This window comes from Hyperoodon ampullatus (genome assembly GCF_949752795.1).
Source record: "Hyperoodon ampullatus genome assembly, chromosome: 5".
NCBI lineage: Eukaryota > Metazoa > Chordata > Mammalia > Artiodactyla > Ziphiidae > Hyperoodon > Hyperoodon ampullatus.
Window position 1 is genome coordinate 53,395,831 of NC_136918.1, and position 72,089 is coordinate 53,467,919.

Here is a 72,089-nt window from a genome sequence, read left to right on the forward strand (position 1 = left end):
TGTAACTAGCATGTATGCTGGCATAGTGTGTTTGAGAACTATCACAACTCACTCATGTTGAGCATGGAATTCTACTTGTGAGCAGTAGTGGCAACCATACTAGTGGGGAGGCCACTTACTGAGGACATGTCATGTGTAGCAGAAATGGACACTATTAATTCACATTTGATTTGGTAAAGTAAATTTTTGTTTAGAGAATAACTTTTTCTATCACCACAGTCATAGAAAGTAAGACAATGTAGGAATCCATTTTTAAATTTTAATTACCCATTTTGCAGGAAAATAGGTTAGTCTAGGGTATTAGAAAGCTTTTAAAAAAATCAGAATTACATTTCCTCAAGATGATTTTGTGATTCACACACCAAACAGAAACACAGTGCAGTATGTACAGGCTTAACCTACAGACTTCTAGGACCAGGTTCTAGGAAGCAGGCTCTGGATGAGGAAGCAAGCAGAGGTGGCTGGGGTTCAGTGCTGTGTGTTAACAAGGACCAGACTGGCTCCCATAAGGCTTGCAGTCATGTCGATGGCATTAATCTGAGGCAAGATACACTTATGCACAGCAGTTTTTAAAGTTTTGAGGGCTAAATCTGACTGCACCTGGAATTGAGCTGCTGCCTAGAGCAAGGGAAGGAAGGGAAATGGAGGCATATTGGGACCTAGACCAAAGGGCCCACTGACTCAGAAACTCTCTCTGTGGGAACCTCAGGGAAAAAAGGCCCAAACATTCATTTTAAGACTTGTTTCTGGAGTAGATACCTGTGAGCTGTTTAGACACAATTGTAAAACCAGACTCAGCCGTTGGAACTCAGGAGAGGGAAACTAATAAACACATACATAAAAAACCAAAAATGACCACCACAACATTAAACTTTCTAAGAAATACCCCAAAAACATAAGCTTGAAGATTAAGATTCCAAAGCACAAGAGGAAATCAACTCCATGACAGAGTCACAAATTCAACATGTATGTTTCCTTCTTAAATTCTGAATGGTCAGACATTACCTTCTCAGATAGAGTCTCTCCCTTATTTCCTGTACCCTCCACTTCTGAAATTTATATTAGGGGTATTCTAAAGCTTCTGAATCATTCCCTGGTGCTTCTTCCCTTATCTTTCAGATTTTTCATCTGTTTTCTGTATATCCCTTTGTAGTCCTCTGGATCAATTCCTTAGTACAGTGTTCCAGTTATGTCATTTTGTCTGTGGCTTTGGCCAAATTAGCATGCACCCCATAATTTAATGTTGCTATTTTCATTTCCAAAATTAATAATTGACTTTAAAAGAATCTGCATCTAGTTTTGATCCATATGTGTGTTTGTTTCATAATTTTTGTTCTTTATGGATATTTTTTCTTCTTTTATCACTTTGAGCATTTTCAGTCATTTAAAGAGTGTTTTTTCAGAGGATTTTTGAATTATTTGCATTCATTCAGGAGGAAATTATCCTAGCCAGGTAGATTAGCATTCAAGAGTGAGGAAGAAATAAGGTATTTTCAGAAGTACAAAAGCTGAGCATTTATAATTGAAAACTTCTTGCTGAAACATTACTAAGAGGTGTTCTTCAGCAAAAAAGAAATGAATTCAGGGAAAGAAATGTGATGCTATAAATACTAATTGACAAAAATAGTGGTAAATGATGTTGGTAAGTCTATTAAGGACAAGAAAAAAATATAACTCTAAGTCTTAAAGAATGATTGCAGAGGAGTTGGAAGGTAGCTAAGTATATTAATGATCTGTTATTTAGGAGGAGAAAGAATATACTGAGTAACTAGACTTTGTTGAAACTGTATAAAGTCAATGTTAATACTAAACATTTAAGAGAAAACTAAAAAATTTTGAAAACTCACATTTTTTCTTAGCATGTTTGACGAAGTTACATGTATATGAGATAAAGGGATCTAAGAAAAAATTAATCCAACAAATGGTAAAAAATGAAAAGATAAAAAGAAAAAGAATGGTAAATAAAAAATAAAAATGATTGAAAAAATAATTCCACACTTAACCAGTAATTATATGACATGTTAATGTACTAAATTTTTATATATAAAGATAAAGACTAATCATATTATACTGAAATAAAATTCAGAAAAATGTAGCTTCTGAGGAACACTTAAAGTAGTACAGAAAAGTTATAAATGAAAGAAATAAATATGCTATAAAATTCTAACTTAAATATACCTGGTCTAGCAATATTAATGAGACAAAATTTAAGAGAAAAAAACATTATTAGGATCAGAGAGAAATTTTACAAATAAAGAAAAAAATATAAGATACTACAGTTCAAAACTTGCACACGATTCACGTTTTTCTCCTGGATTTATATATCAAAAGCAAAAGATCTACAAATACAATCTCAATGGAACATATTAACATATCTTTCAAAAAACTAAATGGATCAGGCACACAAAATTAGTAAGCATTTAAACTACTTGGATGACATAGATACAACTGATTAATTTGACATGTTAGATCTAAAAAATATTTACAGATTCTTCCTATATGCAGGGCAGGAATAGAAAGGCAGACGTAGAGAATGGATGTGTGGATGCAGTGGGCGAAGGGGAGGGTGGGATGAATTGGGGGATTGGGTTTGACATAGATACGCTACCTTGTGTAGAATGGATAGCTAGTGGGAACCTGCTGTATAGCACAGGGAGCTCAGCTTGGTGCTCTGTGATGACCTAGATGGGTGGGATGTGGGGGAGGAGGGAGGTCCAAGAGGGAGGGTATATATGTATACATATAGCTGATTCACTACACTGTGCAGCAGAAACTAACACAACATTGTAAAACAATTATACTCCAATAAAAAAAAGAGAAAAAAAGTTTACAGATTCTTTTTAAGCAAAAACAGAAAACTTACAAAAAGTGACAATGACAATGATAGACCATATACATGTAATTCACCACACTGACAGACAATTGACAGATTGACAGCCATGATTATATTTTAGATATAGGTAAAGTATTTGAGTAAATTCAACATGTTTTAACCAAATATTGCTTTAGCATCAATTCAACATGTTTTAAACAAATATTTCTTTAGCATAATTTACCCATTGTGATGGGTACTTTTCCAGGCACTGGGGATGCTGTGATAAATAAAATAGAAAATCTCTGCCCTCATGGATCCTACATTACAGTGGTCAAGACAACAAAACACAAACTACTTGCATGTATAATGTTTTTGGGTAGTAATAAGTTCTGTGTAGAAAAATAAGGGAGTAAATAACTATGGCTGTGTGCATTTTGCATGAATGTGTGTGCTACTTTAGGTATTTTAGATAGTTTGGTCAAGGGCTGCCTTTTTGAAGAGATAGCATATGGGCTGACACCTGAATGAACAGAGGAAATAATCCATGAGAAAGTCTGAAGGAGGAGGGTTTCAGACAAAGGAAACATCAAGTACAAAAACTTTAAACTTGGAACAGCTTGATATGCTTAAGAAATATCAGAGAAAGCAATGTGTCTGAGGTAGGTTGACAGGCATAGAGTGTAGTAGGAGATGAGGTCAGATCACATAGAATCTTAGAGGTTATGATAAGGATTTAGATTGAATTTTGAATCTGATGGAAAGCCAATGGAGAAATTTGAGCACAGGAATGACATCAGATAATTTACATTTTTCGAAGGTCATATGCCTGCTGGTAAAATGGACTCTTGGGGCAAAAGAGAGCATTAACGGAGGTATTGTAGTCGGGATGAGAGATGGCTGTGGCTTGTCTGAGTTAGTATGAGCTGGGGAGGTGAAAGTGGCTAATTGTATTATGGTTTTAAAGTTAGGACTCATTGGATTTGCCAGTAACTTGGATATGAGAAATGCAAGAAAGGGAGAAGTTTGGAATCACTCCTCAGTTTGTACCTGTGTGAATGACGGTGCCATTAATTGAGATGGGGAAATTAGGAAAGGAGAAGATTTAAGGAGGAAATAAGACAAACTTAGGCACATTAAGTTTGAGGTGACTATTAAATGTCAAACAGGAGATGCTGAGTAAGAAATTTTTTAACTGCTAGAAAACAAAGGCTAAGTAGGGATTTCCCTTACCTTACAAATGGCATCAGCCAATCAGGTGACATCATATAATTCAGAAAATAACATCATTTCTATCAAGGTAGCAATAACTGAGGTGCCTAGTATTACTATTTCCAGTATTGTGCTGGGTGTTCTAGCCAATGTAGCAAGACAAAAATATTAAAAATGAGGTATTAGTATTAGAAAGGAAAAGACAAAATTATGATTTTTTGTATTCAATATGTTTTTAGACACATAAAATCCAAGGTAAATGTCACAAAAAAAACTGTTAGAGTTAATAATAGTTTAGCACATTTACTAGATACAAATTGTATAGGTTTCCTATTGCTGCTATAGTAAATTATCACAAACTTAGTAGCTTAACGTTAATTCATTACTTTACCATTCTGGAGATGAGACATCTGAAATGGGTCTCTGGAGGGCTACATCCCTTCTGGAAGCTCTAGGGCAGAATCTGTCTCCTTGCTTTTTCCACTTCTAAAGGCAGCCAGCATTCCTTGGCCCATGCGCTCTTCCTCCATCTTCAAAGTCAGCAGCATAGCATCTTCAAGTTTCTCCCTAACTCTGACACTTTTGTCGTCTTCCTCCTCTTATAAAGACCGTTGTGTTACAATGGACCTACTGGGATAATCCAGCACAATCTCACCGTCTCACCTTCTCAAGGTCAGCTAACTATCATCTTAATTTGATATGCAATCTTAATTCCCCTTTGCCATGTAACTGAACATATTCTTAGCTTCTGGGGATTAAGATGTGGAAATCCTTGGGGTGGGGGGCATGATTCTGTTGACCACGCCAATCAACAAAACAGAAATATTTATTATTCCACTACATCAACAATAGTTATTTAAAAATGTAAAAGACTTTATATGGGCAGCAAAGATTATTAGATAACTGGAAAGAAATCTAGCTAAAAAGTGTGGAGACAGTTAAATAACATTAATGAAGAACATGAAGTAAGTCCTGAATAGAAGAAAAGATACACCGTATTTATGGTAGATAAGACACAGTATCATAAATATGTTATCTTTCTCAAATAAATGTCTGAATTCAATACAATTCTAAACTAGAAAACTGATTCCAAAGATCATACAAAGAAGAAAGAATCAAGAGTGGCCAAGACAATTGTGAAAAAGAAGGAGGTGGAGCCTTACCATATATCAAGGTGTATTATACCATAATTAAAATCACATGGTGTTGGTGCAGGAAAAAATACAGCAGTGGACCAGAATAGGTAATCCAAAAAAAAAAAAAAAATGACCTAAGAATTTGACCTATGATATAAATTGGCAGTTAAAATGAAGGGGAATCTATAGGAATCAACATGAATATATTTCAAAAATATAACATTGAGTTAAAAAAAAATGGCTGATACAATAAGAAGCGAACCATATAATTTTGAAAAGACTTTATTTGTGGATACGGTATATGTAGCATAAGTCCAAAAATATGAAATGGAATGAAATACGCCAAATTTTTGCCTTTGGGAAATGCTGAAGGGGAGTGGGGCTGGACTTGTTAAGGCCATAGGAGAAAAAAAAACACAAAAACAATGGGAATTTCAATTTCATATGTCAATATTTCAGTTGTTTGGTAAACAGAATATTTGAAGCAAACTGGCAAAATATGAAAATTTGTTTACTCTAGATGAGTGATAGGGTCTGTTAAACCCTATAATTTTCTATATTTTAAACTATTTAATGGGAAAAAAGAAAACATCAAAAATACTTTTTATATCTTAGAAATACATAATTTACTCTGCCAAAGGCCTTGGCAGTACATGTCTTTGAAAGCATACTGTTCACTAAACTTAAAAAAAAAAAATCCATGGTAACCATTGCACCATGCTGCAAAGGCTCTGTGAACCTATAGTATCCCTAAGAAAACATGGAGATTTGGGAGTATGGCTGGTGTGTGTTTTTATAAGAAAATTAGCTTTCTCTTACTGTTAATTTTTTAATATTTCCTATTTTCAGTCTCTACAACCAATGGATATAAAGCAAAATGAAGTCTCTGTTAAAGGCAAAGAAATGTAGCATTTAAATAAATAACTGAAAACACTGTTGTGGGTTGTAGCCTCTATACACGTAGGTGTTAAAAAGCAACATGACACAATCTCTGGTTTTACAATACATAGTTCTATCATAGAAATGACTGCTGGATAATTTATGGAGAATGTAGATGTAAGGTGTGTGTGTAAGAGGTGGAGATGTGAAAATAGAGCTAAGAAGTTTTCTTACTTTTGAGTTTCTCTTAGTTTTTCTTTCTGCTTTGGAAATTCTATCCTCTTTCATTTCTTTCTCTAAACACATAGACTCAATTATTCATTCATTTACTCTTTAATAAATATTTTTGAGTATCGATGTGTCACAAGTTTTGTGCTATGGGTTAAAACAACCAAAAAGCAAAACTGAAAACCCATTTGAGGTTATTTACTGTTTTCTCACTCCCAGAGACATATTGAAGTAGTTAATGTTTAAGGTCCACATAGGGATTTTAAATCACTGGGAAGGCTTCCTCTAAAGAATAAACAATCAGTTACCTGAACAAACAAAACTCTGTATCATGCTAAAATGTATTTGTCAGGTAGTGCCCAGCTCCTTTGATGCCAGGCGCTTAGGTGTGGAACCTAACATTTCCTTAACACACTCTGCTTCTAGCTCATGGCTTGTAATTATGCACTCAAGGTTGTTTTCCTTCCAGACATCGAGACCACTAGATCATGGCCGAGATCTGATTATCCATTTCCATAACCCTACTGCCTTGTATAATACTTGATGTACCTTAGCCTACAGTAAACATTTGGGGAATAAATGAGTGAATATAAATCTTTTGATGCATTTTTTTTAAAGTGAGGTTGCAATTTTAATTTATTAATTTATTATTTATTTATGGCTGTGTTGGGTCTTCATTTCTGTGTGAGGGCTTTCTCTAGTTGTGGCAAGCGGGGGCCACTCTTCATCGTGGTGCACGGGCCTCTCACTATCGCGGCCTCTCTTGTTGTGGAGCACAGGCTCCAGACGCGCAGGCTCAGTAGTTGTGGCTCACAGGCCTAGTTGCTCCGCGGCATGTGGGATCTTCCCAGACCAGGGCTCAAACCCGTGTCCCCTGCATCGGCAGGCAGATTCTCAACAACTGCGCCACGAGGGACACCCCTTGATGCATGTTTAATGGGTCTGTGTTTGCCTCTTTTGACAGAGCCAAGTAACTTGTTTTTAGAGTGAGATTCAAGGTGAATCACTCTAAAGTAACACCTCTAAATTGACAGTGTATCAGAAGAGATGCTGACATTTTAGATTTATTTTTTTATTAATGCTTTTGGGGTTAAAATTTTTGGAATACGTGATACTACTTTTACTTGCTCTTTAAAGAAAAGGGCGTGTTAGTCTTTTTAAAAAATAGGCATGGTGTATGGGGTAACTAAATCTATGTGATTATATATAGGTGTAAACATATGCATATGTATATGTTTACACATGCATACAAACATATATAATCTTATGTCTAGGTCAGCATGTGTCAAGAACAGTTCTGTGATAGTCTAGGTGATCCAGAACCCCTTGGTCAGGCTGCAGCAATGGGTGCTCTCAGACTGGTTTACTTTGCCATTTTTCATTGCATGAGCACTGTTGTTTTGCACAAACTGTGTCTTTTCTAAAATCACTGCTATATCTGTTTTCTTTTTTGTCTTAGTCCAGTCTTCCCTGTCGATCAGCACATTCTGCTGGCTTGAGACTCAATTTTTTTTTTTTTCTTTGCGGTACGTGGGCCTCTCACTGTTGTGGCCTCTCCGGTTGCGGAGCACAGGCTCCGGATGCACAGGCTCAGCGGCCATGGCTCACGGGCCCAGCCCCTCCGTGGCATGTGGGATCCTCCCGGACCGGGGCACGAACCTGTGTCCCCTGCATCGGCAGGCGAACTCTCAACCACTGCGCCACCAGGGAAGCCCCAAGACTCAATTTTGAACGCTTCAGCTTCTCCGCCTTTTCCGCTGCTAACACTCTGGTCAGAACAACCATCCTTCCTCCTGGGACTGAAGAGTAGCCTCTCATTTGTTTCTCCACTCTCGCTCTTATTGTCTAGTTTCCATTGAAAGCCACAGTGAGCCTCTGGCAAGGTCATGCATGGCAGCCCTTTGCTCCAAGCCCTCTACTAGTTTCCTGCCCCCTTAGACAAAAATGCAAAGACCCCTCCATCTCCTTAAGTCCCTATATCATGTCATCTAACCCTGGCCACCTTTGGACTTCATTTTGGACCTTTTTTTGCCGCTGATACTTTATTTTCTCTGTTCCTTTTGCCTGGAAATCATTAACTGAAGAAATTTAACTGGCTTGTTCCCATCTTTATTTAAATCCCACTTTGTGTTACAAATTGAGAGAGGCCTTGCCTGACCTCCCTAATAAAATAGCTCACCTTGTCATTCTTTATCCTTTTATTATGCTGTACCATATCTTGCTATCTATCTATGTATGTATCTATCTATCTATCTATATCTATCTATCTTCCTCCCTCCCTGACTAGAATTTAGCTAGGGGTCTTATTTTGACCTCACTGTAACCCCAGGGCACAGGCAGTGCCTGGTATATAGGAGGTGCTTAGTAAAATCATTTCAAATACATTACCATTTTTTCTCTTCTGTGAAGGCTGGTGCCATTCCTTTTGCTCCTTGCTTGTGCTGTCTAACTGGCATTGTCAGTACCATTTTTTAAAGCACTGCTTTATCTCTGTAGCAGATTGCAGGTTTCGTAGACAGAAGGAACTTGCCTCCTACCCCTCTGGTGCTCTTGTAATTTTGCTTCTAGTGGTGATAATTGGGCTGTCACTGTCTGCTATTTATAGTTAAATAATAAGTAGAAAATAATAGCAAGAAAGAACCCATTATGGCCTGGCATTTTAACCTGCTGTCATGTTACCCTGAAGTGTCCAGGTTGTTTTAGAATTTTGCCAGTGCTTAATGGTACTTGACTGTTGCATATTAGCAAAGAGTTCCTATGTTAGGCAGCTTCTTAGCTTGTGAAACCTGATATATCCCCCTTTTACAGAGTTTCTGCTAGTGTTTTTGCTAATTTTTAGACATTTCCAAGTTTTGCTTGTAAATTATTTGCCTTTGGGAGAACTGAATCTTAATATAAAAGACTATGAAATGCAAAGTGTACAAAGGGGCAGTTTTATAGAAATAATGATTAAGAGTATTGTCTCTGGAGTTGGACCTACTCAGTTCTCATATCAGTTTGTCATATTGTGACTTTTGTCAAAATGTTTACATTTTCTGTGACCAAGTTTCCTAATCTGGAAGTTGGAGATAACAGATCCTAACCATGGGATTGTGGTAAAGATGAAATGAGTAAATCTATGCAAAACACTTTTAACAGTTCCAGAAACATCACATTACTGAATAATTATTATCTCTTATTAATAACATAATGACAGTTATTATTAAAGATTTGCATTTGTGAGAAAAATTTTATTAGTATTTATACTTGGCATATAATATTGACACTCATGCAGCATATTTGAAGAAAAAAACAACTTTGATCCTCTTGATTAAACTATATTTGGCTAATATTGTTTGACTCTTTTGCAAATTACCCTTGAACAGAAAGGTAGATAAGAGGTCCTGAATAATTCATTTGAAGTAGTGATCGCACTTTATTTTCCATGTTTGGGAGATGATCATCCACTTTGCTCTTGTAAGAAATAGAAAAAAATATAATGACATTTGAAAACTGCAAAATATAACCTGCTTTGCAAAAACTTTGTATTTATTTTTCCATCCTATATTTTACAGTTATTTTGTAATATGCTTGTAAAGCCTAACAAGAAGATCTTTTGTAAAATTTCAATGTGTTGAAAAGTCATTCTTTGTTGCTTTTAGCCTATGAATTGCCAAATCTAATGTCAGAATATGAAAAGAAAAACATGCATCAGAAGCAGAAAATAAAACCAACTGCAAAAACAAAGGTGAAATGACAAGTAAATTTTCTACTCTAGGTCAGATGAAAAGCATAAATATGTTGGAAAGAAATTATATTAGAAACTAAACATTTGCTTTAAATTGCATTGTTTTGCATTTCTATGATAGCTCTTTAAAAGATTATCTGTACTTATTTAAAATTTATTTCAATCTGACTTCCTGTACTTAACCCTTATAAACAGTGAAAAATTTCTATGAGCGTTTTTTTCTTTCTTTTTCTTTTTCTTTTTTTTTTTTTTTTTGCGGTATGCGGTCCTCTCACTGTTGTGGCCTCTCCCGTTGCAGAGCACAGGCTCCAGATGCGCAGGCTCAGCGGCCATGGCTCACGGGCCCAGCCGCTCCGCGGCATGTGGGATCCTCCCGGACTGGGGCACGAACCCGCGTCCCCTGCATCGGCAGGCGGACTCTCAACCACTGCGCCACCAGGGAAGCCCCATTTTTTTTCTTTTTTAAAGAGACAATTTGAAACGTCAAGGTAATTTTTGTTTTACTTAACTTACTGTAAATTTATTTTTCCTTTGAAATTTAGTGAGCCTCTCCTATTGAATTATTTCATTTTTTAGCATAGGCACCCTGCTTGCTATGATTAAACCTACAGCAACATTTGTGTAGGAACTTTAATTCTGTAAATATATAATTTTACCAATATAATGGAAACAACAGTGCAAAACATTAACAACAGTGGAAGTGTAGACATTGCAGATAATACTGATGCTATTAAACTCACTTTCTCTGTCTGAAGATCTTTCCATTTACCAACTCCCTACTACTTGAAATAAAAATTGCTCACATTTCTTCCCAAAGAAACATCATTCAACATACATCTGACTACAATTCTGAGTGCCAGTGAATCAGTGAAAGCTTGTTTGTTCAATCCCATTATCTTCAGGGCATAATTGGAAACTGTACTGTAAATAAAATACAGTACAGTTGCTCTTGTCAACAGTATCACTACCTGACACTTTTATTAAAAATGCTAGTGATGTTAAATGCACTTATTGAAACTATTATCACTTCTCAAATGTATAAACTTTATCAATATTTTTCTTTTTTAAATTTTTTATAAGTTATCTGAATCGTTTCCTTTTGAAAATATGGCCAAACATCCAGCCTATTCCAGAGTGTGAAGTACTGCATGGAGAAGTTATTCAATCTATATAAGTCGTAATTCTTGGTCACTAAAAAAGGACATTAGCCACAAATCACGCTATCTCTATCTACCCGTATGCCCCATATCCCAAGACATCAGGTTGCTTAAGGTCTGGTCTGTCTGATTAAGAGCTGGTGAAGGCTGAGGAGCAAGATAGGTAAGCTTTGACTCAAGCAGAAAATCCTAAACAAACCAAGTCTAGATCCAGATCACATACATCGAACTTCCTTGTGTAACCTGGGCAGAGGAGGGTGGAATAGAAGAAAGAGGTTTGATTCATGTCTGGGTTGAACTTACACAGTTCATTGTTTGATAGTCTTTGACTACTTGTACAGCAGAGGCAAACCCTAAAGTCCAGTGTTCCCACAGGCAATTGACATATTTGATGGCTTTTGGGCTAAAACACAGCATAAATAAAACCATGTCGGCTTGTAGTATATAAAAACCATAGACAAAAAAAAAAATCAATGTTTTTCCAAATAGGAAAGGATGAAACTCATGTAGAAAAGAACTGTTAGTATCTAACTTTGGGTAAAGGCAACACAAGCATATTAAGAGTTTAAGACTACTTTTATAGTTAAAGACATAGATAAGTAGATAATTTTATATGCAGTGAGAGATTGGACTGCCAATTCTGTAAACCATCTAGTTACCTATTACAGAAGACAACAGTTAGGTTACATAGTGCTAACACTGATTTTGTGAGTGCGTGGTATGGCAGTGTAAGGAAACAAAGATCAATGTTAAAATCACTGTAAGAATCTCTGCAGAGTACACACAGATCAATACTTGTGTAAGTCGTAGATGATGATCCTCTTGCAGGAATCTTTTAAGAAAGCAAAGCCAATTCTACTGAGATGTTTTCCCACTCTCCCAGTGAACTGTAAATTATCATAGTCAAACACAATACTAAAATATTCCTGTCTTGGAACTTGAAGTCCCTTGGAATATTAACTGCCCTGAGAAATAATTAAATGAATGAAGTTTTCTTTGACTTCCTTACCAAAGTGGGCTTGAGTCAAGATCTTTTTACCTTGGGGCATATTGACTATGCTAATGACTGGGTCTGCAAAGTTGGGCAAACCCAGAGCCATCCAGCTAGTCAGCTTCAGTTACATCCTCCACTGGTGGTTGGGGATTTAGGGCAAATTACCAAGTTTTTCTCCAGCCCATGTAACTCCCAAATGAAATGGCTCATGTGAAGTGTCTTCAACAAGCCAAAGCGTAGTTCTAAATTAAAGCTCCTACTCCCTTTAGATGTAATCAGTAAATAGATTAATAAATGGACGCATAGAGGTGTTTGGCTTCCTGACTGGAGTGTCCTCCCCCTCCATTTGTTATGCCTCTTTTATGCAATGATGACTGTGAGTGGGTGTCTGATGGGAGTCTTCTTACACTACAGACACCTTCTGAGTATGGAATGGAGGCATTTATATAAATAAGCAGGAGCTCATTCTCTGGTTCATGCTGTACTGCAGTTTTTCATGCCCATTAACTATCTACTATACCCACACTTGAGCCCCTGTGCAAACATTAAAGTAAGTTCATCTTCAAGGGGAAAAACATCTCAGGAGATACATTTCAAATAGAGTATTTGAATAACATTAAGTGAACCAAGCAAAAATAAGATGCTAATGAAATTAGTGTAGTCAGATTTTAAACTTGATGAATATAAACAAATCCTCTGCTAAAGTATAACTGCGACACCTAATATTGTTTCTCATTACAGTATTTGGGAAAAAATACAATTGTATCTTGAAATAATTCTACTTTTTAAATGTATTAATTTTTTTTTCCTTTTTGTTGCTGTTTCCAAAATAAAAAGTCTATTGGGAGCAAATTAGATTGTCCTCTATAATTTAATCATTAAGACAGCTGAATCCTTTTTTCTCATTCACTCTAGCATTTCAAAGAAACCATAACATAAGCATCTTTTTATTAGTCCCCTCTGGCTATATACTTAATAATATGAATAGTTCACATAATGCATTTGAAAGAACTCTCCACTGTGCTCCATGGAATTCATTTAATATAATAATCACAGCAATCATGAAGAGTTTTTCTCCTTTTTACAGATGAGGAAACTGAAGTTCAGAGAGGTTAAGCGATTTCACCAATGGCATAGAGTTGTAAGGGGAAGAGTAAATTCTAACCTGAAAATAATTGCTTTGTAATTTTATTCAAAAGAATTTTTAAACCACTTTTTAGGCTTTTTACAAAGTGAAGAGCCTGCAGAACAGAATACAATACAATATTTGCCTTGGTGGAGCCAACAGACAAGTGTATATGTTTTCAAGACAGCTCATGCACATGAGGGGGAGATAGAAATCTATAAGCAATTATAATGAAATGTGATAAAAGCTAGATGTGAAAATAAATTCAAAATGTATAGAATTGCAAATAGGGAGCAAATATAACTTTGAGGAAGTTTCAAGGAACCATCAGAAGGGAGGTAATTTGCTTTAAGTTGGGAAGGAAAAGTGGATTATGTATCCATCAAGCATAAAAGCAAAGAAGGCATTTCAGGCATAAACAAAAGATGTGAAGTGAAAAGAACCAAGAAGTATTCTTGAGTGGCTGGAGTGTTTGTGTGGGGCTCTGCAGCCCTGTTGTCACTGTGAAATAAATGAGAATATAAAACTGAAAATCATCAAGAGCCTCAGAGGCTTTGCATGTCATTGTACGGAGTTTGGATTTCACTTTTGGTCAACAGGGGACCATTAAAAGTGTTGAAATTCATTCTAAACCCCACATTTCTTCCCCAAAAGTAAATACAGTAAACATTAGTCTTGATGCAAACATTGTATTTTGAGCGAGAAAAGGACATTAATAAACTGTGCTGGGAGTGAATAGATAAAAGCAACACGACTGCTCTGCTGGAGATCCCACTCCAATTGGAAACAGAAATGGCAACCTGTCATCTCAGCATATGATATGTAATCTGAAAAAGATCAAAGCAAATTGTCAGAGAATAATAATTTGATAATGTTTTTATTAGAGATGTAATATATCTACATGCCCTTATACTTTGTGTCATTTACTGAAAACCATTTGTGTAAGGAAGAACAGCAAAGTATGTCATTTTGGAGAAAAAGAAGTGTTTTTGCAGTCTTGAGGTCTCTGTCATACAAACTCACAGCCATAGGCCAGAAAACAATGTTACGGAGAGCTGTATGACATGTTTTTAAATTTAGCCTATCAATGCTTGAAATTCTACCCCCCTAAGGCTTTCTTCATGGGAACTCTTCCTTTTCCATTCTCCTCCTGGTGACTGACAATACTTCTGGCCTGTTCTTAAGAGGCTGTTAGAAGAAGAAACATCTATGTGGAAGAAGAAATATCAATAAGGAAGGGGTCCTTCGTACCTTGATTTCCATAAACAAAAAAGAATTTCAAGGATAGCCTTGATGGAGATAATTTTAAGATGATAGCACTTAGGAGTCAATGGAAAAGAAGAAAATTCAGCATGATGAAGACATTGAATTTTATTAAAAAATCATATATATGTATATGCAAACCGTAGGTCACCAGTAGGAGGTACCCAAAGGGAAAAGCAGTGGAAGCTTTTCATGCTTTTGAAAACTCCTATCTTTTTGAAAAAGCTCAACTCTAATTATACAGAGGGAGTTAGTCCATGAAAGGAAGGTGAAAAGCTAAATTAGAAGAGTTGAGAACGCAGTTAATTGTGTAGCCTGAAAATTAGGCTATATTCAGATCAGCAGATGCAGAGGAATGATTCTTACAGAATTTTTAAGGAATTAAAAAATGTTGTAGATTTGAGTTAATTATTTTTAAGAATGTTAGAAAAAAGAGAGATGCTCAGAGTGCTATAAAGAGTAGATAGAATGCCTTTCATGTAAAGGGATGAGAAATGGGTGGGGGGAGGATGCCTGTGATAATTTTATGCTTTTCTGTCTCACTTTGACAGTAAGACACCAGAAATAATTTTCAATTATCTATTTTGAATCACATGGAAAGATTAAGTTCCTGAGCATCAACAACCAAGGTTACTATGGGTGAAGTTTTTCTGTATCCTTTCTAGAAACTATCCTATCACATTGCAACGCCAAGCTTGCTATCAGAAGGGTAAATCCTCCCACCCCAATTTAACTCCATGTAGTGAAGGTGCAAAGTAGACAGGGCCTCTTTGAGACTTAGTTCAGCACTCGGTGGTTTGGGATAGCAGTAGAGCCTACTGGTCCACTTTTCAATGACTTTGTGCAAATTGGTAATTACATCAGTAAAGACCTGAATAGATAGCTTCCATTATGTTTATGCCTTTTGTTAGATTTTTTTCCACATACTGCTTCTTAAAATTAATAGACTTTATTTTTTAGAGCAGTTTTAGGTTTGCTAAAAACTTTTTGTCAGTTTTTGAGCAATGAATTTTTATCTTTTTGATTTAATTAAATTAAGACTACAAATAAGTGTGTACCTATATTTATCCATTAAAATCTTTTTTAATTAAAATGAATATTTGTTTAGTACACTAACTTAAAACATCAGAATTAAAGTATGTTTTTTCTGTCTAAAAAACCCCTTATGGTGAGTAGTTTGAACACTACTTGCTTTCCTGTCATGTAAGTTATGATATGGGGTGCACATCTGATTATGTTATGATGAATTGTCAAACCCTTTTTAAATTTTGGATCAGCTTTCAACATTTTATCCTTTGCTCTTTCCATGTTACACAGTATCTCACAGCGTTCTTTTTTTTTCTTTTTATTTATTCATTTTTTTGTGACTGAATAGGTAGGTACTTTATTAATTATACACATGTACATACGTACTTACGAGTAAGCCCTTACTTAAAAAAGCTGCATGTTAATAGAGCTTTCATACTTACTCATAACATTGCTGATTTAAAAGAAAATTGTGCTTTAGTTAAATTTCAGATTTTCTGATAGTAAGTTTGATTATAAATTAAATTTTCATTCAATCTTTGTCAACATTCTTATCTCCTTTGTAGGTTTTGAATAAGACTTCCACACTCTAAAAGTGACCAGTGGTTATTGATCTCTGACTTTGGAAAAAGCTCTTTGTTTTTACTGGTTCTGACAAAGATTTTTGAACCCTGTTGGCTAAAAACTTGGCAAATAGCAAAGTGCTGAGGGACTCCAGACACACTGATGTGATGTATACCATACTGATCTTCCCTTAGTGTAGCACCCTATAGTTCATCATAGCATGCTGTTCTCATACTGTATCATTATGTACTCTAATGCCATCATCTGTAGTGTAATTGCACAAGTATGAGATGAACTTCTTAGCAGTGTGAATTAGGTAGGGTAATTTTTTCAACAAAATAACACTTTGTTTATATCCTTGTGTTTGTATTTTTCTTCAGTACCACATAATTTGGTTTTGCAATTACTTAGCCAGTGATTTATTGCTGCCTAGGTCATTGAAACAGAGCACAGATATATTAGAGCATTTTATTCCATTGTCACAGAGCCCAGTTCCTAACTAGTGCTAATCTGCACCCATGCTGTAATGATGGTGCCAGATCTTTATGACAAAGTTGTATCCTATTCAAGTACAATTGTGTTGATTGATAAAGATGTCATATTGATTTTAAATGCTTTGTATATTCAATGGCCATGATCAGTGCTATTGAAGCTTAACTCACAAGAGCCTTTTACATCCTTGATTCCCAGTGTGACTCATCAGCCTAATGGTACTGCTTCACAAGGCACATTTCTGGTGTTACCATTTCTCTTATGTGCTACACATCTGGGGGCTGGGAATTGAAATTGCCACTAAGTTCACAGGATCATGTAGTCCTGAAAGAAAATTCAAGATGAGCCATTTGGCAAATAAGAGAATAGAGCATCAAAAAGAGAACAAATTTTGAAGGATATAAGTAGGAAGAGCTAAGTACCTCAGGTCATCATAAATCATAGAGTATCATGAGAAAAATATGTTACTAGTTCTTATTTAAACCAGCTTACAGGATACTAAGATGTATACAGTCAGAGAACTCTAACCTTCTTTCCTTTGAGAAAGGATATTAGTGTTCTTTTCCTAGTCTTATTATCATTTAAAGGTTGATAGAAATATGTGAAGTTCTCCTGGGGACTCCTGATCAATTCCATTTTGAGACAGTCTGTTTGTTATTGGTTGTAAGCCCTTGTATTGTAGCCTCTTATTTATTTTTATCTGAGAGAAGCTCTAGCTTGTAAAGGAGAGGGGGAAGGAAAGAAGATTACATAGGAGGATGCTAAGACTCTTCAGAGAAAGTTTCAACCAGAATCATGGGGAGCCTTTAAGCCAACTCCCAATAGAGTAGTCCTACTTCACCACGGGAAGGAGCCTACACTAGTACCTCTGCTGTGCTCAGTCTTTGTGGAAGGCAGCTCAGAAGTGTGACCTTGGTGCAGACATGGTGGTACTGGATCCGGAGCAAAGAGCTGAGGCTGTCAGAATAACATGTTCTTGCAGCAGGAGGTCTGAGCAGTGCATTTTCATGGCCACCACATGCTGGGAAGCAGTGAGCTGTCCGGGGAAGAGGGCGACATTTGGGTTTACTTCCTGGCTCTGCCACTTAGCAATTCTCTGACCTTAGACAGCTTTGGTTAATCTAAGTGTAAAATGGGGAAATTACTGCATATTCCATTCATTGTAATAGTTAAACCTTTGAAAGGGCATAGGGGGAGGGGAGAGAGAAAGAGTTTTGAAACTTCTAAGATTTAGCCAAAGGCATAAGTAAATTTAGGAGCAATAAGAGAACATAGTGGTTTAGAGCCAGACTACCTTGGTTGGAATCTCGAGTCTGCTCTCATTAGTTGTACGACTTTGTTTCCAAATCTCTGTACTCTATTTCCTGAACTGTTACATGGAGATAATAGGATTGTTGTGAGAACTGAATGCGTTAATTTATATAAAATGATTACAGCCTATATATGTGAACTTTCAATGTCATTATTGCTTGGATTGTTTACTTAAATGTCTGTTTGGATCTTCTCATTTTATGATTTTAACTTCTTATTTTTACTATAATTTATTTACCCTGACCTCCTTTCCCCCATTCAAAATTCATTTCTTATCCATGAGAATTTTCTTCTCATAGATTTATCTGGGATTCACTTTGAAGGGGGAAGGTTTCTGGGCTAGTGGTCAGCTGAAACACAGAAATGGAGTGTTTTTTTTTGTTGTTGTTGTTGTTTTGCGGTACGCGGGCCTCTCACTGCTGTGGCCTCTCCCGTTGCGGAGCACAGGCTCCGGACGCGCAGGCTCAGCGGCCATGGCTCATGGGCCCAGCCGCTCCGCATCATGTGGGATCCTCCCGGACCTGGGCACGAACCCGTGTCCCCTACATCGGCAGGCGGACTCTCAACCACTGCGCCACAAGGGAAGCCCCAGAAATGGAATGTTTTTGAAGGGTCTTTCCCTTTGATCTGCCCTCGGTATCTGGCTTCGTCAGGTGATCTGAGTGTAGGTACAGAAGGTCATCTCCTCTTGTTCTCCCAGCTCGTTCTTCAAGAATTTGGCTTAGTTAGGGATGCAGCAGGCAGGCAGGCAATGTGAAACTTTTATAGAGGACCATCCAGCTGCTTAACTGGAGTGATTTCATGCTTCAAAGCTCACATCTGGGCTGATGTCCCAAACATTCATTCCTTTTTTACTTTAGTATAAAAGCTTAGTGATCTTGAGCTAGTAAGAGGCAACTGAATTTAGGTTAGGTAAAATATCTGATAAAATGAGATAAAAGTGAAGCAACAATAACAACAACAGCAGCAACAAAGGATTTCTCTCCTTCCTCTAAGGAATGACTTCAGAAGAGTTTTTGAAAAAATATGAATCGTCTCGATGCTTTCAACCTATCTTGGGGAAGTTAGTCATCATGTTAATCCTTGAAGAAATGATTAGTTTGAGAGTATGACATGTCAAGCCTTAGAACCATGTGTGATGTAACATCCTGATCTGGAGGGTAATAACTTGAAGCCATATCTCATTCTCCTTTTTTACTCAGTTGCAGCGAGAGTTTGCACCGGCACCCTGGAGTACAGCTTGCAGACTTCAGTGACATCGAGCTCATAAATGGCTCAGCTGACATCTCAGGTAAGGAATATATGAACCAGGCTCAGATGCAGCTGATGATCTGATGTCCAGATGTGAGGAAGGGAGAAAAGGGAGTTCAAAGCATCAGCAACAGCTGATTCTAAAGAACAATAGCAAGGGAGAGATTGAAGAAAAACACAGCAAGATGACAAGGCAGGTTGGAGGGGGGAGTATCATTCATCTCCTGTGAAAGCCCCTACAGCAGAAAGATGGATTAATGCTGTCAGAGCTGTTATCCATTCCATCAGCTTTATTACATGGTAGAAAGCTACCTGTCACTTTCTTGGCTGCATGCGGTGGTATAATCCTGGCTCCTTTCCCCCAAAGCCTTGCAAACATTTTCTAGGTTTTCTCTTTGAAGTGACTCTAATACTTGTTTCAATCACAGGTGGATCCATCATATGGATTTAATTTAAAAAGTCATAACAAGCAGAATTTCTGTTCAATATAAAGAGCTCATAAAACAAATCCTACTATTTATCAACTCTAATGGATTTTTGTAAGGGTCTTAAAGGAATAAAGAATAAAAATCCAGAGATTGTCTTACAATAAATATTCAATACTTTATTGCCTATTTAAGAGGTAATCTTGCCTTCCCACAATATATGGCTGTTCAAAAAGACTGAAATGGTGGTCATGTGGTTTATTTGCCAGGAGATGGCAATAGTGATCTATTTCCATGTTAAGCCTTACAAAGGAGCTCATTCCACCAAAATGAAACGGAGTACCAAAATGATTGGGATTTCCAATTCTGTTTTCCAATGCAAAATTACCCATTTTAAATTCTTGAATTATTAAGTTGTTTCTAATCATGCACAGCTTGATTTTTACCGAAAGCGTTGCCATGACAGCTTTCCAAAGACCCAAAAATAATCATTTTGCTCTCCTGGAAGCAAAAACATAATTAAAAAAAAAAATCTAGACATACAATCAGAAAATTTTCAAAACCCACAAGGAATGAATTAAAATGGGAATTTGATAAGATTATGATGATTAATACTCAGATCACTGAATCTTTAAGTAAGGAATTGGATCAATATCCCTTTAATTTATTGCATAGGCCTTCAGCACTTTGATTGAGATCAGGCCAACTTTTTTGTGTCAGAGTTCAGTGTGATGCTGTCACTGTCTAACCTGAGTAAAGCTGAAAATGTGACTGAAACTCTGCAGCCCTTTTCATCAAGAGTATATACATTTCTTTTTATTGGACATTGAGAGCTATACAACTCTTTGTTTCAGATCCTAGGAAGCTCAGGATTAATTGTCTTCAGTAAATTTCATGAATGTTTTATTTTTCAACCTTTTACTATTAACCTATCTTTAATTCTGGGCTAATGGTTCAGTTCCATTACATTGTACTTTCATTTTAATCCACATTGAATTTCTTTTGGAGAGACATGTGATTTAAGTTCAAGAATGCAATGAAACTGTGATCACTCTGGATAATAATTACAGCCATTCTTTGCTGTGATGGTTTGCGGCTCTACCTGTAGACTACAGCACAAATTTTCGTAGCAACCACTGTAGCATGAAAGCCATCTTAGTCTTTTATTGGTGCAAGATGACTGCTTGCTTTCTCAGATAAGCTATATTTTAAAAAACAAAATATCCACATCTAGGGTATCTTTCAATAAAATTGTTTTCAGTTTGTTTTCTTTAACATTTTTTTCAATTGCTGTATTTTAGTCATTTTGCTCCAGCTAATGGTCTGTTGCCAGTGGGTTACATATGGTTCATGAGAATTCCATATGAAGCACTTTTAGCCAGTTTGAAGTAAAAAAGAAAAGCCATGATTTAATTATCTGTATTGCCACAATGACTAAAAGTAATTGTATATTATAGAAAGAAATGAAAACTTTATTATTAAAGCAATATCTATTATGACAGTATTGGATCCTAGCTTTTTTAGAATACATGTATGGAAATTTAAATTTCTATGGTAGAGTACTAGCTGTGTTGTCACATGTGATTAAAACATTTTATCAATAATTGCTTCTATATAATGCTGTTGAGAATTTATATCTACTTGATTGCAAAGAGATGCTGATAGACTTGTAATTGAATATTAAAATTATTAATATGACTTTGGGGGTGAGTTGAATTTAATGTGATTCTCTTTTTGTTTTTAATCTTTGGTTGGACTTACTGTCATAACAGAAAATCAAGGCAGGTGTTTATGTGTTGGGTATAGTAAATGACCTTTATCAGCTGAGCCGATCCTGGGACTTTTTGCCTCTCCCTACTCTTCCTAGTCTATGTAGTGGAGGGGCTGACTCCTGCAGGGTGAGTTTCCCAGGCTCCCATGTCCACACATTCAGCTAGTGGGAGGCCATAGTGGAAGCTCAAATGGGGGTGAAGAAGGAAGAATATGTCCCCATCTCTTCTTTGGGCAGTGTCTCTGGAACTGGCTGAATCTCTTTTGTGGGGGGTCCCCCTTCTGCCAGGCATGGTTGGCTCCTGGGCTCCTGAGGTTTACCCGCAGCCCACAGTGTTACAGGGGCTTCTTGCTGCCTCTCATCTCTGGGCTGCCTCACTGTCCTTTGGTTTCTCAGCTTCTCCATCACCTGCGTAACACATATTTTTGCATTACATATTCTCTGTTATAAAAATCAAAAATGGTTTCTATTTTCCTGGTGGACCTTGACTAACTTATAAGATTTAGCATAGAATACACTTAGCATGGAAGTTTTAGATGTATCAGTGTTATTGTAAGTTTATTTTTTGTTTACCTACTTTTAAAATCAGCTTAAATGTGTTTACAATTTATATCTTGTGTCTGGAGTGCCAGATTCCATCACTCCTGTGTCTTGGAGTAATACTATATTGTACTAGAACCAAAAAGACCTAGGTAAAGAAGAAAATAGCAAGAGGATGGAGGAGAAAGAAAGAGTAAAAAGGACCCAAAGGGTACAATATTTTTAAAAAAATTAATTATAGAATTTAATGTTATTTTTTTAGAGTATTTCCTTTTTTCTAAAATATTTTACATAGGATATTAATTCTATTTTTGATGTTACATGGGAAAAAATGTGCCATAGTCAACTAACTTTGGGAAACAAAGTGTTCATAAAAATGAAATGGCTTTTTAAAAACAGCATTGCCTCAGAGAATTTAATTTACTGATGAACTTTGTGAATCTCCAAGAGACTGTTTTACTCCCCTAACTCATAGCTATCATTGATTTCAAGATTCACTCATTTACTTACTCATTCAACAAATACTGATATTTATTGACTCTTTAGTGTGTCTTAGGTACTGCTGTAGGGGTTGGAGATAGAAGAGTAAAGAGAGCAGAAAAAAAAAATCTCTGCCTAAGATCTCATGGGAAGAGATGGACAACAAATAGATAAATAAACTACGTAATATGTTAGTCGGTGATAAGTGCTATGAAAAGTAATAAAGCAGGGATACTTTTTTCCAGTTACCTCTCTATCTGGAAGCTGAAGAATTTCTTTTGACATTGATTGAGGATAGGGAGTGCTAGACAAAGGTTAAGAGTCTCATTTTTTAAAAATTATTTTTTTAAATTAATTTTTATTGGAGTATAGTTGCTTTACACTGTTGTGTTAGTTTCTTGCTGTACAGCAAACTGAATCAGTCATACATATACATATATCCACTCTTTTTTCAATTTCCTTCCCATTAGGTCACCACAGAGCCCTGAGTTCCCTGTACTATACAGTAGGTTCTCATTAGTTATCTATTTTATGCATACTATTGTATATATGTCAATTCCAATCTCCCAGTTCATCCCACCCCTGCTTCCCCCCTTGATAACCATAAGTTTGATCTCTACCACTGTGACTCTATTTCTGCTTTGCAAACGAATTCATCTCTACCATTTTTCTAGATTCCACATATAAGTGATATTATATGATATTTATTTTTCTCTTTATGACTTACTTCACTCTGTATGACAGTCTCTAGGTCCATCCACATCTGTGCAAATGGCACTATTTCTTTCCTTTTTATGGCTGAGTAATATTCCATTGTATATATGTGCTATATCTTCTTTATCCATTCCTCTGTTGATGGACATTTCAGTTGCTTCCATGTCCTGGCTGTTGTAAATAGAGCTGCAATGAACATCGGGATGCATGCATCCTTTTGAATTATGATTTTCTCCAGATACATGCCTAGGAGTAGTATTTCTATGTCATATGGTAGCTCTATTTTTAGTGTTTTAAGGAACCTCTATACTGTTCTCCATAGTGGCTGTACCAATTTACATTCTCACCAACAGTGCAAGAGTGTTCCCTTTTCTCCACACCCTCTCCAGCATTTATTGTTTGTAGAATTTTTTTTTTTTTTTTGCGGTACGTGGACCTCTCACCGTTGCGGCCTTTCCCGTTGCGGAGCACAGGCTCCAGACACGCAGGCTCAGCGGCCATAGCTCACGGGCCCAGCTGCTCCACGGCATGTGGGATCCTCCCAGACCGGGGCACGAACCCGTGTCCCCTGCATCGGCAGGTGGACTCTCAACCACTGCGCCACCAGGGAAGCCCCTGTTTGTAGAATTTTTGATGATGGCCATTCTGACTGGTGTAAGGTGATACCTCCTTGTAGTTTTGATCTGCATTTCTCTAATAATTAGTGATGCTGAGCATCTTTTCATGTGCTTTTTGGCCATCTGTATATCTTCTTTGGAGAAATGTCTATTTAGGTCTTCTGCCCATTTTTTTGATTGGGTTGTTTGTTTTTTTGGTATTGAGCTGCATGAGCTGTTTGTATATTTTGGAGCTTAATCCCTTGTTAGTTTCTTTGTTTGCAAATATTTTCTCCCATTCTGAGGGTTGTCTTTTCATTTTGTTGATGGTTTCCTTTCCTGTGCAAAAGATTTTAAGTTTAACTAGCTTCCATTTGTTTATTTTTGTTTTTATTTTCATTACTCTAGGCAGTGGATTGAAAAAGATTTTGCTGTGATTTATGTCAGAGAGTGTTCTGCCTATGTTTTCCTCTAAGAGTTTTATAGTATCCAGCCTTACATTTAGGTCTTTAATCCATTTTGAGTTTATTTTTTGTGTATGGTGTAAGAGTCTCATTTTAAACAGGGGATCAAACCAAGGTTCTATTGAGCAAAAAGTGGCAAGTCACGTGGCTGTCAGACAAGTGTTTCACGTGGGTAGCACAGGACTGTTAAGCCTCTGAGGCAGAGTGTGCCTGGGATATTTGAGGAATAAAGAGAATCCCAGTGGTCATGAGGCTAGTACATTTTAAGAGACACTATCAATTTAAAAATAGCTTTGGGAGCAATGATTTAAAAGAAAAAGGAAAACAAAAAAAAATCTGTTATATTCAATGTATACATTTTAAAAACTGACTATAGCATACATTTATCATCACATACCACATTTTTTTGTTGGGTTGAGGCTAAGGATTTCTTCACATGTGACATCTAAAATCTCTTCTGAATCACTCACAGCCTGTAGTTGTAATGTATAACATCAAGGTGATGTGCTGTTTTTTATTATTTTGGCTTGCATTTGTCCCTTCATAGAACTGACAGTATAATCTGGGCTCACGTTGAGATATTATACTAATATCGAATATTATACTAATATAATAATTATAATTATTATAATATTATAAATTATTATATTATATTATATTATATTATATATTATAAAATATAATAATATATAATATAATATTATATAATAATTATAATTATTTAAATATTAGTATACTAATATTATACTAATATCTTAGTATAAGATATAAACAACATAGATGTGCAAAGTACAAAATGTTATATAAAAGTCTCTTATTGCTGCTAGTCCCATTCTGGTTCCTATTCCCAGAGATGGCCTCTGCAAACAGTTGTGTGTTCCTCAGAGGCCCCCTTTCTGCGCACTTACAGGTATATACGCATATATATGCATATATGTATATATTCTTTGTATGTCATATAGACACACATGCACATATAAGCAGCATTAAGCAGATGCTCTTAAAAATACATACAGAAAACCTAAGTATAAATTTATAGAATATAATTAAAAATATAAATATCCACATTGCTTCTGAGTAGCTTTGTTTGCATATGTTTCAGAAATCATTCCATGTCATTGCATATTGATCTAACTGATTTTTTACTATGCCATCATATGGATGTACCACAAATAATTTAACCTTTTTTTCATTAAACAATATTTAGGTCATTTACATTTGGACGGGGTATTTTAAGCAATGTTTCTTTTTTTAAATGTAGAAGTAGGTTATATTTAAAAATAACAGACATCTAGAAGCAGAATTGTTACCTAAAGCACATGTGCATTTTTGGATCTGCAAGCCAGGAAGACAGAGACCTTACTCAGAACCAAATCTGCTGGCACCATGATCTTGAACTTCCCTGTCTCCAGAACTGTGAGAATTAAATTTTTGTTGTTTAACCCACTCAGTTTATGGTATTTTGTTAGAGCAGTCTGAGCAGACTGGCAATTGCTTAGTTCACAGAATGACTCGGGAATCCAGGCCAGTTTCGATTCTGCCACTTTGCAAATGTGGTTTGCAGGGCTTGAGTGTATTTTTTTTTCTTTTCAGCCCAAGTTTTAAAATTTATTAAAATTTTAGTTTGTTATTATATTTTAATTGAAGTATAGTTGACTTACAATATTTCAGGTTTAAATATAGTGATTCGATGTTTTCATGGAATACAAACCAAGGTTATTTCAATATTATTGACTATGTTCCCTGTGCTGTACATTACATTGTCAGTGTGAGGGGAAAAATGGGTGTGTGTGTGTGTGTAAGTTCTTCTGAGCTGTGTGTGCAAGTGCTATGTATTACTTCTTAGGTGACATCCTTTAGGACCAACCACAGAGTCATACTGCATTCCCTAGAATACATGGATTTAGCAAACAACTGACACCCTCTGCCAAAGAATTCAGATTTATTTTGCTTCTCTAAAATACTCATTTACTGAGTAAGCCAACACTTGACTTGAAATATCACCTTTACCATAAATTAAATTGACATATACACATGATCTGTTAGGGACACTTCTGTCAATTGTTTATTCCTACATAAATTCCACAGAGTTTTATTTCATGTACTTTATATAAGTTTTCATCTTAGTTTTCTTTTTCTAAATGTGTTTGATTATTTTTAAGCATGATTTTTTCTAGATTATCTTTTGAATTGTTAATTTTCATTAAAAAAATCTTGTTTTGATTGAGAAGACTTCAAATTTATACATTGATTTGGGGAAAATAATGTTAAATTATTGAACCTCTCCAGCTCCATATGTGTATCCATATATACACAAGACTCCAATGTGTGTATCCTTCAGAATTTCCTTAAGTTTTTCAGAGTACCAATAGGTATTCTCAAGAATAAATATTTGGTTTTATTCATCAGTTCATTACTTTTCTCACCCCTTCCTCTCATTTAATAGATTTTACTTTTACCTTCATTGCTTCTCTTTTTTCTTTTTTTCTAAAATATTTGAATTGAATTGAATTAATTTTTTTATACATCAGGTTCTTATTAGTTATCCATTTTATGCATGTTAGTGTATATATGTCAATCCCAATCTCCCAATTCATCCCACCACCACCACCACCACCACCCTTTCCCCCCTTGGTGTCCATATGTTTGTTCTCTACATCTGTGTCTCTATTTCTGCCCTGAAAACTGGTTCATCTGTACAATTTTTCTAGGTTCCACATATATTAGTTAATATACAATATTTGTTTTTCTCTTTCTGACTTACTTCACTCTGTGTGACAGTCTCTAGATCCACCCATATCTCTACAAATGACCCAATTTCATTCCTTTTCATGGCTGAATAATATTTCATTGTATATATGTACCACCTGTTCTTTATCCATTCTTCTGTCAATGGGCATTTAGGTTGCTTCCATGACCTGGCTATTGTAAATAGTGCTATAGTGAACATTGGGGTACATGTGACTTTTTGAATTATGATTTTCTCTGGGTATATGCCCAGTAGTGAGATTGCTGGATCGTATGGTAATTCTATTTTTAATTTTTTTAAGGAACCTCCATACTGTTCTCCATAGTGGCTGTATCAATTTACATTCCCACCAACAGTGCAAGAGGGTTCCCTTTTCTGCACACCCTCTCCAGCATTTGATATTTGTAGATTTTCTGATGATGTCCATTCTAACTGGTGGGAGGTGATACCTCATTGTAGTTTTGATTTGCATTTCTCTAATAATTAGTGATGTTGAGCAGCTTTTCATGTGCCTCTTGGCCATCTGTATGTCATCTTCTTGGGAGAAATGTCTAATTAGGTCCTCTGCCCATTCTAGATTGGGTTGTTTCTTATTTTAATATTGAGCTGCATGAGCTGTTTGTATATTTTGGAGATTAATCCTTTGTCCGTTGATTCATTTGCAAATATTTTCTCCCTTTCTGAGGGTTGTTGTTTTGTTTTGTTTGTAGTTTCCTTTGCTGTGCAAAAGCCTTTAAGTTTCATTAGGTCTCATTTGTTTATTTTTGTTTTTATTTCCATTACTCTAGGAGGTGGATCAAAAATGATCTTGCTGTGATTATGTCAAAGAGTGTTCTTCCTATGTTTTCCTCTAAGAGTTTCATAGTGTCTGGTCTTACATTTAGCTCTCGAATCCATTTTGAATTTATTTTTGGGTATGGTGTTCTAATTTCATTCTTTTACATGTAGCTGTCCAGTTTTCCCAGCACCACTTATTGAAGAAACTGTCTTTTCTCCATTGTATATCCTTGTCTCCTTTGTCATAGATTAGTTGACCATAGGTGTGTGAGTTTAACTCTGGGCTTTCTATCCTGTTCCATTGATCTCTATTTCTGTTTTTTGTGCTAGTACCATATTGTCTTGATTACTGTAGCTTTGTAGTATAGTCTGAAGTCAGGGAGTCTGATTCCTCCAGCTCGTTTTTTTTCCCTCAAGACTGCTTTGACTATTTGGTGTCTACTTAGTGTCTCCATACAAATTTTAAGATTTTTTGTTCTAGTTCTGTAAAAAATGATGCTGGTGATTTGATAGGGATTGAATTGAATCTGTAGATGGCTTTGGGTAGTATAGTCATTTTCACAGTATTGATTCTTCCAATCCAAGAACATGGTATATCTCTCCATCTGTTGGTATCATCTTTAATTACTTTCATCAGTGTCTTATAGTTTTCTGAGTACAGGTCTTTTACCTCCTTAGGTATGTTTATTACTAGGTATTTTATTCTTTTTGTTGCAGTGGTGAATGGGATTCTTCCCTTAATTTCTCTTTTTGATCTTTTGTTGTTAGTGTATAGGAATGCCAGAGATTTCTGTGCATTAATTTTGTATCCTGCAACTTTACCAAATTCATTGATTAGCTCTAGTAGTTTTCTGGTGGCATCTTTTGGATTCTCTATGTATAGTATCATGTCATCTGCAAACAGTGACAGTTTTACTTCTTCTTTTCCAATTTGTATTCCTTTTATTTCTTTTTCTTCTCTGATTGCCATGTCTAGGAATTCCAAAACTATGTTGAATAATAGTGGCAAGAGTGGATATCCTTGTCTTGTTCTTGATCTTAGAGGAAATGTTTTCAGTTTTTTACCATTGAGAATGATGTTTCCTGTGGGTTTGTCATATATGGCCTTTATTATGTTGAGGTAAGTTTCCTCTATGCCCACTTTCTGGAGAGTTTTTATCATAAATGGGTGTTGAATTTTGTCAAAAGCTTTTTCTGCATCTATTGAGATGATCATATGGTTTTTCTTCTTCAGTTGGTTAATATGGTGTATCACATTGATTGATTTGCATATATTAAAGAATCCTTGCATCCCTGGGATAAATCTCACTTGATCATGTTGTGTGATCCTTTTAATGTGTTGTTGCTAGTATTTTGTCAAGGATTTTTGCATCTATATTCATCAGTGATATTGGTCTGTAATTTTCTTTTTTGTAGTATCTTTGTCTGGTTTTGGTATCAGGGTGATGGTGGCCTCATAGAATGAATTTGGGAGTGCTTCTTCCTCTGTAATTTTTTGGAGGAGTTTGAGAAGGATGGGTGTTAGCTCTTCTCTAAATGTTTGATGGAATTCACCTGCGAAGCCATCTGGTCCTGGACTTTTGTTTTTTGGAAGATTTTTAATCACAGTTTCAATTTCATTACTTGTGATTGGTCTGTTTATATTTTATGTTTCTTCCTGATTGAGACTTGGCAGGTTATACCTTTCTAAGATTTTGTCCAGTTCTTCCAGGTAGTCCATTTTATTGGCATAGAGTTGCTTGTAGTCATCTCTTATGATGCTTTGTATTTCTGTGGTGTCCATTGTAACTCCTCCTTTTTCATTTCTAATTTCATTGATTTGAGTCCTCTCCCTCTTTTTCTTGATGAGTCTGGCTGAAGGATAATCAATTTTGTGTATCTTCTCAAAGAACCAGGTTTTACTTTTATTGATCTTTGCTATTGTTTTCTTTGTTTCTATTTCATTTATTTCTGCTCTGATCTTTATGATTTCTTTCACTCTACTAACTTTGAGTTTTGTTTGTTCTTTTTTCTCTAATTCCTTTAGGAGCAAGTTTAGATTGTTTATTTGAGATTTTTCTTCTTTCTTGAGGTAGGCTTGTATAGCTATAAACTTCCCTCTTAGAACTTCTTTTGCTGCATCCCATAGGTTTTGGATCATCGTGTTTTGTTGTCATTTGTCTTTAGGTATTTTTTGATTTCCTTTTTGATTTCTTCAGTGATCTCTTGGTTATTTAGCAACATAATGTTTAGCCTCCATGTATTTTTGGTTTTTACGTTTTTTTCCCTATACTTGATTTCTTATCCCATAGCACTGTGGTTAGAAAAGATGCTTGATATGATTTCAGTTTTCTTAAACTTACTGAGGCTTGATTTGTGACCCAATATGTGACCTTTCCTGGAGAATGTTCCATGTGCACTTGAGAAGAAAGTGTAGTCTGCTGTTTTTGGCTGGAATGTACTATAAACATCAATTAAATCTATCTGGTCTGTTGTGTCATTTAAAGCTTGTGTTTCCTTATTAGTTTTCTGTCTGGATGATTTATCCATTGGTGTAAGTGAGGTATTAAAGTCCCTCTCACTTACACCAATGGATGAATTATGTAAGTATTATTGTGTTACTGTCAATTTCCTCTTTTATAGCTGTTAGCAGTTGCCTTGTGTATTGAGGTGCTCCTATGTTGGGTGCGTATATAATTGTTATATCTTCTTCGTGGATTGATCCCTTGATCATTATGTAGTGTCCTTCCTTGTCTCTTGTAACATTCTTTATTTTAAATCTATTTTATCTGATAAGGGTATAACTACTCCAGGTTTCTTTTGAGTTCCATTTGTATGGAATATCTTTTTCCATCCCCTCAATTTCAGTGTGTATGTGTCCCTAGGTCTGAAGTGGGTCTCTTGTAGACAGCATATATATGGGTCTTGTTTTTGTATCCATTCAGCAAGCCTTTGTCTTTTGGTTGGAGCATTTAATCCATTCACGTTTAAGGTAATTATCGATATGTATGTTCCTGTGACCATTTTCTTAATTGTTTTGGGTCTGTTTTTGTAGGTCCTTTTCTTCTCTTGTGTTTCCCACTTACAGAAGTTCCTTTAGCATTTGCTGTAGAGCTGGTTTGGTGGTACTGAATTCTCTTAGCTTTTGCTTGTCTGTAAAGCTTTTGATTTCTCCACTGAATCTGAATGAGATCCCTGCCAGGTAGAGTAATCTTGGTTGTAAGTTCTTCCCTTTCATCACTTTACATATATCATGCCACTCCCTTCTGGCTTGTACAGTTTCTGCTGAAAAATCAGCTGTTAACTATATTGGAGTTCCCTTGTATGTTATTTGTCATTTTTCCCTTGCTGCTTTCAACAATTTTTCTTTGTCTTTAATTTTTGCCAGTTTGATTACTATGTATCTCGGAGTTTTCTCCTTGGGTTTATCCTGTATGGAACTCTCTGCGCTTCTTGGGCTTGGATGGCTATTTCCTTTCCTATGTTAGGGAAGTTTTCAACTATAATCTCTTCAAATATTTTCTCTGGTCCTTTCTCTCTCTCTTCTCCTTCTGGGACCCCTATAATGCGAATGTTGTTGCCTTTAATGCTGTCCCAGAAGTCTATTAGGCTGTCCTCATTTCTTTTCATTCTTTTTTCTTTATTCTGTTCCACAGCAGTGAATTCCACCATTCTGTCTTCCAGGTCACTTATCCGTTCTTCTGCCTCAGGTATTCTGCTATTGCTTCCTTCTAGCAATAACTGAAATTTTTCATTTCAGTTATTGTATTGTTCATCTCTGTTTGTTCTTTAATTCTTCTAGGTGTTTGCTCTTTAATTTTTCTAGGTCTTTGTGAAACATTTCTTGCATCTTCTCCATCTTTGCCTCCATTCTTTTTCCGTGGTCCTGGATCATCTTCACTATTATTATTCTGAATTCTTTTTCTGGAAGTTTGCCTATCTCCACTTCATTTAGTTGTTTTTCTGGGGTTTTATCTTGTTCCTTCATCTGGTACAAAGTCCTCTATCTTTTCATTTTGTCTGTCTTTCTGTGAATGTGGTTTTCCTTCTACAGGCTGCAGAATTGTAGGTCTTCTTGCTTCTGCTGTCTGCCCTCTCTACTTCTCTTTTCTACTCTTGCTAGATATTTCTTGTAATATTTTGAATTTATTTTGGTATTTTTCTTCTTTCATTGAGTTGTATTGCAAAATGTCTTGCTTGATGATTAATGCAATTAATTTCATTCTCAGACATTTTCATATTTGCCTGCATTGTCTTTCATTTATACATAGTTTTATTTAAAAAATTTTTATCCTTTATCCCAAGGGATTTTGTTTTTGTTTTGTTTAATTCCATTGGATTATGTATTGTTCTATTGCATATTATCAGCAATATTATTTGTGTCTTGGGAATTTGTTAAGATTTTCTTGGTGATGTAGTATGTGGTCTTTTTAAAAAATGTTTTAATTGTGTTTTAAAAGAATGGGTATTTTTCATTGCATATAAAATAGGGAGTTGTTCAATGGGCATTAATTTTTGTTATGCAAAATGAACAAGTTTTAGAGATCTGTCGTGCTTATAGTTAACATTGCTGTTTGTATACTTCAAATGTGGTGAGTGTAATTTCATGTTAAGTGTTCTTACTACAACTAAAAAAATTAAGTTCTCTATACATCAATGATAATTGCATTAAAAGTATTCTATTCACCTATATTCTTACTTATTTTGGACAATTTAATTTTCTAATTTTTGAGAGAGTTTTATTTAAATCTCTAGCTATGACTATAGAGTTTTCCATTTTTTTTCTTGCCCCTCCATGTGTAGTTTATTTAGTTATTTTAAAGCTGTTCATTAGATGCTTGGCAATTCATGACTATTGTGTTTTCTTGGTTAACTGTATATTTTACTAGTGTGGACACATAATTTTTAATACTATACATTTTGTGTTTTACTTTATTTGATAATAATGCTAATTGATTAGTATGGCTACATGTGTTACTTTTACATGCTTATTTTTCTATTTATATATTTTTTCTGGTATTATATATATGTAGTTGCACTTTTTTAGTTTCACTCATTCTGTGTCACTTTGCTTTATCATGTATCTGATTGACAGCTTAGAACTGCTTTTTTTTCTAACCACTATTACTCTTTGTCTTTTCAGGGAGTAATTTAATCCATTTTTATTTACTTTTATTGTGTTTGAGCTTATTCCATGACTCTCTTATTATGATTTCTATTTCCTGTGCTTTCTTGTTGATGGTGTTTCATCTTTTTCTTATCCTTTCTTAGACTTTAAAAAAGAAAAGCATTCTTTTTTTTCTTTTCTTATAGTGGATTTATAGTTATACATCCTAATTCTATTCTTCTGGTGGTCACTCTTGACATTTTAATACACTATTTAAACTTAGAACCTTGTATTACAGATGAAAGGGCCAAGGGCAGAAAGTATAAATGATTTTTCCCTTGTTACTCAGGTGATAGGTGTGGATCAAAACCCTTAATCTCCTTAGGTTCAAAACTATTTTCTTTCTTAAATCTCATCCTTTCCAAAATATTTGACATGATGGATCATACATTATTATACTTTATTCTCCCTTCATGTGTCAGCAAATATGTTGGTTAGACAGTGGTTGTATTCTCCCCTCACGATTTTCACCAAGGTACAAACATGGTCAGAGATGGTACATTATTTGTTACAACAATACTTTTCTTTGGTGAAGGAAAACTAGTTACATATCATCATTTATTTACCTATCTTTTATTGAAGAAATGAGTAAGATGCTATTCTTGTCGTAAAGGACCCTACACATAGCCTACTGGAGTAGACAAACAATTAAATAGAAAAAGTACTAGCCCAGAGATGTTAAATACATCTAAAAACTCCTTGATACTCAGAGTCCAAGTCCATACTTGTCCATGGAACAGCAGCACTGGTAGCCTCTGGAAGGTTTCTAGAAATGCATAATCTCAGGCCAGATTTCCTGAATTAGAATCTTCCCAAGATCCTAGGTGATTCATACGCACATTAAAGTTTGAGAAGCACAACTACAACTAATCTTGTTTTCATACTTCCCAACACCAAAGAAAATCAGAAGAAAAGAATTGCAGCAAATCCCTCACAAAGTATACAGGACTTTATGACATATAGTTGGCCACTCCTGGGTTCATAATTTTTATTTTTTTTCTATTTTTTAACTAGTTTTATCATCTTCTGACACTATATGATACTTAGTTGTGTAAAGATACAACTTTTTGGTAAAGGTAGAATGTAAATTTTTCAGAGAAATAGTTCTTTGTGATTAAATGCTGTGCAGTCACAGTAGATTCATAGCCAGTTTTTCTCTGGGTATTAATTATTTTTTTTCCATTTTTGGGATGGTAAAGGGATTCATTCAAGTGTCACCTTTCCAGTGCCTTGCACACTGGATGATTTCATACACATAAACTAGAATACCGTCAGTCCCTCAGCAAAGATACTAACTTAGCAACCTGCCATAGTTACTCTCCCAAAACTGTTTCGTAAGGGGTGTTTTTCCCATAACTAAGAATGATTTGAAAAGAAGGCTGAAGAATACGCTGAACTGACTTTGTACATTGTCTTTAGTTGAGCGTGCATTCTCAAAATTATCAAAATGACATAAACCCATGACTGAATACACTTTCTTATTCTGAAGTACCCACAGATACTTGCAGATTTAAAAAAAATACATTGAGTGGAATTTTATATAGCTTAATTCAAAATAATAATGAAATGACTTTACACATGCTTTCCAGATCTGTTCCATCTTTCTAGGCTATGCCAAAAAATGTATCTCATCTTGATGCTTTCTTTGATCACTATAATATTTCTGAATATCTATAGAGAAAAAAAATTCATTTGGTTAATTTATAATGAACTTCTTTAACATTTCTTTTATTATTTTGAATAGTTTTTTAACTTCACATTTCATTCTTGTGTCTTGTTTACAGAATTTGACTGCAAATTCCTTGAGTACAGGGATATATTATTTTGTATTGTTTTGCCTTATAGTTAAAATCTTCTCTGAGTACCTGTTCTAAAACTTCTGTGGGAAATAGAGACACAGATGTAGAGAACAAATGTATGGACACAAAGGGGGGAAAGTGGTGGTGGGATGAATTGGGATATTGGGATTGACATATATACACTAATATATATAAAATGGATAACTAATAAGAACATGCTGTATAAAAAAAATTAAAAAATAAATAAAGCCCTCTCTTTAAGAACTTCAAAAAAAATAAAAATAAAAAATAAAACTTCAGTGGCTCTTCACTAATTAAATCCTGCTTCTTAAACTTTTTCACTAAAGTATTTTTAATAGAGAAGGAATATAAGATATTATTCTGAGGACTTAGGGGGCTAAACTGAAGCAGGAAATAGAACTTAAAATTTATTTCAAGTCTTATTCTGTCCTAAAAATTTGTTCATATTTTGCATTTTACTTCATAACATATCCCTTTTTTGTTGTTTTATTTTCAGATAAAAATAAAATAAATGTTCTAGAAAAATAAGATATGCTTGGGCCATGGCTTAGCTTTCCTCATGGCCATAGCTATAGAAACAAGCAGTAAGTTTTCTCCATTTTAGAATGTACAAGAAGCAGAGGGAGATTAAACTCTTTTCCTGAGGATTCTAGGCCCTTTATAGTCTTGCCTCAGATCAAAACATTCCAGTCTTTTCCTTTTGGCATCTAACTTTGGCTATAGCCAATTCTGTTAGTTTCCTGTGGCTTCCATAACAAAGTACCACATGCTAGGTGCCTTAGAACAACAGAAATTTAATGTCTCACAGTTCTGGAGGCTAGAGGTCTGAAATCAAGGAGTTAGTAGGGCACACTCCCTCTGAAACTCATGGATGAAGGAAGTGTCCTAACTTGACTCTTCCAGCTTCTGGTGGCCCCAGACATTCCTTGGCCTATGATAGAATAATTTCAATCTCTGTCTCCATCTTCACACCATCTTCCCTCTATGCATGTCTGTCTCTATGTCCAAAATTCCACCTTTTATATGGACATTTTGAATTAAGGACCCACCCTAATGAACTTATTTTAACTTGATTGCCCCTATAAAGACCCTATTTCCAAATAAAGTCACATCTGAGGTACTGGGGACTAGAACTTCAGCATATCATTTTTGGGGGACTTAATTCAATCCATAACACCACTTGAACCACCATCTTTCCCAGTATATCACATGCGTTTTCCTCTGTAGGTAGAGTTGCCAAATTTAACAAATAGAAATACAGAAGCCTCAGTTAAATTTTAATTTCGTATAAACAACAAATAATTTTTTGTGTAAATATGTCCTAAATAGTACATGGTGCATTCTTATACCAAAATTTGTTGTTCTTCTTTATTTCAAATCTGAGTTCACCTAAGAATCCTGGATTTTATCTGGTGACCTTACTTCCAGGTTTTTCCCTACCTTAGTTTGGTTAAACTATCTTTCACAACTCCCCGTCTGACTTTTCCTTCAAGATTTGGTTCAAATACCACCTAATCCAAGAAGGCTTCCCTGATCTTTCCATCTGGAGCTAATCTCTTCTTCCTGACTTTGGCAGAACTTAACCTACACTTAACCTGGGTTGTTTAACAGATTCAACCTTATATTAAAATTATTTATATATTTATCTTAACTACACTACTAAAAAGAAATTATTCAAGGGCCAGAGTTTTGTATGATTGAGTTTTCTATCCTATTTAGCATCTAACTCAGCTCCTTGGGATTGTAGGCATTCAAAAAACAAACAAACAATCAAAAGACAAACAAAAAAAACCTTGTTCTTATTTGACTTGACTTGCTGAAGTAAAACAACAGCACCACTTAATAACAGGAGAGATAGAAATACGTGCAAAAATCTCTACTCTATAGTAGAACTCCAAGTCTTTAACAAAACGCTGCCTGTTTTCTAAAATGCAGCCTCTTCAGAAAACTGCTGGTTTGACCTGTACTAAAACTAAACTTAAAACCTACCTAAACTAAAACTTCATCATCAGGCATAGACTCCCCATTTCCCTGATTTATTATAAAGGATTAAAGTGCTCACTGGTATTTACTTTTTTTTTGTTTTTTTGAGATTCTGTATTATTTATTTATTTATTTATTTTTTTTATTTAACAAATTTAATCAGTTATACATATACATATGTTCCCATATCCCCTCCCTTTTGCATCTCCCTCCCGCCCTCCCTATCCCACCCCTCCAGGCGGTCACAAAGCACCGAGCTGATCTCCCTGTGCTATGCGGTTGCTGTATTTACTTTTGATGATTTATGCCTAGATTATATTTACAGTGTGGAAAAAATTTTGAAGGGTGTATTCATACCACATTTTCCAGAAACAGCCTGGCTGTATGTGGGTTGGCAGTGCATAATAAAAAGAAGTAGAAGGGGGGCTTCCCTGGTGGCGCAGTGGTTGAGAGTCCGCCTGCCGATGCAGGGGACGCGGGTTTGTGCCCCGGTCCGGGAGGATCCCACATGCCGCGGAGCGGCTGGGCCCGTGAGCCATGGCCGCTGAGCCTGTGCGTCTGGAGCCTGTGCTCTGCAGCGGGAGAGGCCACAGCAGTGAGAGGCCCGCGTACCGTAAAAAACAAACAAACAAACAAACAAAAAGAAGTAGGAGAACCAGACTCATTTTCAGTAGCAATAGTCCTGTTCTGTACTAATTGTGGGATAGAGATGCTCTTTATTCATTCTTTAATTTATTCAGCCAACCAATGGGTCATTAATCATTGAGTCAGTTCAAAAGCATGCTTAAGTTTTGAACTGGGTAATGCCATCGAGGCCTTTCTTAGCACTGATACTTTTACAATTAAAATTCAGTGGAATTCTTTTCTATTATTCATGCCAAGGAACAGAACAAATATCCTCCTTAAATTGTAATTTAAAATTTTAATATTTTAAAAAATGCTCTTTTTCCTAAATTGACAAACTGTGGGTCATCAGTTTGTTGAATACTACTAGGTATAAGCCACTCCTACACTTGGAAAAAAAAAAAGTAGTTTCTGTCTACAAATAAGGTTGGAAAATACCAGGTTTAAGGGAACTCTCTATTGCAGAGCTTAGCTATTTTAATATGTATACTTGCTTGTGTAATAATAGGTCTAATCTTTGTGTGCTTTAATTATCGATATTCTTTGGGAAACAAAACCATCTTATATTAAGTTTTCACTGTACACACATATTTTAGGATTAAGCCTTGATCTGTATATGTAACTCTATATGGTAATGTATGCCATACAGCTTCTTTTGTTGTTAATGTCTGCTGAATATCAGCTTAGTAAACATTTTTGTTCCTCAAAAAAAAAAAAAGTGCAAGATACACCAAATAATGTGTTAATCGGGTGTGTCAGTCAGAATTTAGCCAGGGAAACAAATACTATGAGCATCATCAATGAGGAATTTATTGTGGAATACTAGCTCCCGCAGGTGTAGGAGTCACTGGGGAGGGAAAGTCTGCAAGGAGGAGTTAGAGAATCAGAGAAAAGTCACTAAAAGCCTTCTAAACCTGGGGACATCCAGTTACTAGAGTGGGACCACAAGGTAGCCCTGGTAGAGAGGACCATGGAAGGCTGTTTTGCTGTGTCTGGGGTCACTACCAGTCAGCAGCATCAGCAGATGGGAGGGAGAGCTGGACATGGAGTGAGGACCACTGAGGACAAGTTGGAATCTGCATGCCGCTTTACTTTCCTGTCCCACACATCTAATCGTGGTGACTTTCAAAGTTTAATGGTGGCTGCTTTGCTTCTGCCTTCCAAATCTCTCACACACTTCTTTTTGGGCCAAGTCTAACGAGAAAATAGTCAAGGAATGGGATTGTGGGAAGTGTAGTTCCAGCTCACATAAACTGACACACAATAAAGCCACCACAATGTGGTTTGCAATATAGTTCCTATCAGAGAAGAATACTTTGCATCATGTTTCGTAATTCTAGTCCCATCACTGACATTAGTGCTGTGTGATCTTGGGCATGTGACTTGTCTTTGGCTTCTCTTTCCATATTTTCTGAATGTGTGTTGGGGAGGAGGGACACAGTTTTGAGATTGAAGAGAATTAGGGGCATCCTCAGCCAACCCTGTATACAGTATATTAAAACAGATTTTGTAGAAGAGTAATAAAGATTATATAGTCATATTATAGGAGTGTAATAAATACTAGATACAAGTCTGGTAAAATTCATTTGCTCTTGCCAGGAACTCAAAATAAGAACTGTCTAATTAGACATTGACTATTTTCTAGAACCATGAGGGCAAATTTAAAAAAGAAGAAGAAAAAGAAAACTATTTCATTTCAAGCTGGATGTTTTTTTAAACATTTACTTCCCAGTGTCATTTCTCCCCCCAGATTATTCTATGTTATGCTTTTTCTGAGAAGTTCTAAATGATTGGTTTTTCTTGCTTTGCAATTTCTTCAGCAGTTATAAGAAATAAAACTTGCTTCATTGGTAAAGTTAATTTCTATATGAATTTCTATATGAATTTAGATGATTAATTTCTTTATGAATTTAGATGATTTAGATGATTAATAGAGAAAATAGTTTTGATATATTGAAACAAGGTTGCCTTTTATGTAACTAAAGGGCATGTGTATACAGTCAGCCTTCTGAACCCGTGGAATCCAAGGGCTGATTGTACTAGGCCATTTTATCTAAGGGATTTGAGTACCATGGGAACTGTTATCCGGGGGGTTTCTGGAAGCAATTTCCCATGGATACCAAGGGACACCTGTCTGATGTATTACTTTTGTCAAACATTTATGAGGCACCTACTATATCCTAGTGATCCTGGAAACACTGACAATACAGTTGTTCATAGAAGCACAAGCAACAGGCTAGCCTTATTGCTGTACAAACATCCATACAGATAATTTCAATGGGAGGAGCTGGATTCTTTAATAGATTTAGTCACACAGTCTTATCAGTGCACAGAAGAAAGCCAGGAAGGACATCTTTGAACGGGTGATATCTCAAGTGAGGTGCTTTTCTTTCCTCTTAGTTTTGTTTGTTACAATTTAATGAAAGGGAGTTAGCCTGGTGAAGGGAAGAGAATAGGAAAGGGAAATCTAGTCGCAAGAACATCAAGTGAGAAGAGGCTGGAAAGAATGGCTGTTTGTTGCACTGTGTGCCAGACATTGGGCTGTGTACTTTGCTTAATTTCAGTAAAAATCCCATAAAGTAGGACTATTTTTAAGTTTTTCTGTGAACGTCAGATATGAGGGAAGAGGAGGCAAGAATTCAGTCTCGAGTGTTCAGGAGAGCCTGGGCTCATCTAGTGAATAAGCTATGGCTGTGTTTTCTGAAGGAGGAGACATCGAAAATTGTTGAACATAAGTTCAGCACAGTCAGGTATTTGGAGGATGAAGTTGAAATGGGTAAGGGTTGTAAGCCTGGGAACCAACTCAAACATAATAGTAAGAATCCAGGCCTACCTTAGAATGTATCAATAGAAAGCATTTTATGACATGGTCTGATTAAAAACATTGGGCTATGGGGAAATCAAATTTAGTCATCTTTTTCACCATTGAAATAGTTATGGATCTACATACCTTATAACATATAAATTATAACAAAAATCTGATTGTGATTTCAGGTTTTCTTTAAAGTTGGTTGCTCAACTTACATGCCATCAAGCTTCAAAGTAGTTGAGCAGGCATAAATTGCATCACAAACAATATAAGTAGCCAACCCTTGTCTTTTGCCCCCTTCTTCATTATTAAAAGAAGATAATAAGGCAGAAATCCACACAGTTAAAAATAAAATTTTTACTTTATTTCCTGTAGTTACAAGTGGCCACGTGACATAAATCTGCCTAATGAGATATAAGTGGGAGACTATCAGGACTTCTGGGAAGATTTTGTTAGATTGATAAATCTACCACATTTATTTTTCTGCCCACAATCGAGCTGCAATGGCCAGACAGGCAGAGGGCTTTTTGTGACCACACATCAGGAGTAACAAAGCAGGAAGTTTGAGAGAGACGGCTTACTTGAACATGGGTACCAGCGCTGAATTGCCAAACCCAGGTCTCTTGTTATATGAGAAGATACATCCCTTCCCTGGTTAAAACACTTTTATGGTCTTCATTATATAAAGCTGAATGCAGCCTGATTTCTTGTTACAATTGTGTCACCTTCCCCAAAAGGCAACCTCAGAAGAAGCAGGCTCAGGAGGAGATGGCGGTGTAAGTTATCTCCTAAGTTTATCTATTTAACTCGTCTTGACATTCTCCAAGCAATTGAATATTGAGTAGCACTCTGTAAATTGTGCAAACATTTTTTTTTCAGTAGGTGACATCTTTCAGCAACTTTTCTTATTCGTAGATTATAATAAGAAGGTATGAACAGCGTTTGGCTCACTTGATAAATTTATGTTTAACAGAAAGGAGGGAAGAGTTGTGGAAGCAGCCTGAAAAGAAGGGCCAAAAATGACTAAAACATCCACTGGACAAGACTGAATTCTACTACCTAGTCAGAATGTTGTCAAAAGATATGCTGATAGGTAATGTGGAGAATGAGATAAAAGAGCTAGCCTATTTTTTCTTGAGCTGGAAAGAACACACTTCAGGCAAGTAGTTGACAAGCAATTATCTAATGCAATTTTCTTAAAAGACATTGAGGCTTGGACCTTCCTTGGAGATTATTTTCAATTTCTTATTCAATTTTATTTTTGCAGCAATTTTAAGCATTATCTGTATGTCACAAACAAGAAAACATCACCAATCTTTTAGGTCCAAATTGGAACCCACTCTTTGTGTTGATTAGAATACGTGGCCCCTCAGTAGTAAAAGTATTTGCAAAACTGCTAAAGAGAACTCAATCAGTGTAAACTTAAGCAATTTGAACTTAAAAAAAAGTCTAAAAGACACAGGTAAATGGGATCTTTCCAACAAATGATGTGGGAACAATTGGATATTATCTGAAAAATAAATCTGGGCATATACCTTATACCTTTCACTAAAATCAATGCAAAATGGATCATAGACCTGAATGTAAAATACAAAACTATAAAACTTCTAGAAGATGAAATAGGGAAAAATCTAGGTGACCTTGGGTTTGGCAATGAGTTTTTAGATACATCACCAAAAACATGATCCATGAAAGAAAAAAGTTAAGTTGGACACTGGGTGCAAAATACACTGTGAAGACACTGATCATCACTTTGTAGTTTATACCAATGCTGAATTATAATGCTGTACACCTGAGACTTATATAACAAAAGATACAATTAAATAAAATTGACCAAAAAAGACATTGTGACGAGATTGAAAAGATCAGCCACAGACTAGTAGAACATATTTGCGAAGCACACACTAAAGGACTTGTATCGAAAATATACAAAGAAATTTTAAAACACAACATTAAGTAAATGAACAGCCTAATTAAACAATGGGCAAAAAGCTGAACAGACACCTCATGAAAAAATATCTACAAGTGGCAAATAAGTATATGAAAGGAAGCTTAGTGTCATATGTCATAACGGAATTGCAAATTAAAACAAGTATAACAACACACACCTGTTAGAATAGCTAAAATCCAAACAATTCACATTAGCAAGTGCTGGCAAGGATGTGGAGCATTGGGAACTCTCAATCATTGATGCTGGGAATGAAAAATGGTACAGCCATATTGAAAGACAGTTTGGCAGTTTCTTACAAAGCTAGATATAGTCTTACTGTATGATCCAGCAATCATGTTCCTAGGTATTGACCCATTTAATTTGAAAAATATGTCCATATAAAAACCTATGCTTGAATGTTTATAGCAGACATTCATAATTGCTCAAGGTAGAATCAACCAAGGTAAATGGAAAAATTGTGGCACATACAAACATACAGTGGAGTATTATTCACTAACAGAAAAAGAAATGAGTTATCAAGCCATGAAAATACATGAGAGAAACTTAAATGAGTCTTGCTAAGTGAAAGAAGCCAATCTGAAAGTCTACATACTGTATGAGTCCAACTCTATGACATTCTGCAAAGGACAAAACAAACTGTTCCATTTTTCTATAAATCTAAAACTGTTCAGTAAAATAAAGGGTCTATTAATTTTAAAATCTTAATTTTAAGTGTTAGAACAGTAATTTACTGTAAGTAGCACCAGAAATAGTCAACAGGTCGATTCTAAAAGGAAAGAAACAGTAACCACATTAAGGCCATGTTTTTAAAAAAAAAATTTATTATACTTACAAATAATTGCAACAAACCTTAAGAGGAAATATTATCCTAATTTCTACAAACAAAGACACTCAGTTTTAAAAGTTCTGCAAGTTACCTAAGATCACATGACTAGGAACTGTTGGAGCTAGGCCTAAACCCAGTTCCTTCTGATGGTAAATCTCAAAGCTGTCTAAACCTACCATAGTTATATACTTTGGCTCTGGAATGAGCAGACCTTGCTTCACATCCCAGCCCTGCCATTTCCCAGCTAGTTAGCCCTATATAAATTACTTATGTCTATAAACTTCAATTTTCTTAATCTCAGAATAACTTAGTAAGAGTTCTACTTGATGAGACTACTGTTGGAAATAAAGTTAGCCTAAAGCCTGTAACACATTAACCAATATAAAGTTCTCTCCTATCATCCTCATCATCATCAGCACCATCTTCTGTACCAGTGGCAGTGGGTGAGTTAATGATCCGAGGAAGTATTGTACATAGAAGAAGAACAAGTACATAGAAGAGCCCACAGTTACCAAAAACAGAGAATTAATTTTTACAAAGGAAAGGGGTGCAAAACTAGGCATATCTGGCACAAGTCTGGGATCATGCTATTCTTCATCTTTTTCCCTTCAGTATCTTTATGTAGATAAAGTCAGGCAAAAAAAAAAAAAGGGGGCTATTACCTTAGCTGTTACTTTAACAGGAAAGTGAGCCATAAAAGTACAGCTCTAGGGTAGATATGAAGCCAGAAAAGGCTCTTTTTTTTCCTACTTGACTCTGGTTTTAAGTGGGTGTGGTGGGGAGGAATCACATGACAGTCTTTTCTTTTGAGATTTTAGAGCAGAAACTATTAGAAATGCCTCCCCATTTTGCTGCTTCCCTAAAGCACAAGTGTAACTGAAAGTTTGGATTTCTAGAATAATGATAAAATGGGGTTAAATTTCCAAGATGTTTCAAATGCTCAAGAGGGAATTCTGATATTTAAAGTAGTGTTTCTAGAGTAGTATACCACTTAAACCCACTTTGATATGTGGACAAAGGCTATGACACAATACCTGGCATATAGTAAGTGTGCTATCAACATTGAATGAATGAATGAATGACTAACTCTTCCACTCCCACCTCAATCGTATTGATTTTCCTGGTGTGCCTCTAGAAACAACTGCCATTTCACAACCTCTTCTGGGAGAATCTGAGGATAACTGAGCAAAGTTTTGGAAGCATCAGTGAATTACTGAATCACTCCATGTATGTGTGGCCTCAAATCACAATCCTTATAAGGAGAACAGGCAATAGGTTGATGGCTGTCTTCTCTGGACCAACGAAAGGAGATGATTTTCTCTGACTCCTGTAGTTAAGATTTTTAAAATGAGTGGAAGTCCAGGTAGGAGTAGAAATTGATTCAGGCTCTTCATTTGGACCCTGTTATGGAGTGCATATTTATGTCTCCTCAAAATTCATATGTTGAAGCCCTAACCCTCAATGTGATAGTATTTGGAGGTATGGTCTTTAAGAGACAATTAGGTTTAGATTAAGTCATGAGAGTGGGGCACCAATGAAGGGATTAGTGTCCATAAGAAGACGAAGGGAAAACAGTTTTTTTCTCCCAGACATGTGAAAACACAGTGAGAAGGTAGCCATCTGCAAACTGGGAAGAGAGCTCTCCCCAGAACCTGACCATGCTGGCACCTGATCTCAGATTCTATCCTCAAGACCTGTGAGAAAATAGACTTCTGTTGTTTTAACCACCCATCAAGTCTATGGTATTTTGTTATGGCATCCCAGGCAGATTCAGACAGACTCGTTTTGGGCTTGGTGATAGTCACAATAGAACCAGGAGAAGGTGAAAGAAGAAACAACACCTGGATTGTGTGAATCTTGCTTTAATTAACAACACAAAGTGTATGACACCATTATGACCCAAACTGAGCTAAACAGGGCTGTACAAAGTAACCAGAGAAAGAGGTTCTCAGGGGTTTGTGCTATCAGCTAGTTATTGTGAGGCTTTAAAGCTCATTAGTTTTTTGTTTTGTTTTGAGATCACTGTAAAGTGATATAATTTAACTTAGATAACATATATCATTTTTCATTAGTTGTAAGACACATTTGGTTTTGTTCATATTTTCCCATATCTGAAACTAGAATGTGTTTCTCAATCAATTGTATCTTATAATATTTTCCCTTTTGGTTTAATTGCTCATAAAATAATAATGTATCTTACAATTGAGCCTCTTAGATTTGATGAAATATGATGTGAAGAACGTAACAGTACTTTCATTTCCTTCTCATACGATTATTTCGTTATTCATTCAACAAATATGTATTTACTTAACCAATAGTATTCTGGGTTCCATCTGTACTTGGTGCTGGGGTCAAAGGTGAATCAGACCCCTGTCTTCAAATAACCCACTGCTGACAAGGCAGACTTGTACACAAATAAAAAGGTGAAGGGTAGGGCTTCCCTGGTGGCGCAGTGGTTGAGAGTCCGCCTGCCAATGCAGGGGACACGGGTTCGTGCCCCGGTCCGGGAAGATCCCACATGCCGCGGAGCGACTGAGCCCATGAGCCATGGCCACTAAGCCTGCGCGTCCGGAGCTTGTGCTCCGCAACGGGAGAGGCCACAACAGTGAGAGGCCCGCGTACCGCAAAAAAAAAAAAAAAAAAAAAAAAAAAAAAAAAGGTGAAGGGTAATAAGAGCTTGAAATAAGACAGTCACAGTAAGGATGAGAAAGGTTGGACAGATATAGAAACTAGTAAGGAGGTAGAATTGAGAAGGAGCTGGTAAAGTTTGGGTAATGGTGTGGATTTTAAAGATAGAGAATACAAAAGGAAAACAGGTTTTGATAGGGACCTAATAAATTTTAGATATCTATCAAACATATAGGAATTGATGTGAAGGACTGGACCTAAGAGTCCTGGGATGGTCATTTGGATGTTTGAGTCATCGGTATGTAGTTGCCATGGGTGTTAATGAAATTGCTTAGAATGAACATGTTGAGTAAGAAAAAGCCAAGGATAGAACATTGGGGGTACATCAGGACAGGAGTGATCAGAGAAGGAGGGAATCTGGATGCAGTAGTCTGTAAGAAGTTACAGAGGAGAGTTACAGGAATGTTGCTATAGAAAAAATCAAATGAGATGGGTCTGCAGAGTCTGTTAGATGTGGAAATTTAAATGACTGTTGATGTTATTATTAAAAGCATTCTCTGGACTAATATTTAATATTGTTTCCTTGGTTTTTAATTAAGCAATCATTGAGAAATGACTATGTAAAAAACATGTTTTCATCTGTTTCAAACTGCTAAGGAAAACTTTTATATGTTACACAATATGTCTTGTATAGGTAATGTCAAATTGAACTCCTTCAAGATTTAGTGTAAGGAAAGTTTCTGTCAGCTGCAGAACTATTACATTTCCTTTCATCAGACATGAGAATATGTGATCCATTATTCCAGTTTTTCTCTTGGCTGCCAGGAAGATCAGAGCTAAAAGAAATGCTCAATCTTAGTGACCTTCTGACCTCGGATTCTGGGTAGTATAATCTCTACCTCTTTGCTATCTCTTTCCTGATCTCTTTTTGCCTTTATCTTTTATGTTCTTGTGTGTTTACTAAAAGGAATTTCAAATATATTTTGGAAAGATGGGAAGTATAAATTATAAATAACTAAAAATAACTAAAAATACCATCATGATGTATTTTAGAATTCATTTGATTTTTCTACTGAAATAAGGTCTAGGGCTTGAGTTAGTAGTTAATATTAATGTGTAGAAATGAAGGCTTGCATTTTTAGTCTCCCTTTGCATGATCTGTGGCAGCGACTCTTTTTTCAAACTATTTTAAGAGTTGAGCTCATATCATTAATTATTCAGGTGAACTAATCAAATAATAAACCCTAAATCCACATTGATTTCAATCTCTATTCAGGACACTAGGGAAAATAATCAGTGTTTGCTGAAGGAATGAGGAAAATTGGAAAGGAAATAAATGTTATTTTTAAAACCCCTTCAGAATATATTAAATAGGGAGAAAAAATCTGACAGCTATTTTAAAGGTAATTGACAGCATCTGTTAAAAAATATATTACTTTCTAATGTGACAGTTATGCCATTACATATAGAACTTTTAGTGTAGGAAATAGTATGTTTTTTAATTGTTTTAAATGTTGGTTAAATTTATCTTATTGGTGATTAGTGAGAATTAGAAGTAACCTAATTTCTTTTTTTAAAAATAAATAAATTAATTAATTTATTTTTGGCTGCGTTGGGTCTTCGTTGCTGTGCACGGTCTTTCTTTAGTTGTGGCGAGTGGGGGCTACTCTTCGTTGTGGTGCACAGGCTTCTCATTGTGGTGACTTCTCTTGTTGCGGAGCACGGGCTCTAGGCACGCGGGCCTCAGTAGTTGTGGCACAGAGGCTCAGTTGTTGTGGCAGATGGGCTTAGTTGCTCTGCAGCATGTGGGATCTTCCCGGACCAGGGCTCGAACCCGTGTCCCCTGCATTGGCAGGTGGATTCTTAACTACTACACCAACCAGGGAAGTCCCAGAAGTACCCTAATTTCTTACAGAGTCTTGTGGAGCATGTTCCAGGTGGCTCTGATGAGTTTTCAACGGCCTTTAATAAAAATCTGATAGGAGCAGAGGATGACCTAATAGTGGTTAAAGTCATAGCTACAATTTTTAAGATGTTTCAAGATGTCAGGTACTGTGCAAACAATCTTATATGCATTGTTGTATTAAGTCCTCACACCAGAATGATTACTATCACTGTTTTTCATATGAGGAAAGTAAGGCTTTGAAAGACCACCCAGCCCAAAGTGCCAGACTTAGGATTTAAACCTACGATTTTAACCTTTATATTCTATTGACCTGGAATTCATTCTTCTCAAATGCAATTATTCTTCAAGTTTTGTCAACTTTACCTTTTAAATATTTATTAAATCCATTCTATAATCTTTGTCAATATTCACTTCTAGTTCAGGCTGTCTGGTTTTTTCCTGAACTTTTGCAAAAGCCTCATAATTAGAGATTTCCATCATGGTAGAGTGAAGAGGGTACCATATTTTTTCCTCAAAAAGCAACTATAAAACTATGGAAAATTATCAGAATCAACCATTCAGAGCCCTGGAAATTGATGATGATCGAAAACAAACTGAGAAGCACTGGTTAGAAAAGTTAACTTTCAGATAAAGAAAGTCGAGTCCAAAGAATTTTTACTTGTAGCTGCATCCAGTTTGATAATAAATAGCAAAATGGCAGACATAAATCCAGCCATACCAGTCATTACATAAAATGTGAGTGGACTACGCACCCAAACCAAATGTAAACACTGTCAGACTGAAAACAAAGAAAATAAGATTCAATTCTATGCTCTCTACAAAAAACACACTGTAGATTCATACTCAATTAAATTGGAAGTAAAAGAATGGAAAAAATACACCATGCAAACAGTAACCATCAAGGATCTGGAATGACTACATTACTATCAGACAAAATTGACTTTAAGATTGATATATTACTAGAGACTAGATTACTAAAGAGGAATATTTCATAGTGATAAAAGGGTCAATTCTTCAAGAAAATAATGAGAGTGCCCCTGAGTATGTAATGCAAAAACTAACAGAAGTGAAAGGAGAAATAGACATTTGAACAATAATAACAAGAGACTTTTATATCCCACTCTCAAAAATTGACACACATACTAGATAGAAAGTGAGCAAGGATGTAGAAGACTGAACAATGCTAACTACCAACTTGACCTAACTGACATTTATGAAACACTCCAATCAATAAACACTGAATACATGTTCTTTTCTAATGCACATGGTGAATTATTCAGATTAGACAATGTGTTAGGCCATAAAGCAAATTTCAATGAATTTTAAAGGACCAAAGTCATATAAACTGTGTTCTCTGAACACATTACTATTAGGTTAGAAATGAACCAAGCCCTATGCATCATCCCAAAGGTACAAAATTCCAGTTCACTAGGTTTTAAACCTTGTTCATCTATAACTTATTTACGCATGGTGATTAGTATCTATTAGTATCTCTAAAAAATTTAGACTCTCACGTATATAGAATACTGTTAAATCTACTATTAATACCCAGTATGAAAAATAACAAGGGATTAATTTAATTGATTCAGTCATAGAATATTTCCTGAGTGCCTATTCTGTGCCAGGTGCTGTTTTTATTGTTGAGGATACAATAATGAACAAGTACAAACTTGAAAAAAAGAAATTGCTGCCTTCATTTAGCTTATATTTTAGAGGAAGGTAAAAGAAAATAAAATATGCAAATTTAATGTGTATTTGAGTGCAGTAAATGTTATGGGGACATATTAAACAGGGTATGAAGATAGGGAATGCTGGGATGGTGAGGTAGGGCTGCAAATTTAAGGTTAGGAAAGACTTTACTGAGAAGGTGGTATTTGAGCAAAAGTTTGGAGAACTGAGCCATATAAATGTTAGGGGGAAGGGCATTCCAGGTAGACAAAGCAGTAAGTGCAAAGGCTCTGGGGTGGAAGTAAGCTTCTAGTGTTGGCAGAACAGCAAGAAGGCCCTTGTGTCTGGAGCAGAGTGAGCTGGGGGGAGGATGACAAGAGATGAGATCAGAGGGGTAAGAGGTGGTGTGACAAGGATGTTTTTTTTTTTTTCCCATTGAGTGAGCCATTGGAGGATGGGGTTTGGACTGAGGAACAACATCATCTGGCTTTCTATTGTTAAAAGAGCATGCTGGCTGATGTGATGAGAGTAGAATGTAGCATTCTGGTGATATCTGGTCCAAGGGCAAGAATGAGGACCAGATATCACTCATCTTTCTGTTCTCAGTGCTTAATACAGTGAATGGTGCAGAATATAGGTTCAATGTGTGTTTCTGAAAATGAATTGGTTGTACATGTATATAATGGTCAGTGAATAAAGCCACTGATTATATTTCTTACCAATGAATCCATTATGAATTGATAATAATTAAAAAATGGAGCTAGGGAAGAGGCAGGAGATCACATTAAAAAATAGACCCCTCTGTTCTTACACTTTATGCCATTTGGTGTCATTTTTGTGCGATTGGGACTCAGAGGTATCTTTCCCTAAATTTGTTTAATGCTTCATGAAAAAGCTATCTTTTTTTCATGTTTCTACAATTAATTAATGAAAGAAATAATTTTTCTTATGATTGGCCATATGAAAGCTGCCAGAATGATCAACCAAAATGTCCAGTATATTTTTCAAAGTTTAGCTGTAACTTTGTGGGTCTGCTTCCTAATAAGAACCCCTAATGATAAATTGCTGGCATGTGACACAAGGCCAGTGCCACATTTGATTCTGAGGCTACATGGAAACTTTCACACATGAGGATCCATCAGCAGTGGCCCCTTAATCATACCTGTGTGGGGAAAAGTCTGCTCACAGTATTTAATATGATGCTGAATGCTCTTGGTTAGTGCTACTGCTTATCTGACGAGAAAGGCAACAGGGGAAGGATCGTGGACAATCACACAGTGTCATGAGGATTAGGGACCACCGGGATTTGTTGTATAAGCAGGGGAAATATATAGTTATTTATAGGCATTTGCTTATATTATCAAAAAGATACAGTGTGTAGGATAAGCCAAAAACTAATGAAAAGTATTGTATAGAAAGTGCAGAAATAGGCTGTAGGAGGAAAAGGTTGGAAATTTAGACTCTCTGAATGTCTAATTTCTAATGTTTAGAATTTTGATTCTGAACAATGTTTGTTTGATTTTTGAACCATGTAACTATAGATGTTTTAGAACATTTGTATTAAAGAAAAAGCAGTCCTTAAAATCTAAAACAGACAGAAACAAATTAATCTAAGTTGATAATATAACCACACAGAGAAAAATGTTTCAAGTTATTTTGTAGCACAGTGTATTGATTGTATATCATTACTGGATTATATTCCAAAGATAAAAATAATCACAAAAATTTTAGACTGATCTTAGGAGGCTTGCTTTTGTAGCAATATTAGTATGAATTATTAGTTGATGTTATTTTTATGGATTATATGACTATCATTATACAATAGGATAAAGCAAATAAGTAATTGTTATTAGGAATTAAGATTATCAGCATAGGGCTTCCCTGGTGGCGCAGTGGTTGAGAGTCCGCCTGCTGATGCAGGGGACACGGGTTCGTGCCACGGTCAGGGAAGATCTCACATGCCGCGGAGCGGCTGGGCCCATGAGCCATGGCCGCTGGGCCTGCGTGTTCGGAGCCTGTGCTCCGCAACAGGAGAGGCTACAACAGTGAGAGGCCCGCGTACTGCAAAACAAACAAACAAACAAAGATTATCAGCATAAAAAAAAAGGAGGTTCAAAGATAAAATTTAAACAAACACTTAAGTAAAAACCCTGTCTTTTTAATTTTGAATAAGAAATACTGACATGTATTTGTACCCATGATTTCTTTTACTCTTTCTAACATATATATTAAAAATGTCTATATGTAATACACATGTATGCAGATTTTCTAGTTCTGACCACAGAAAATCCCTAGAAGTAATGCCAAACCAGTAGAAATGTACACCCCTAGAATCTACATCATACCTCTTAAATACAATTTTTTACTAAAAGGTACCAGGTTACCTCAGAGAAGTGATTCATTCCAGGTCTGGGATAGAAGATGTTCAAAATCAGCCTGGGAACATTAGGTTATGTTAGAAAACAAGGAATCTATCAAACAACTGGAGTCATACAAACAGTAGTAGGTGCCATCTTGATGGGCCTCACACCAGCCAACAGTGGGAGAATTTTAGCATCAGAATAGTAATACTCAAAACAGATTAAAACACATCAGTTACATAAATATCTATGAATTCATAATGATGCAAAAAGAAAATTCACCATGACTATTGAAGATTTTTAGAGCACCAATTCATTTTTCTGAGAACTGATAGCTGTTTGAATGGTGCTTTAAAAATAAAAAGTTAATAAACAGTTCTTTATGAAATAATTCCAACTGTTAACTGCAGACAGTGTCATAAAATCAACATCAATGAATGATTCTAGGCATTGATCATGAATGGCTCCTAAAACCGTTAAATGATGGATTGATGAGAAACTTGTTACAGGAAGATTAGGCTAACATCAGTTGAACCCACTGATTAGTCTTTACATCACCAAAGGGATCAATCAGTCTGTATGCACTTTCTGCAGTGATCTTCTAGGAAGGACAAAGGACAACCACCTAGTAGTATTCTCTGCAAAAGAATTCAACTTAAATCTAATGAAACCTTTAGAATCTATCAACTGGTTTGCATGAAATACAGGGCATGAAGGTTTGTGTTAAATGACATAACATGGATGCTATCATCCAAATCCATAATATAGGAATTTCTTTGGGACAAATGCTTCATTTTCTTCAACAAGTAAATGGTATTAAAATAAAAACTGGGTGGTAGGTGAAAATGTTTTCCATTTAAAGAAATTCAGTAGTCATATCAACCAAATGCAATGTGAGGAACTTATTTGAATTCCACCTCCAATTAGTCAACTCTGAAAGGATTTTTTTGATGTAATAAGGAAAATAAGTTCACAGTCTGAGTATGAGATATAGCTAAAGAATTAATATAAATTTTGTTTGGTGTAAGGAATTATTCATAAATGATAATACTAAAACACGTAGAGGTAAAATAATACAATAACAGAAATTTGCATTAAAATAAAAGTGGTGGGTATAGATGAAAAGTGTTGATAATTGTTGAAGCTAGATGGCAGGTACATGAGGGTTGTTATGCTGCTCTGTCTACTACAAGAATGTTTAGAAATAATTATAACAAGCTAAAAGATTGGGTTTAGGCTTTGATAACCCAATTTTCTTCAAAGGGAACTGGTGAATATTCTTGGGGTTAAAATTATTTCTTACAGTCTTAAAAATTTCTGCCCTGTGTTTTAATGCTCCCATGCCTGGCCATAGACACTGGCCATTAAAAAACCAGCAAGTCAGGATAATGGCCATCATCACTGTATCCTAAGTACTTTAATAGCTTATTTTAATATTTAAACAATGCTGAGAGCTAATGTGGCAGAGATGACTGGTGGGCAAGAATACTCATGCTCCCAATGCAGAGTGTAGATTCGTGTGGGTAAGTTGCTGCCTATTCAGGACCACATTTCTAGTCCCTTTTGCATCTAGGTTTGACCATGTGACTAGTTCTTACCACTGGGATTTTAATGAGAGTGATGAGTATCCGCTGGCTTTGGGGGCTAAATATTATTGTGCAGTGCTCCAAGTTTTCTCTTTCTTTCACCTGCCCCCTCCTCATTGGCTGTTGGGATGACATCAGGACAACCTTGAAGACACAAGGATGGTGGAATCATAGGATGAAAGCAGCCTGTGCCTTTGAGTCACTGGTAGGAGAAAGTTGCCTTAAAGATCTTCCCAATCAGGAAGGGTTACACTGAAATTTGTGTCAGCAAGAAATCTACTCTTTGTGTCAAGCCACTGATATTTTGGGGTTACTTGTTATAGCACATTACCTATCCTGACTTATATAGTTGTGTATTATCATCCCTATTTTTAGATAAGGAAACCAAGCTGGGAAATGTTGGATAACTTGCGTACAGAACAACAGTTAGGAAAGGCCAGAGCCAAGACCTGAACCTTGGTCCACTAATCCTTAAGAATATGCTCTTGACCATGACATACCAAAATATTCCATGGTATGGGGACTTTCTGGTAGATGCCCTGTGACCTCTACTCCAGCAGCCTTTTTACTCCTTACATTATATCTCAAGTCCTGGCTTCAAAGTCTGGATCACTTTTCAAAATCCTTCTTAGCCTTCAAACTAAGGCCTCCCTGAATCATATCCTTTTATTGTTTTGTTCTGTTGTTTTTCACTATGGCCTGACCTGTACCTTAGAAATAAGCTGGCCATGAGGATCCCCACCTTTAAGAACTTAAACTTCTGATTATTTACCAAGCAACGGCTTTGTCTCTGGAACAGCTTCCCCAGGGAAAACACACTGCTATGAGCTGGTTACTTTACAAATATTTACTTAGATGAGTTGTTCTTAATATTTTTGAGACCAATAGTACTCAAAGGGTAGTCCCAGGACCAGCAACGTATGTGTCATCTATCTCTGGGAACTTGTTAGAAACGCAGATTCTCAGAGCACAGCCCAGACCTACTGAATCAGAAACTCTGGGGATGGGTCTCAGCAATCAGTCTTTTAACAAGCTATCCAGGGGATTATGATGTACACTACAATTGGAAAACCATCCACTCACCCATCTACTTTAAAACTCTGCTTGGAATTAAACAAACAATGAAACAAAATAAAATACATTGTTCCTTCAAAATTTCTGTAATTAAATTTTATCTTTCAAGGGACTCCTAGGCTAGGAAGTCCCTAAATGTCTTTATTAGCATATGGACTTTATAGTTTGCCTACCCTAATTAGGAATCCTCTTACAACTATTTAAAATTTCTCCTACTTTCTTTCTTCTCTAAACTCTTTTTAATTTTTGCAGACTTTTTCCCCATCTACTTTCTCCTTCCATTGTTTTTATATTGTTGTGTTGCTGCTTCTCCCCGAGTTTCCTTTGGCTTTGTTCTATGTATTTGAACTAAATTCAGACTTCATTTTGCTGCATTTATTTCACTTTCACCCTCTGCTTTTCTATCATTATTTTCATTTGCTGCTCCATAAAGGCTGCACCTTGCGGGATTGCCTGTTTCCCAAGGACAAACCTCAAATTATCGACATCACTGAGTGGTCCCAACTTGACCTCCTGGCCATTTAGGTCACAGGTGTCCTTGGTTACATCTCCATAATGCCTATTCTTTTTTTTTTTTAATGGGACTGTACATGCAGAAAGTTTACTTAATTCTAATTCCTGCTTTGTGACACACTTATTAACCATCTATGCTAAGTCCCTCTCATTTCATTACTTGTTTGATTTTATTCCTATTACCCTTTTTTTCCTCTTTTTTGAAAGCACCCACTTCTACTAGGTTTGATAGATATCTTTGAATTTTTATCTTTGTAAAATAGGCACTTTTATGTATATTTGTTTTAAATTTAAATAAATTGTATTAATAAAATTCTGTTTAATATTTTCCCTGCACACTGTTTTTAAGAGCTCTCCATGATACTGAGTATAGGTCTCTTGTGGTTTCGAGATATTGGGTTGTACTTGATGTTCTACAACAAATATTTTACTCATTTCTTCCTCCTTTCACTCTCAAAAGTAAGGCCACTTAACTTCCTATGGAAATGTCCTTTGTTCGTATAGAAAATAATTGGTCTTGGCAGAGAATAGAACAGAAAGCCCATTATGCTGGTAGACCAAATAGGACCTGTCTCTGTGGTACTTCTTGGTTTTCACCTGTGAATATGTTACAACTCCAACTTGGAAGGATTTATCAGCTTTTTATTTTTAGCTCTGTTTCCCATTAAGTATGTGGTATCTCAGTGTATTTCTTTCTCTTTATCCTCAAATGAATAGTACAGTGGATTATTCTTCCAAGTATTTATTTTTAACAGATGTCTCCATGACTTTTTCCCTCCTAGTGGCAAGTGGACACATTCTCATTTGTTCAGTCAAGTTCTGGCTTTCAAGAAAAGTATAATTCCAACAGTTTTTTCCAACATCAGTAAATACTTGGGCAGTTGGAGTCACACATGTGTTTCACAAGTAAGAGTTAAGAAATGTAATTGCATCCCCAAATAGATAATTAAAAACAGGAAATAAAAAACTATCAAAGCACACTACCAAGAGAGTGAATGGGAGAAAATATTTGCAAATCATACTCTGCTAAGGGATTGGCATCTAGAACACATAAAGAACGCCTACAACTCAACAACAAAAAACAGTCCAATTAAAAAATGGGCAAAGGATTTCAAGAGGCATTTCTCCAAAGAATATATAGAAATTGTCAATAAGCACATTCAACTACGCTCAACATCACTAATCATTAAGAGACACAAATCAAAACCACAATGAAGTACCACTTAACACACATTCAGATGCTATTAAAAAACAAAACAAAGCAAAACAAAAACGTTTTGGAGAGGATGCAGAGAAATTGAAACCCAGTGCTTTGCTGGAGAGAATATAAAATGGTGAAGCCTCTGTGGAAGGTGGTATGGTTATTCCTCAAAAAACTAAAAATAAAATTACCATATGATCCACCAGTCTTACTTCTGGGTTTATAACCAAAAGAACTGAAAGTAGGGTCTCAGAGATATTTGAACACCCGTGTTCATAGCAACATTATTCACAAAAGCTTTAAGATGCAAGCCGCCCAAGTGTCCATTAATGGATGATCATGTAAGCAAAATGTGGTGTGTGTATACACACACACACACACACACACACACACACACACACAGTGGAATATTATTCAGTCTTAGTAAGGAAGGAAATTGTAACATATGCTACCAAATGGATGAAACTTGAGGACATTAAGCTGAGTGAGAAAAGCCTGGACCAATATTGAATAACTCCACTTATATAAGGCACCTAGAGTAGTCAACTTCCTAGAGACAAAAAATAGAATGGTGGTTGCAGTTACCAGGGGCTACAGAGGGGGTGGAATGAAGAATAATTAGTGTTTATTTGGTGTAGAGTTTCAGTTGGGGAGATGAAAAGTTCTGGAAATGGGTGGTGGTGATGGTTGCACAACAATGTGAATGTACTGAATTTCTCAGAACTGTACACTTACAAATGGTTAAAATGGTAATTTTTATGTTATATATATTTTACCACAGCAAAAAAAAAAATACAGTTTCATCTAAAATTAAAACAGCTCTTTTGCTATGTGCCTTTGAATAAGAAGAAGACGTGGTAGAAGTCAGTGATAGGTTTTCACAGTTTGTTTTTTTTTCATAATCTCAAATCACAGCATTTTATGGTGTCCAAATGAAAATAAACCTGATTAACTCATAGTGACAAAATTCACATTGATGGATTCTGGCTTTACAGAGGTTCTAGCTAGTGAAGATTTTAATAATTTCACTTTTTAAAAACACTTTGAATATTAGAGAATCAAGATAACAGTACTAATGATAATAAAAATAAGGAAACTTTACTATTTGCCTTTTTAAAAAAATTTACAAATTTATCTTATATACATTTTGTGATTTAATGATTGTGTGGCCACAATCCATTTTCTGGAACACTGCCTGATACAGAGCAGGCAATCAAAATTATAATTCTCCAGTAGATATAATTGGCTTATTTTAGAAGTGAAGAACTAAACAAAGAAATAATCAGTGACTTTTACAAAATTGTAGAGATAAGTTGTAGAACTAGACATTTATCCTGCTTTTCTGACACAAAATCCAGGAAATAAATTTAATTTTAATTATATGGACATGCCAGATGACATTTTCTATCTGATTATTGCTCTGCCACCCAAACTGGTTTAATATATTGACTATTAAAATATTTGAGGAAAAATATAACTTCAGGGTAGTGTGATCAAATGATATTCACCTTCATTCAACAGTAAATTTAGGATGATAGAGAAGCTCTTTTATTTTATCATTTTTAGTTACATTGGTGGATTACTGCTTGTTTTTCTCTGTCTTGCTATGTTGACAAATTTAACCAGATAGATAGAAAGATGCCTGTTGATTGCCAACTGCTTAAGAGATCACCAAAAAAATCTACTGGTTAAGCAAAGCTAAGTTTATTAGCCCTTCTGAAGTAAGAACAAACACCTGAATAACAGTCTCCCTAACAGAGTCTCAAAAGCAATGCAAGGAAAAGATATTTCTAAAGTTATGTGGTCTGCCTCAAGTGGTTTAGGGTCTTCCAGGCAGAACACTGATTTGGACTGAGCAAGTTTAGTGGCATAATATGTTAAGGTTCGTGGACACAGTGAGGTGAGAGTGCTCGAGTGAGTCTTAATAAGTAAACTGCTGTTTGATATGCAAGCTGTTCGCCAGGTGAGCAATATATGGTCTTGAAGGGATAGCTGTTTTCCCAAATGAGCAAACTATTTTTCCAGACAGATAGGTTGCAGGAATTTTCTGAAGCAAAGAGCTACATTATTTATTGGTCTACTAGCTTTTATTCCTGGGTAAGAATTTCCTAGAACATATAGTTAAGTCCTGTTGACACAAATGACGCCAGTTCTCTGTCCTAATAGTTAATTTAATGGATGTATGTGGTCTCAGTTTTCAACTCTGGCTTCCTGTTCCCCAGGATCATTCTTCAGCCTGAGCTGAGGAAGTGATCAGTACAGATCTGCAACCACTGTTGAAGGGATGATGATCATGTATCAGTTTTCCAGTGGTGGCGATTTCAACCTCTATCAAGTTTTCCTGCTCTTTTTTGTTGGATGACTATTTTCAGAATCATTTGATTGGACTGCAGTGGCACAATGGCATTTAAACCTCTAGAGATCTCACCTTTGAGAATTACAAATAGGCAAATACTAACAGGATATTTATGATCAGAATTTGTAGTCTACTTCTAATCCAGAAGACAAGAGTGGTCATTTAAATGAAGAGAGCAAAACTTCTTCCCAATCAGAATTGCTGACAGAAAGAGCTATGGGGGTATAAGCCAAATGACTTAATTCTTCATCACTTCTTTGCTTTTTTGTTTGTTTTATACAGAGAAGTCTGTAGTGATATCAGTAAAACATTCTTCCCCTAAGATGCACATGTTTTCAGTTAAAAGAAAAACTAGAATCTTATCTAAATTGGTCTATTTTCATCCATTTTCTGTATAACTTTATGTAAATTGCAAGGGAGGAATTTTATGGATATATTGACATCTTTTCTTGCTACAATTTGCACTATATCATGGAAGCTGACAATATAATTTGTGGGACCCAGTAGAAAATAAAAATGTGAAGCTTCTTGTTCAAAAATCTAGAAAGAAGTATAATTAAGAGTACTAAAATATAAGGCTTTAAAAATATTTTTTTACTTATAAAACGTAATAGGGGTAGGAGTAATACATGTATAACAGTTTATATTGATGTTCAACATAAGTGCTAATGCCAGAACAGGGATTTGCCCTGTTTAAAGTGAATTTAACTTTGAGAGGCAATTGAGCTTTGGGGATTTATGACTGTCCAGAATGGAAAGAAATTGGGACATAAAGAGAGGAAGGAGCAGAGGGTACTGGAGAAGCACAGGAGAAGGGAAGAAGACGAGTGGGATAAAAGCTGTTAGGTTCAAGTTGTGCTTCGGGAGATCGAAAATAGATACATTTGAATGTTTACATTTTCCTTGTGTCTTGGCTAAGAACTCTTTTTAGGAAATAGTTTTGGAATATGAATTTGTTTGGGGAGTTCTTCATACAAAGAAAAATTCATTCAATGGGTATTTTCAATTTACTCTCTATTTGCTTTATGGTGCCACTGTTATGAACAAGTTTGCTAAAATTAAAAATTCTCCTAGATATCCATTATAATTCTTAATTATCTTCGGTGCAATTATGCAATTTAGAAAGATAAGCACTGGAATTTGTGCAAAATCATGTAAGAAACAAAAATCTGGCCAGAGGGTATATTAAATTACATTGAGAGGCACTCAGTGGGTGTCTGCCAATGGTTGGTAGAATAAGTTGCTGTTGCACTTTGTGTCTTGGACCCCTCAAATTAATAGTTGGTTCTCTCTAATCGGAGATTGATGAATGGGCATTTCTTTGTAGATGGACTGTTTCAAGAAGAGACCTTTTTCAGAACCGTGTTCTCATGAACAAAACAAGACAAGGTGGAGGAAGGTTTTTGTAAGATATTGATAGGTGACCCAAGACAATGTTTGTCCTATAAGGACACCAGTGTGATGAGTCCTTGTGACCTTCTGAACCTTTGGAGTCTGACTGAGAGATGGACTTATCTGTTCTCTTCCCTATGAACTTCCCCACATAGACTTCCCACAAAAGATGGTGAGAACAGATAAAGACAATCAATAGTGTTATCAACAACTAAGCAGATTTCTACTAAGAAAACATGTTTTAAAGCTTCAGTAGATAATTAAAGAATTATCTATACGGGGTTCCTCATTTCTAAGAGAAAATAAACTCAGAATTTGAGGACTCAAAGAAAAGAAATAAGAGCTCAGACTCCACATCAGGTTTACTTCCCCTTCACAGCTGGAAGGGAGGCACGCTATTTCCAAGTGAGAGATCCTGAGCTACAGTGGTCATAGCAGTGATGGTGGAATCTCAGCTGGATCTCAGGAACACATCTAAGATCCTCACTGCTGACTCCTTAAGTGACTACTAAAACTTGTCAGTCAAAGAGGGTTAATTTTCTTAGACGTACTGCAGTAAGGGAGAGTACTACCTGAGCAGTCTTAGTAGTTTTTCAGAAGTGAGACATCAAGGAAAAATGTTTACACAACTTTAGGGTCTACGCTCAAGGATTTTATGATGGGATTTTCAAGGAAGAGAACTGATGGAGACTGGATGGAGTTTGTGATGTAATATATAATTTAGGATTAGTAGACAGAGTAAGATGATGGTCCTGAGTCAAGGTTTGTTAACTAAACTTTTGTGTTAACTATTTGCCCAGGTGAACAATCTACTATGTTGATAGGAGAGATTTTGCCCAGAGAAATTGGTTTATGAGAATTCCTGAAGCAAAGAGAAAATAAATTTATTTCTTATCTAATAATGACTTTTCCCACTAATCTGTCCAAACAGGCATTTGAGTATAGAATATCTGTGAAGTTGAGCAGGTATTTCAGGAGAAGCAGAGCACATTAACAAATGATAGTTTAATGAATGAATATCCCTCATTAAAATTAACATATATCATAATTGCATGTCCTGTTTAATTTCTTTGCATCAGTCAAGTGGTATCTTAAATATATTAAAAATTAATTTTATAGGGGCTTCCCTGGTGGCGTAGTGGTTGGGAGTCCGCCTGCCGATGCAGGGGACACAGGTTCGTGCCCCGGTCCGGGAAGATCCCACATGCCACGGAGTGGCTGGGCCTGTGAGCCATGGCCGTTGAGCCTGTGCGTCCAGAGCCTGTGCTCCACAACGGGAGAGGCCACAACAGTGAGAGGCCCGCGTACCGCAAAAAAAAAAAAAAAAAATTAATTTTATAAATGTTCACTTTGTGAATGATCAGAAGTAAATGGAATGAAAATAGAAAACAAGTAGGACAAAGAAATTGCTGAATAGATGAGTTGTAAAGTTTAAAAACATTGATTTGGATTTGAGCTAGAGAAAAGTGAAAGAAATCAGATGGTAAATTATTTTCTCAGGGCCAGAGCCCCAGGGGAAACTAATCAGTAGCACTCTTCTGGGTGTAGTCTGACTTGCTCCTTGTGGAATCTCCAAGACGCCTAAGGTCTAACTTGGTAAGATTTTTTTTTTTTTTTTTTATAGAGAAAATTACAATTCTGTTTCTTAACAGTAATGGCGCAGGTAAACTAGTGGCCAGCTTTGCTATATACAATCTTACCGTATGTGACTGTCCTTAAATGTTGGGTTAACCCCCTTACATTGTAAACCTTAATCTTCAGAAAGATTGAACCCAAGCCTAAACATCAGTTCTTGGGTAGGACTTTGGTTGGTCTACAAAGAATAGACCCAGTTCCTCTGTTTCTGTCTAGTTGCCCCACCCAGGACTTCTTTAGATGACTGCTCTCACCGTGGAGATCCTTGCTTCCTTTTTTTTTTTTTTTCTCTTTTTTTTTTTTTTTTTGCTTTATAACAAATTTAATCAGTTATACATATACATATGTTCCCATATCCCCTCCCTTTTGCGTCTCCCTCCCACCCTCCCTATCCCACCCCTCCAGGCGGTCACAAAGCACCGAGCTGATCTCCCTGTGCTATGCGGCTGCTTCCCACTAGCTATCTACCTTACGTTTGGTAGTGTATATATGTCCATGCCTCTCTTTTGCTTTGTCACAGCTTACCCTTCCCCCGCCCCATATCCTCAAGTCCATTCTCTAGTAGGTCTGTGTCTTTATTCCTGTCTTACCCCTATGTTCTTCATGACATTTTTTTTTCTTAAATTCCATATATATGTGTCAGCATACAGTACTTGTCTTTCTCTTTCTGACTTACTTCACTCTGTATGACAGACTCTAGGTCCATCCACCTCATTACAAATAGCTCAATTTCATTTCTTTTTATGGCTGAGTAATATTCCACTGTATATATGTGCCACATCTTCTTTACCCATTCATCCGATGATGGACACTTAGGTTGTTTCCATCTCTGGGCTATTGTAAATAGGGCTGCTATGAACATTTTGGTACATGTCTCTTTTTGAATTATGGTTTTCTCAGGGTATATGCCCAGTAGTGGGATTGCTGGGTCATATGGTAGTTCTATTTGTAGTTTTTTAAGGAACCTCCATACCGTTCTCCATAGTGGCTGTACCAATTCACATTCCCACCAGCAGTGCAAGAGTGTTCCCTTTTTTCCACACCCTCTCCAGCATTTATTGTTTCTAGATTTTTTGATGATGGCCATTCTGACTGGTGTGAGATGATATCTCATTGTAGTTTTGATTTGCATTTCTCTAATGAGTAAAGATGTTGAGCATCCTTTCATGTGTTTGTTGGCAGTCTGTATATCTTCTGTGGAGAAATGTCTATTTAGGTCTTCTGCCCATGTTTGGATTGGGCTGTTTGTTTTTTTTGTTATTGAGTTGCATGAGCTGCTTATAAATTTTGGAGATTAATCCTTTGTCAATTGCTTCATTTGCAAATATTTTCTCCCATTCTGAGGGTTGTCTTTTGGTCTTGTTTATGGTTTCCTTTGCTGTGCAAAAGCTTTTAAGTTTCATTAGGTCCCATGTGTTTATTTTTGTCTTTATTTCCATTTCTCTAGGAGGTGGGTCAAAAAGGATCTTGCTGTGATTTATGTCATAGAGTGTTCTGCCTATGTTTTCCTCTAAGAGTTTGACAGTGTCTGGCCTTACATTTAGGTCTTTAATCCATTTTGAGCTTATTTTTGTGTATGGTGTTGGGGAGTGATCTAATCTCATACTTTTACATGTCCCTGTCCAGTTTTCCCAGCACCACTTATTGAAGAGACTGTCCTTTCTCCACTCTACATTCCTGCCTCCTTTATCAAAGATATGGTGACCATATGTGCGTGGGTTTATCTCTGGGTTTCTATCCTGTTCCATTGATCTATCTTTCTGTTTTTGTGCCAGTACCATACTGTTTTGATTACTGTAGCTTTGTAGTATAGTCTGAAGTCAGGGAGCCTGATTCCTCCAGCTCCGTTTTTCGTTCTCAAGATTGCTTTGGCTATTCGGGGTCTTTTGTGTTTCCATACAAATTGTGAAATTTTTTGTTCCAGTTCTGTGAAAAATGCCAGTGGTAGTTTGATAGGGATTGCATTGAATCTGTAGATTGCTTTGGGTAGTAGAGTCATTTTCACAATGTTGATTCTTCCAATCCAAGAACATGGTACATCTCTCCATCTATTTGTATCATCTTTAATTTCTTTCATCAGTGTCTTATAATTTTCTGCATACAGGTCTTTTGTCTCCTTAGGTAGGTTTATTCCTAGATATTTTATTCTTTTTGTTGCAATGGTAAATGGGAGTGTTTCCTTGATTTCACTTTCAGATTTTTCATCATTAGTATATAGGAATGCCAGAGATTTCTGTGCATTAATTTTGTATCCTGCTACTTTACCAAATTCATTGATTAGCTCTAGTAGTTTTCTGGTAGCATCTTTAGGATTCTCTATGTATAGTATCATGTCATCTGCAAACAGTGACAGCTTTACTTCTTCTTTTCCGATTTGGATTCCTTTTATTTCCTTTTCTTCTCTGATTGCTGTGGCTAAAACTTCCAAAACTAGGTTGAATAAGAGTGGTGAGAGTGGGCAACCTTGTCTTGTTCCTGATCTTAGTGGAAATGGTTTCAGTTTTTCACCATTGAGGACGATGCTGGCTGTGGGTTTGTCATATATGGCCTTTATTATGTTGAGGAAAGTTCCCTCTATGCCTACTTTCTGCAGGGTTTTTATCATAAATGAGTGTTGAATTTTGTTGAAAGCTTTCTCTTCATCTATTGAGATGATCACGTGGTTTTTGTCTTTCAGTTTGTTAATATGGTGTATCACATTGATTGATTTGCGTATATTGAAGAATCCTTGCATTACTGCAATAAACCCTACTTTATCATGGTGTGTGATCCTTTTAATGTGCTGTTGGATTCTGTTTGCTAGTATTTTATTGAGGATTTTTGCATCTACGTTCATCAGTGATATTGGCCTGTAGTTTTCTTTCTTTGTGACATCCTTGTCTGGTTTTGGTATCAAGGTGATGGTGGCCTCGTAGAATGAGTTTGGGAGTGTTCCTCCCTCTGCTATATTTTGGAAGAGTTTGAGAAGGATAGGTGTTAGCTCTTCTCTAAATGCTTGATAGAATTCGCCTGTGAAGCCATCTGGTCCTGGGCTTTTGTTTGTTGGAAGATTTTTTATCACAGTTTCAATTTCAGTGCTTGTGATTGGTCTATTCATATTTTCTATTTCTTCCTGATTCAGTCTTGGCAGGTTGTGCATTTCTAAGAATTTGTCCATTTCTTCCAGGTTGTCCATTTTATTGGTATAGAGTTGCTTATAGTAATCTCTCATGATCTTTTGTATTTCTGCAGTGTCAGTTGTTACTTCTCCTTTTTCATTTCTAATTCTATTGATTTGAGTCTTCTCCCTTTTTTTCTTGATGAGTCTGGCTAATGGTTTATCAATTTTGTTTATCCTCTCAAAGAACCAGCTTTTATTTTTATTGATCTTTGCTATCGTTTCCTTCATTTCTTTTTCATTTATTTCTGATCTGATTTTTATGATTTCTTTCCTTCTGCTAACTTTGGGATGTTTTTGTTCTTTTTTCTCTAATTGCTTTCGGTGGAAGGTTAGGTTGTTTATTCGAGATGTTTCCTGTTTCTTAAGTTGGGATTGTATTGCTATAAACTTCCCTCTTAGAACTGCTTTTGCTGCATCCCATAGGTTTTGGGTCGTCGTGTCTCCATTGTCATTTGTTTCTAGGTATTTTTTAATTTCCTCTTTGATTTTTTCAGTGATCACTTCGTTATTAAGTAGTGTATTGTTTAGCCTCCATGTGTTTGTATTTTTTACAGCTCTTTTCCTGTAATTGATATCTAGTTTCATAGCACTGTGGTCAGAAAAGATACTTGATACAATTTCAATTTTCTTAAATTTACCAAGGCTTGATTTGTGACCCAAGATATGATCTATCCTGGAGAATGTTCCATGAGCACTTGAGAAAAATGTGTATTCTGTTGTTTTTGGATGGAATGTCCTATAAATATCAATTAAGTCCATCTTGTTTAATGTATCATGTAAAGCTTGTGTTTCCTTATTTATTTTCATTTTGGATGATCTGTCCATTGGTGAAAGTGGGGTGTTAAAGTCCCCTACTATGATTGTGTTACTGTCGATTTCTCCTTTTATGGCTGTTAGTATTTGCCTTATGTATTGAGGTGCTCCTATGTTTGGTGCATAAATATTTACAATTGTTATATCTTCTTCTTGGATCAATCCCTTGATCATTATGTAGTGTCCTTCTTTGTCTCTTCTAGTAGTCTTTATTTTAAAGTCTATTTTGTCTGATATGAGTATTGCTACTCCAGCTTTCTTTTGGTTTCCATTTGCATGGAATATCTTTTTCCATCCCCTTAGTTTCAGTCTGTATGTGTCTCTAGGTCTGAAGTGGGTCTCTTGTAGACAGCATATATATAGGTCTTGTTTTTGTATCCATTCAGCCACTCTGTGTCTTTTGGTGGGTGCATTTAGTCCGTTTACATTTAAGGTAATTATCGATATGTATGTTCCTATTCCCATTTTCTTAATTGTTTTGGGTTCATTATTGTAGGTCTTTTCCTTCTGTTGTGTTTCTTGCCTAGAGAAGTTCCTTTAGCATTTGTTGTAAAGCTGGTTTGGTGGTGCTGAACTCTCTCAGCTTTTGCTTGTCTGTAAACGTTTTAATTTCTCCATCAAATCTGAATGAGATTCTTGCTGGGTAGAGTAGTCTTGGTTGCAGGTTTTTCTCCTTCATCACTTTAATTATGTCCTGCCACTCCCTTCTGGCTTGTAGAGTTTCTGCTGAGAGATCAGCTGTTAATCTGATGGGGATTCCCTTGTGTGTTATTTGTTTTTTTTCCCTTGCTGCTTTTAATATGATTTCTTTGTGTTTAATTTTTGACAGTTTGATTAATATGTGTCTTGGCGTATTTCTCCTTGGATTTATTCTGTATGGGACTCTCTGTGCCTCCTGGACTTGATTCACTATTTCCTTTCCCATATTAGGGAAGTTTTCAACTATAATCTCTTCAAATATTTTCTCAGTCCCTTTCTTTTTCTCTTCTTCTTCTGGATCCCCTAAAATTCGAATGTTGGTGCATTTAATGTTGTCCCAGAGGTCTCTGAGACTGTCCTCTGTTCTTTTCATTCTTTTTTCTTTATTTTCCTCTGCATCAGTTATTTCCACTATTTTATCTTCCACCTCACTTATCCGTTCTTCTGCCTCAGTTATTCTGCTATTGATCCCATCTAGAGTATTTTTTATTTCATTTATTGTGTTTTTAATCGATGCTTGATTCATCTTTAGTTCTTCTAGGTCCTTGTTAACTGTTTCTTGCATTTTGTCTATTCTATTTCCAAGATTTTGGATCTGGGAAATAGAATCTTGGATCACCTTTACCATCATTATTCTGAATTCTTTTTCAGGTAGACTGCCTATTACCTCTTCATTTGTTAGGTCTGGTGGGTTTTTATCTTGCTCCTTCTCCTGCTGTGTGTTTTTCTGTCTTCTCATTTTGCTTATGTTACTGTGTTTGGGGTCTCCTTTTTGCTGGCTGCAGGTTTGTAGTTCCCGTTGTTTTTGGTGCCTGTCCCCAGTGGGTAAGGTTGGTTTAGTGGGTTGTGTAGGCTTCCTGGTGGAGGGGACTAGTGCCTGTGTTCTGGTGGATGAGGCTGGATCTTGTCTTTCTGGTGGGCAGGTCCACGTCTGGTGGTGTGTTTTGGGGTGTCTGCAGACTTTTTATGATTTTAGGCCACCTCTCTGCTAATGGGTGGCGTTGTGTTCCTGTCTTGCTAGTTGTTTGGCATAGGGTGTCCAGCACTGTAGCTTGCTGGTCGTTGAGTGAAGCTGGGTGCTGGTGTTGAGATGGAGATCTCTGGCAGATTTTCGCCGTTCGATATTATGTGGAGCTGGGACGTCTCTTGTGGACCAGTGTCCTGAAGTTGGCTCTCCCACCTCAGAGGCACAGCACTGACTCCTGGCTCCTCAATTTGGGATGATTTGTTGTCTATTCATGTATTCCACAGATGCAGGGTACATCAAGTTGATTATGGAGCTTTAATCCGCTGCTTCTGAGGCTGCTGGGAGAGGTTTCCCTTTCTCTTCTTTGTCCTCACAGCTCCTGGGTCTCAGCTTTGGATTTGGCCCCGCCTCTGCGTGTAGGTCGCCGGAGGGCGTCTGTTCTTCGCTCAGACATGACAGGGTTAAAGGAGCAACCTCTTCGGGGACTCTGGCTCACGCAGGACGGGCGGGAGGGAGGGGCACGGAGTGCGGGGCGAGCCTGCAGCGGCAGAGGTCGGCGTGACGTTGCACCAGCCCGAGGCGCGCCATGCGTTCTCTCAGGGAAGCCGCCCCTGGATCCCGGGACCCCGGCAGTGGCGGGCTGCACAGGCTCCCGGAAGGGCGGTGTGGACAGTGACCTGCGCTCGCACACAGGCTTCTTGGCGGCGGCAGCAGCAGCCCCAGCGTTCCTCGCCCACCACTGGGCTCCGCGCTTTCAGTCGTGACTCGCGCCCGTCTGTGGAGCCCCTTTAAGCAGCGCTCTTAATCCCCTCTCCTCGCGCACCAGGAAACCAAGAGGGAAGAAAAAGTCTCTTGCCTCTTCGGCAGCTCCAGAGTTTCCCCGGACTCCCTTCCGGCTAGCTGTGGCACATTAGCCCACTTCAGGCTGAGTTCTCGCCGCCAGCCCCAGTCCTCTCCCTGTGCTCTGACCGAAGCCCGAGCCTCAGCTTCCAGCGCCGCCCGCCTCAGCGGGCGAGCAGACAAGCCTCTCGGGCTGGTGAGTGCCGCTTGGCACCGATCCTCTGTGCGGGAATCTCTCCGCTTTGCCCTACCCAGGTATGCGGGGAGTTTCTTGCCTTTTGGGAGGTCTGGGGTCTTCTGCCAGCGTTCAGTAGGTGTTCTGTAGGAGCTGTTCCACGTGTAGCTGTATTTCTGGTGTATCTGTGAGGAGGAAGGTAATCTCCGCGTCTTACTCTTCCGCCATCTTACCCGGAAGTCTTGGTAAGCTTTTTGTGTGTGTGTAAGCCAAGTTCTCTTGGTTATTATTCAGTGTAATCCTCTGCTCTTATAGATCCTATTGGTGATGCATGCTAATGAGGTTTGCTGTTGTCTCTCCTGTTGATGCCCAGCATGAGTGCCAGCACCACTGGTATGCTCCAGGTCCTCTTCAAAGCTATCAGCACTGCATTTACTTGTTGTCAGTGCCACTTGCAAGTTGCAGTCCTGATGTGCAAAGGTCTTTCATCATCCTGCTTATACATTCCTCTTAGCCTCATAGTGACTTAGCATTATATTTATTAGTTAAAAAGAGTTATTTTAGCTTTTATTCTCCCTAAGTTTCACATGTGTCCATGGTGATCTTGGCTGGGACAAATCCAAGTGTGATCATAATTTTCTTTTTCTTTCTTTCTTTTTTTTTTTTTTGATGAATTCAGTCTTGTTGTCAAGCCATACTTGATGTTTCACTTTTCTTTTTAAGATGTGTTGTTCTCCAGAATTATCTTCAGCCCCTCAAGCAGGTGGATACCTGGCAGGGTGTCCCACCTGGGCTTAACCATGCTGTGATATATGAGTCCAAAGGATGAAACAATAGCTTAGGCAGGGACTTAATAATGTCCAATTAAGAGTGGAGGATGCTTTCCTGGGAGGGATGGCTGGGCATAGGTTTGCTCATGAGATTTCAGGGGATAGGACACAGAGGGAAAAGATAAATTATTATGTCATCATGGGTTGCTGGGAAGAGCAAATCCAATAGGGTATAGTGCCAGCAAGTCCAGACATTCTTTCCTAAGAGACATGAGTCTGTGGGAGAGAAAGATAAACTGAGGCAGAGTGAGAGCATGTGGAAGGGAAAATGAAATCTCTCTAAAATCTGGCATCTAAAAAAAGCTAGGTATCTTATGACTTTAGGCAGATGTCGGTGCTTCCTTATATTTATTTATTTCCTCATATTAAGAGGAAATAAATGAAGGAATTTGAATTAGGTATTCTCCAAGTTTCTTTTCAGTTATAAATATCAATTCCTAAGAGAGAAACCAAATTAATCTGCTAAACTGGGTAAAGTCAGATTCTAAATATACCATGCGTCTAACCTTTATATAATTTATAACATAAAAATTCCCTACTTCAATAAAATACTTTTTTTCTCAGTACTCTATTTGGTAGACTAGGTATATAATTGTTTGGATGATTCATAAAAAGTGGGATGCTAAGAATTAAGGGCTCTGTTGTGTTTTCTATGATTTAAGTCTTAAAGACTAAAATCTCTTTAATGTCTTAGGTGGTATAGCAAGAAGAAGGTTGAATAAGGAGGTGGGGTGCTTTTTTAGGGATATCTAAAGCATTTCATCAAGGTAGCAAAGTCAGAGATATCTGAGGTCAAAGCAGTTCTGATTCCTACTATAGGAATTTTGTAGAAATGAGGTATATACATTTTGGGAAGAGGAAACTGCAGCCAACATAATTTTGTGTCTGTGTGCTAAAAATTCAGAGACCAAACACACTTTTCATTGTCTGTGCAAAATAACACTGGAGCTAGGAAAAAATAACTTAGCCACTTGCTCCAGGAAATACTTTCTCCTTGAAGATAAGACTGTAAACCAATTTAAAAAGCATACAGTTTGGGGAGGAGCTTCAAAATGGTGGAAGAGTAAGATGTGGAGACCACCTTCCTCCCCAGAAATACACCAGAAATACATCTACATGTGGAACAACTCCTACAGAACACCTACTGAACACTGGCAGAAGACCTCAGACTTCCCAAAAGGCAAAAAACTCCCCATGTACCTGGGTAGGACAAAAGAAAAAAGAATAAACAGAGACAAAAGAATAGGGATGGGACCTGCACCAGTGGGAGGGAGCTGTGAAGGAAGAAAGGTTTCCACACACTAGGAAGCCCCTTCGCGGGCGGAGACTGTGGGTAGTGGAGGGGGAAGCTTCAGGGCCACAGAGGAGAGCACAGCAACAGGGGTGCAGAGGGCAAAGCAAGATTCCCGCGTGGTGGATCAGTGCTGACCGGCACTCACCAGCCCGAGAGGCTTGTCTGCTCACCCGCCGGGGCGGGCGGGGCTGGGAGCTGAGGCTCTTGCTTCGGAGGTCAGATCCCAGGGAGAGGACTGGGGTTGGCGGCGTGAACACAGCTTGAGGGGGCTAGTGCACCACAGCTAGCCGGGAGGGAGTCCGGGAAATGTCTGGACCTGCCTAAGAGGCAAGAGACTTTTTCTTGCCTCTTTGTTTCCTGCTGCGCAAGGAGAGGGGACTAAGAGCGCTGCTTAAAGGAGCTCCAGAGACGGGCGCGAGGCACGGCTATCAGCGCGGACACCAGAGACGGTCATGAGATGCTAAGGCCGCTGCTGCCACCACCAAGAAGCCTGTGTGCAAGCACAGGTCATTATCCACACCTCCCTTCTGGGAGCCTGTGTAGCCCGCCACTGCCAGGGTCCAGGGTCCCGGGATCCAGGGACAACTTCCCTGGGAGGACACATGGCGTGCCTCAGGCTGGTGCAACGTCAGGCTTGCCTCTGCCGCCGCAGGCTTACCCTGCATCCGTACCCCTCCCTCCCTGTGGCCTGAGTGAGTCACAGCCCCTGAAGCAGCTGCTCCTTTAACGCTGCCCTGTTTGAGCAAAGAACAGATGCCCTCAGGCGACCTACATGCAGAGACGGGGCCAAATCCAAAGCTGAACCCCAGGAGCTGTGAGAACAGAGAAAGGGAAATCTCTCCTAGCAGCTTAAGGAGCAGTGGATTAAATCTCCACAATCAACTTGAGGTACCTGCGTCTGTGGAATAACTGAGTAGACAATGAATCATACCAAAATGTGGAGGTGGACTTTGGGGGCAACGATATATACATATTTTCCCCTTTTTCTCTTTTTCTGAGTGTGTATGTGTATGCTTCTCTGTGTGATTTTGTCTGTATAGTTTTGCTTGTACCTTTTGTCCCAGGTTTCTCTCTGTCTGTTTTTTTTTCTTCTTTTTTAGTATAGTTTATAGTGCTAGTTATCATTGGTGGATTTGTTTTTAGGTTTTGTTGCTCTCTTCTTTCCTTCTTTTTTTATTACTTTTAAAATTTTTTAATAATTATTTTTTATTTTAATAACTTTATTTTATTTTATTTTTTCTTGTTTGCTTGCTTTCTTTCTCCCTCTTATTCTGAGCCATATGGATGACAGGCTCTTGGTGCTCCAGCCAGTCGTCAGGGCTGTGCCTCTGAGGTGGGAGACCCAAGTTCAGGCCACTGGACCACAAGAGACCTACCAGCTCCACATAATGCCAAATGGCGAAAATCTTGCAGAGATCTCCATCTCAACGTGTAGACCCAGCTCCACTCATTGAAAAGCAAGCTACAGTGCTGGACCCCCTATGCCAAACAACTAGCAAAACAGGAACACAACCCCATCAATTAGCAGAGAGGCTGCCTAAAATCACCATAAGGCCACATACCCCCCAAAACACACCACCAGACGTGGACCTGCCCACCAGAAAGGCAAGATCTAGCCTCATCCACCAGAACACAGGCACTAGTCCCTTCCATGAGGAAGCCTACACAACCCACTGAACCAACCTTAGCCACTGGGGACAGACACCAAAAACAACAATAACTACAGACCTGCAGCCTGTGAAAAGGAGACCCCAAACACAGTAAGAGAAGCAAAATGAGAAGACAGAGAAAACACAGCAGGTGAAGGAGCAAGGAAAAAACCCACCAGACCTAACAAATGAAGAGGAAATAGGCAGTCTACCTGAAAAAGAATTCAGAATAATGATAGTAAAGATGATGCAAAATCTTGGGAATAGAATGGAGAAAATACAAGAAACGTTTAACAAGGATGTAGAAGAACTAAAGAGCAAACAAACGATGAACAACACAATAAATGAAATTTAAAATTCTCTAGAAGGGATCAATAGCAGAATAACAGAAGCAGAAGAACGAATAAGTGACCTGGAAGATAAAATAGTGGAAATAACTACTGCAGAACAGAAGAAAGAAAAAAGAATGAAAAGAATTGAGGGTAGTCTC